Source organism: Populus alba, chromosome 10, assembly GCF_005239225.2.
Source record: "Populus alba chromosome 10, ASM523922v2, whole genome shotgun sequence".
Lineage (NCBI taxonomy): Eukaryota > Viridiplantae > Streptophyta > Magnoliopsida > Malpighiales > Salicaceae > Populus > Populus alba.
Genome location: NC_133293.1, coordinates 1,087,861 through 1,159,949, shown reverse-complemented (window position 1 = coordinate 1,159,949; position 72,089 = coordinate 1,087,861). Strand labels below are relative to the sequence as shown.

General features: G+C 36.2%; 3 protein-coding genes across 6 annotated transcripts; all 3 read right to left on the bottom strand.

Annotated features, from left to right (window-relative positions):
• Nucleotides 1-19,302: 19,302 nt before the first annotated feature.
• Nucleotides 19,303-24,980, bottom strand: LOC118041006 (TMV resistance protein N). 4 transcript variants are annotated; one of them, XM_035048100.2, is made up of 7 exons: nucleotides 24,690-24,980; nucleotides 23,767-24,259; nucleotides 22,525-23,623; nucleotides 22,150-22,425; nucleotides 21,074-22,042; nucleotides 20,285-20,978; nucleotides 19,303-19,699 (listed from the first exon to the last, which is right to left on the bottom strand). In XM_035048100.2, the coding sequence occupies exons 2-7, from the start codon at nucleotides 24,252-24,254 to the stop codon at nucleotides 19,674-19,676; spliced, it is 3,552 nt and encodes a 1,183-aa protein (XP_034903991.1). In that variant the 5' UTR covers nucleotides 24,255-24,259; nucleotides 24,690-24,980; the 3' UTR covers nucleotides 19,303-19,673. The 4 variants fall into 4 exon arrangements, with proteins under 4 accessions (XP_034903991.1, XP_073267805.1, XP_073267806.1 ...); XM_073411704.1 differs by lacking the exon at nucleotides 19,303-19,699 and having other exon boundaries at nucleotides 20,253-20,978; XM_073411705.1 differs by lacking the exons at nucleotides 19,303-19,699; nucleotides 24,690-24,980 and adding an exon at nucleotides 24,546-24,670 and having other exon boundaries at nucleotides 20,253-20,978.
• Nucleotides 24,981-42,054: 17,074 nt separating this feature from the next.
• Nucleotides 42,055-47,581, bottom strand: LOC118041005 (uncharacterized). Its single transcript, XM_073411657.1, has 9 exons — nucleotides 47,416-47,581; nucleotides 46,717-46,940; nucleotides 46,018-46,596; nucleotides 45,540-45,882; nucleotides 45,111-45,365; nucleotides 44,869-45,047; nucleotides 44,162-44,421; nucleotides 43,541-43,591; nucleotides 42,055-43,144 (listed from the first exon to the last, which is right to left on the bottom strand). Exons 1-9 carry the CDS (start codon nucleotides 47,531-47,533, stop codon nucleotides 42,055-42,057), a joined length of 3,099 nt encoding a protein of 1,032 aa, XP_073267758.1. The 5' UTR covers nucleotides 47,534-47,581.
• A 16,197-nt stretch (nucleotides 47,582-63,778) lies between these two features.
• On the bottom strand, nucleotides 63,779-68,776 carry LOC118041003 (exopolygalacturonase clone GBGE184). Its single transcript, XM_035048097.1, has 4 exons — nucleotides 68,583-68,776; nucleotides 66,538-66,831; nucleotides 64,144-64,332; nucleotides 63,779-64,010 (listed from the first exon to the last, which is right to left on the bottom strand). Exons 1-4 carry the CDS (start codon nucleotides 68,774-68,776, stop codon nucleotides 63,779-63,781), a joined length of 909 nt encoding a protein of 302 aa, XP_034903988.1.
• Between the last annotated feature and the right edge of the window lie 3,313 nt (nucleotides 68,777-72,089).

Genomic DNA, 72,089 nt, shown 5'->3' with positions numbered 1-72,089 from the left:
CTTTACCAATGTTTGGCATCGTCGCCTCAATCATCTAGCTTTCTTTAAATTTTCAATGTCAAGCTTGTCCATTAGAAAAAATCATCTTGTTTGTCTTTAAGCCTTATAGGTCATCAGACATCTACTCTTCTTGAACTTGTTTTTAGTGATGTGTGGGGCTCTACTCTTATGTTATCTTCGAATGGTTTTTGTTATTTTGTTATTTTTTGTGGATGTGCATACAAAATTTATATGGTTTTATCCTCTTGTCCTCAAATCTGATGTCTTCAAATGTGTTTCATCAATTTCAAGTCTTTGTCGAATGACAATTCTCTCAAAAAATTAAATATGTTCAATCTAACATGGGTGGTGAATATCGTAAATTAAATTCATTATTCAAAACCATTGGTGTTCATCATCGCCTTATATGCTCACATACGCATGAACATAATGGTATTGTTAAGTGTCGTCATCGTCACATTGTTGAAATTGGTCTTACCCTTCTTAATTAGTGTACGACAACTTTAAAATTTTGGACTTAGGCTTTTGAAACCTCTATTTACCTGATTAATTGTATGCGCACACTGATTTTGCACAACAAATCTCCTTTTGAATGTCTGTGTCGTCAACCACCTAATTATGATTTTTTATGTACTTTCAAATGTCTCTGTTTTCCCTTCTTTCGACCTTATAATGCTCATAAGTTAGACTATCGCTATACTCCTTGTGTGTTCTTAGGCTATAGTTCATCTCATCTAGGGTATCGTTGTCTTGACTTATCATCTAAGCGTCTCTATATCTCATGTCATGTTCGATTTAATGAACACGTGTTTCTGTTTCTCGAGTCTGCCCATCTCCCTTCACCTACTAGCCATACCCATCTGCTTACCACTGTCACACACCTTCCCTCGCTCACCATCTTTCCGTCCACTACACCATCAGCCCCACCACCCACTTCCTCTAACCTCGTTGACCCCTTATCACCATCTACCTCCATATTTGTTGATCATTTTGCAGGTACAGGGTAACGTTGGCATTGTTTGTGTTCACGTCTCCCAGTTGTTGTCTCTCCAGCACGGTCATCAAGCTCTTCCTCTCTATCCATTGTCGGTGAATACGTCAGTAATTGTGACGGGGAATCGACACGTCACTGCACGAACCTGCTTTTCAAATCCCTCGGTGATTCCATCGGTATTTTTGACGGTGCACCTGTCACGTCACCCGTACAGATCTGGCATTCAAATCCGTCGGTATTTTTGATGGTGAACCGGTCACGTCACCTGTACGGGTCACAGGTTTTGAATCCGTCGGTGATTCTGTCGGAAAAATCACCCGCCAAAAACCTCCACCTCAGGTACCCGCCCTTTTTTTCATTAATTCTGAACTTTTCCGTCCGTAATTCGGTAGGTAATTATCGACGGTTCTATTCCGTTGGTAATTACTGACCGAATTACGGACAGAAATATGCCGTTGGTAATTTCGACCGAAAAAAATACCGACATAAATATTCCGTCGGGGATTCCGTTGGTATTTAGCGAGTTTCTGGTAGTGGTTCCTCGATACATGTGTGAATCAACATGTTACTCCAGGACATTGTCGGTTTTGACACATAAAGACCCTTGTCTTGGTAATGATCAACTGTATGTTGGTGATGTTAAAAGACTTATTATATCTAATACAACTCATAAAATTTTGCATACTCCAAAACAAACCTTTACTTTGTCTAATATTCTACATGTTCCAAAAATTAAGATAAGACTCTTATTTGTTCAACAATTTTGTCGTGAAAATTGTATCTTTTTTTAGTTTCACTCTTCTTTTTTCTATTTCAAGGATCTCTTAACCAAGGCAATTCTTCTTTCCGGTCAGAGTAAAGATGGCCTTTATATCCTTACCGAGTCCTCTACCACGTGTCTTCCCAAGGCTTTTTTGTCCACCTTTACCAATGTTTGGCATCGTCGCCTCAATCATCTAGCTTTCTTTAAATTTTCAATGTCAAGCTTGTCCATTAGAAAAATCATCTTGTTTGTCTTTAAGCCTTATAGGTCATCAGACATCTACTCTTCTTGAACTTGTTTTTAGTGATGTGTGGGGCTCTACTCTTATGTTATCTTCGAATGGTTTTTGTTATTTTGTTATTTTTGTGGATGTGCATACAAAATTTATATGGTTTTATCCTCTTGTCCTCAAATCTGATGTCTTCAATGTGTTTCATCAATTTCAAGTCTTTGTCGAATGACAATTCTCTCAAAAAATTAAATATGTTCAATCTAACATGGGTGGTGAATATCGTAAATTAAATTCATTATTCAAAACCATTGGTGTTCATCATCGCCTTATATGCTCACATACGCATGAACATAATGGTATTGTTAAGTGTCGTCATCGTCACATTGTTGAAATTGGTCTTACCCTTCTTAATTAGTGTATGACAACTTTAAAATTTTGGACTTAGGCTTTTGAAACCTCTATTTACCTGATTAATTGTATGCGCACACTGATTTTGCACAACAAATCTCCTTTTGAATGTCTGTGTCGTCAACCACCTAATTATGATTTTTTATGTACTTTCAAATGTCTCTGTTTTCCCTTCTTTCGACCTTATAATGCTCATAAGTTAGACTATCGCTATACTCCTTGTGTGTTCTTAGGCTATAGTTCATCTCATCTAGGGTATCGTTGTCTTGACTTATCATCTAAGCGTCTCTATATCTCATGTCATGTTCGATTTAATGAACACGTGTTTCTGTTTCTCGAGTCTGCCCATCTCCCTTCACCTACTAGCCATACCCATCTACTTACCACTATCACACACCTTCCCTCGCTCACCATCTTTCCGTCCACTACACCATCAGCCCCACCACCCACTTCCTCTAACCTCGTTGACCCCTTATCACCATGTACCTCCATATTTGTTGATCATTTTGCAGGTACAGGGTAACGTTGGCATTGTTTGTGTTCACGTCTCCCAGTTGTTGTCTCTCCAGCACGGTCATCAAGCTCTTCCTCTCTATCCAAATAATCTATTATGTCTTCACCAGGTTTAGACCTCTGTGTTAATCTTTCAAGTTATACTCTTCTGCGGCAATTGTCCCCTGTTCAAAGCCCTACTCCTCCAAGATAGCGACAACACCCCATGGTGCTGCGTCTTAGACATAACAAGATTGCCAACATTACTTTAGTCGCTGCTTCTTCCTCACTGCCTCCATCTTCACTAGTAATGTCTCCCTCTACTCTCAAACCTCTTACTTTTAAGGAGGCTGACCGTTTTATGTGCTTGTAAACTGCCATGAAGTATGAAATTGCATCTTCATATGCCAATGGTACTTGGTCCTTGGTACCTTTTGATCCCTTCATGAACGTAGTTAGCTGCTGATGGGTGTATAAAATAAAGCGCCAAGTTGATGGTGCTATTAACCACTATATATAAGGCTCGCTTGGTTGCGCGTGGGTTCACTCAACAAAAAGGCATTGATTACTCAGAAACCTTTAGTCCTGTTGTTAAACTAACCAAAGGATGGCAGATTCAACAACTTAATATCCACAATGCCTTCCTCAATGGTTCACTTTGAGAGGTTGTTACATGGCACAACCCACAGGTTTTGTAGACTCTGCTCTGCCAAATCATGTTTGTCTTCTTCACAAGTCTCTATATGGTCTAAAACAAGCCCCTTGGGCTTAATACACCCGTCTGAGTACATCCTTCAGACTATTGGTTTTCGAGCTTCCAAGGTTGATACCTCTCTTTTTATTTTGGTGAGGAATCATGATATTTGCTACCTGCTTGTCTATGCCGATGACATCCTACTTATTGGTAACAACTCTACCTTAATTCATCACCTTATTACCATACTGAGTTCAGAATTTAAGCTCTATGACTTGGGTAATGCTCATGATTTTTTAGGAGTTGAGATCACTCTTACTAGTGTGGAACTCATCTGAATCAACATACGTATGTTCTTTATATTCTCTATCGTGCTTGTATGTCATCATGTAAACCTGTTGATACACCAACCTTTATTTCCAAGCTTGATCTGTCGTCTACTAATTTTTTTGTGGCTCCTCTTTATCACTTTATGGGTTCACTGTTGCTGATTGGGCGGGGAGTGTTAATGATCAAAAATCTACTAGTGGATATAATGTTTGCCAAAGAGTTTTTTTTGGCTCCTCCCTCAAAGAAGAGTGTCCTTCCTCTAGCAGCAACTCCCCGCCCTACAATCCTTCTCTCTCCCTAACCAGCAGCGACAACTAGTTTCTATCTTCGCCAGCTTTGAAACAACACTTGGAATCGCCATGAGCCACCCCAACAACCAGTGGTACCAGCTATTTCCACCACTCAACAGTAGCCACACAACCATAGTGAGCCACCCCAACAACACTAATAGTACCAGCTATTTTCGCCCACTCAAATAGTAGCAGCATGAACTTCTCTTTTCCACTCGCATCAATGCCTTATAGCCAGCCCTGCATCTCCTACTGTTTAGTAACAATTTTCCATTTCTGGCGCCAGCAACAAGATTAGACCTAGACCAGGTAATGTTTTTCTTCTTTCTTTGAGTTTTCGTTCCTTGTTTGTTTCTGTTATTTTTCTTGTATGCAAAACATGATTAATTTAGTTTTGCAACAAGCAAATTGTTAATGGGTTTAGCCTAGTAACCTGGCAGATGGCTTTGGGCTAGACCTTCAGCACAGCCCCTAAAAAGGGGTTTTGTTGGGCCTTTGATAGGCCCAACCAGCCTAGTCCTTAGATTAAAGGTGTGTTTGACAGACACACCCTTATATCTTTCTTTTTAGTTTTTAAACTTGTTTTTTATCTTAAAATTCAGCAAAACAAGCCATTAAAAAAAAAAAACTTCAGAAAATTCCAAAAATAATCCATGGATCAAACTTCAAAAAATTCCAAAAATAATCCTTTTCTAGAAATTTTCTCACTTCAAAAAAATACAAATAATATTTTATTTTTAATTTGCATACGGCTAAGTCTCTTAAAATATATAAAAATATGTATTTGCATGTATTTTGGGATTTAATAATAATTTATTCAAAGCCATGAGAATTTGGCTTATATTTTTAAACATATCAAAAAAAATATAAGAAAGAGGTAGGAATGCGACCACTGCAGACAGTAACAATCCAAGACAGTAACAATCCAATGTCTAGGCAATAACGGTTCAATATAATAACAGTTCAAGATAGTAAAAGTTTGAGACAATAACGGTTCAATAGAATAACAATAAAAGTTCAAGACAATAACGATTTAATACAATAACAGTTCAAAACAGTAACGGTTGGATAGTAATAGTTCAAGGTCTAAACAATAATACTTTGAGATTTAAACAGTAACAGTTCAATTATAAAGAAAGGAATGATAACTATGGTTGGATAAAGAATGACAACACTAACAAGTGTAATGAGAAAAACATAAAATATAAAGAAAATAATTATTGAAAGAAAGACCTATTAGTTGTTGATATGATTATTATAAAACATATCATTGAATGAGGAAAATTTATAAGATAAGCTTATGATTTCAAGAGGGACCTCAGGCGGTGTAGTAGCAACAGCAAGGGAGCACGAGTAGAGCTTATATTGCAGGATGTGATCCTCACTTAAGCTTTTTTTAGTTAAATTCAAGAATTTAATATGTTAATTAATATGAGATGAGAACTTACAAACATTGGATATTATGTGAAAGGATGGAAGTTGGTGTAATGATGTTATTATTTCAGATAATATCATGAATGTATCTGTGTTCAAGGTGAACTACCTTTGTGTGTATTGCCAAGTGATGGGAGTACCACTGACAAAGAAAATATAAGGTGTGATATGTGTTTCAACTAGCATATATTTAGTGTATGTTAGGATTCCAAGTAAGGGGATCACCGTGTTTTTGACTAGCATACATTTAGTGTATGTTAGGATCCCGGGTAGGAGATCACCTTGTTTTGACTAGTATACATTTAACGTATGTTAGGATCCTGGTGTAAGGGGATCACCATAATTTTTTACTAGCATACATTTAGTATATTTTAGGATCCTGGGTAAGGGGATCTCCATATGTTAATGTTAATAGGATGATGATGATACTGATGAAAAGGGTATTAGTAATGTGGGGTGAGATAGTTACGGTTGATATTATGGAATCTTGATTGGAAGTTAGAAATGAGAGATAAGACAATTTTCAGTAGATGAATGAAAAGGAGTTCTAACGGAAATGAATAGGGAAAAGGAATAGAGTAAGAATAACAAAAATGAATGGGGAAAAAGGAATAGAATAAGAATACATATCTATTTTTTAAAAATAATTATTGGAAATTTATGTTATTGTACTTATTGTGATATTCATATTTTAATAATATGTATTTTGTTTTAGGACCATCGCATACATGACAGGAGTAGATGTTAATTTTTATTCACATTTTGTTATGTAGACTAGGTTGGATAACCTTACATTTTGTAAACATGGAAACATATGTATAACTTAATTTTTATAATTAATGTTTAAACTTGATTTGATGAACTTAACTCTATAGTTCATATAACCATGTTCCATGTGTGTATTTATATCTTTTATCCATCCATAATGATATTTGTTATATAATGTACATCATAAATATTATGGTTGATATGTATGATGATATTTGTGGGATTGAGACCCAGGATGATTGGGTTATGATTGAGTTAGGAGATGTGGGTTATTAGAAGTGTAAACAGGTTAAATATCGATAACTTGAGACCTTCAGTATATGGGGGAGACTTCATCAAAATTTTGGTAGACTTTAATATGAACACCATGTGTGTGTTGTGTGTGTAAATTTAAATTACTTTATTTTTCAATTGACATGAGATTTTATTTTTTGTCCCGGATATGAGGATGTTACCAATACAGAAGATAAAAACACTTAATAAGATTGCCTTCCTCTCAAATCCTCTTCTTATTCTTTAGTTTTGTTTATTGTTTTGCCCTTCCATAAACTCCTACCACCATTAATTGTTTTCAACAATTGATATTAAAGTTTGTTTTTTATTGTTTGACATGGCCAATACAAACTTTCTACTTCAATATTCTCATTTGACAAAGAACAATTGTGAAATTTGGTGTATCCATGTGAAAGCTTGGTTAAGTTCTCGAGATGTGTTGGAAACGATTGAAAAAGACTTTGAAGAGCCTATAAAAGGAGTAACATTGACTTTAGCCCAAAGGGATGTTATACAAAAAGCACGAAGGATCAATAAGTACTCACACTTATTTAACAATTTTTGGATGATGCCAGTTCTAAGATAGTGGTAATATAACTACTGTAAAACAAGCATGATAAATTTTGCAACAATCAAACTAAGGAGCTAATAATGCTAGAAAGGTACTCCTATAAAATTTACAAAGTGATTTTGAAAGTTATATATATTTGAATGAGAGAGTATTTCAGATTACTTTGTTGGAGTATTGGCTATATACAATCAAATGAAGAGATATGTGGAGAAGATGTAGGAAATACGTGTATTAGAAAAGATTTTATGCTCACTGCAAAAATAATTCCCTAATGTGGTGGTCGCGATAAAAAAATCATAAAATATGGACTTTTTAACTGTTCAAGAACTTCTAGGAAAAACTACAAGCCCTTAAAAGAAAGAGTCAATGACATTCAAGGAAGACATGAATGCACAAGCACTCTTTTCAAAACACTATTAAAAAAAGAAGCAAGATGGTTCTGGATATACCTAAAGAGGTTGAGGGCATGGTCAAGGTTGAGGAAGAGGAGAAAGAAATAGATGAAGTCAATTATTTATTAGTGATTTCTATTATATTTTTAATGTAAAAGGCAATATATTGAGTTTTTTAACACTTTTTTGAAGAAAGGCTATAAGGACTAAGATGAAAGATTGTACTTTCACATTACTTGATACCCATGGAGCTATGATCGCAAAAGTAATCATCACAAATAATTTAATGTTTTTGCTAACCATATAGATGGATGTGCCTAAATGCTTACAAGTATGCGTGAATGATGAGACTTAGCTTTGGCATATGAGACTTTGGCATGTTTATGGGCTTTGACCAAATGTCCGAAAGATATAAGCTTTACAACCCCAATGAAGGAAATATGATGATTAGTAGATACGATAAGTTCGATGAAGAAGGAGCATGAGATTGGAAGATAGATGATGGTGAGAAAATATTTATTTTCTACTGGTTCTTGATAAAGGAAGGAGAGATATGAAGATCATAAAGAACAAACTGCACCTCCACAGTCACCAATGGTGTCATCTTTACCTTGATCTTTTTTTCTTTTTTTTTTTCTAATGGAAGTTCAAGTAGTGACAACCCATCAAGTCTACCAAAAAGAATGGGGAGCCTTGATGAGCTATATGAGGTAACTACTCCTATTGATGATGATGTAACATTATATTTTCACCTTTCTACATGTGATCCTATAGTGTTTGAAGAAGTAATAAAGGATGCAAAATAAAAGAATTGTTATGGATGAGAAGTGTCATAACCTAAATTTTGAACAAATAATAAAAATTAAATATAGTTGACAATGAGGTTAAGACAACAAATTTTTGAAGTTTAGGGATAAAAATTAGCAGATTTGAGATAAAATTGGTCAGAAATTGAAGAATTAATAAGTTTGAAAATTTACTTAAAATTTGGATTAGTTTAATTAATGAAATTAGAAGAATTACTAAGTTTGTGGACTTAATTAAACTTTGATTTAATTAATTAAATAAATTCAGGGACTTAATTGAAATTAATCCAAAAAGGCAAAAAATTAAAAGAAGTAATTAAGGACCAAGTTGAATAATCCAGGAATTAAGGACTGTTTTGTAAACATTGTACCAATTTAGGGATTTAATTGAAATTAATCAAAAAGGGCACAAAATTAAAAGAAATTTTTTATTTGCTTAGGGTCCAATTGCGAAATTTCCAAAGTTCAGGGGTCAAATTGAAAATGTCCATGGCTGCTTGTGGAATCCGTTGCTGGTGGAACAACGTGTTCGTCTTCTCCATCCAGATTCAATAAGCTGAAGATCTGCAACAGATTCGATCCAATCGTGGACCACTTCTCTCGCCCCTGATCTTGTTCATAGAAGATAATAGTCCTCCAAAGGCAGGACTGATTAGAGGCAATCCAGGGATGTCTATAAAAGGGTGGCAGAAGACGCAAGAAAAAGGAAAAAGAGGGGACGAACAGAGAGGACCGGGAGGAAACCGAAAACCAGGGAGGAAACAAGCAGAGCAAAATAGAGCATAAACACAGAAAAAAATACACAGAGAGAAGGAGAAAAGGGAGGGGCAACACAGAGACATGAATTAGCCTCGCTATTGTCGTCGTCCCTATAGAAAAAAGAAGAACCCGAAGTCAGTAAAAAATTCAGAGAAAGCCGGCATATCCATTACCTTCCTCAAGAACTGAGAAGAAGAGAGAACAATGGACATAGCGATAGAGAAAAACGAACGGAGACAGAACGAAAGCAGAGTGAAACAGGAAGGAAGACGTACAAAGTAAAGGGTTGAAGGCATAAAAAATAGAAAGCAAAAACCCAGCTTTGTCTTTGTCCCCCGATTCAAGCAGAATAGGCAAACTAGAGAGAAAGTAAAGGAAAGCAGAAGAATGAGCAGAGGAGAGGAGGCAGTGCCGGCCAGCCAGAGCTTCGCCATCGTCTCCATCGATTCCAGCAGGCCAGGAAAGCGGCTTCTTCTTCTGCATTATTTCAAATGCCTTATACACTGTGCAAGTGAATTTTAATTCACTTGCACAGTGCAGCAGCAAGCGTGCTGCTGAGCCCAGCCCAAAAAAATACATGCCAGCTGGGCCCAGCTCTAAAAAAATAAAAAAATAGAAAAATAAAAATAAAAATAAAAAAGATAGAAAAAAATAAAAAAATATGTATGCATGAATAAAAATAATGTAAATTTATTGGTTTATTCACTGATGCCAGAGTCAGGAATAAAAATATCCGTTTAAATTTATATTATTTTTATTCGTTGTATTTTATTTTATTTAGCTAGAAAAAATAAAAAAATATGTGTATGCAAAAATGAAAAAAAAATATAGATTTATTGGTTTATTCACTAACGCCAGAGTCAGGATTAAAAAATACTAATTAAAATTTATTTTTGTTTTAAATTAGCTACATAAAAAATATGAGTGCATACGTAAAAAATAAATTTATTTTTATTTGTTTATTCACTGACGCCAGAGTCAGGAATAAAAAATACTGATTTTAAATTTATTTTGTTTTAAATTAGCCTCAATAAAAAAAATGTGTCTTCACGTGTAAAAATAAATTTATTTTATTTGTTTATTCACTGACGCCAGAGTCAGGAATAAAAAATATGGATTTAAAATTTATTTTTTTTTTATAGCTTTTTATTTGTTTATTCACTGACGCCAGAGCCAGGAATAAAAAATATTGATTTAAATTTATTTTGTTTTAAATTAGCTCAATAAAAAAAATGTGTCTGCACGTGTAAAAATAAATTTATTTTATTTGTTTATTCACTAACACTAGAGTCAGGAATAAAAAATACAGATTTAAAATTTATTTTGTTTTTATAACTGCGTAATATTTACCAACGCTAGAGTTGGAAATATCCGTAGTTGAATATTCACTGGCGCTAGAGTCAAGAATATTATAAGCAAATCATCATAGCGTAAACTAATAAATGTTTAGCAATTTAAGACAAAACCAGCAATGCAGTCTGCCTTAGGCAGGACGTTTAAGGGATCATAATATCTTCCCTTCTACGTAACCAGTCCCAAACCTAGAATCTCTGTTGACCAGTTAGGGTTCCTAGTGACCATAATACTAGATGGCGACTCCTTAAACAAGACTATTCCCCATTAAAGAACATGATGCCAGAAATCCGTTCTTTCCAAAGATTTAATAATTTTTAAGGTCGCCGCGATGTCGGGTGCGACAAGAAGTTTGCATCAATTGAAAAGAATGGTACATGGAAATTGATTCCTAGACCAAATAGAAAAAAACTAATAGGTGTCAAGTGGATCTGTAAAGAAAAGAAGAATGCCAAAGGAGAAATGGAGAGATACAAAGAAAGGTTAGTGGAAAAAGGTGAAAGCTAAAAGTATGAGATTGACTATAATTAGGTTTTTGCACTCGTTGCTAGATTGGAGACCATTCGATTAATCATTGCCAAAGGTACCCAACATAGATAGAGAATCTATCAAATGGATGGAAAATTAGCCTTTCTTAATGGTTTTCTTATGAAGGAGGTCTACATTAAGCAACCTATGAGTTATGAAGTGAAGGGACCTAAAGACAAGGTACTAAAGTTGAACAAAGTCTTATATGGATTGAAGAAAACCCTAAGGGCTAGCTATAGTCACATTGATGGCTTTTCTTAAAGAATGGATTTGTTAAATGTCCCTATAAATATGCTATTTATGTAAAGATCAAAGAGAGTAGTGATACTCTTATTATATGTTTATATATGGATGACTTAATCTTTATAGGAAATAATTTAAAGATGTTTAAAGACTTCAAGCAAACAATGATCAATGAGTTTGAAATGATAGACATTGGTCTTATGACATATTACTTAGGGATTGAGATCAAACAAGGAGACGATGGAATCTTTGTAAGCCAAGAGAAATTTACAAAGGAGATTCTCAAGAAGTTCAAGAAGAAGGATTGTGCGAAAAAAAATATACTCTAGTTGAGTGTGGGGTGAAGATGACAGAGAATGATGAAGAGGAGAATATAAACTCTACAACATTCAAAAGCCTAGTTGGGAGTTTGAGATAATTGGCATGCACTCGTTCATATATTCTTTTTGGAGTAGGACTTGGAAGTAGGTTTATGGATACACCAACTATGACACACTTTAAAGCTTTGAAGTGAGTTCTTCGGTATATTAAAGGTACTGTTGATTTTGGCTTGTTTTATGGATATTCTAATAGCTTTGATCTTGTGGGTTATAATGATAGTGATTGAGCTAGAGATATGGATGATAAAAAGAGCACTATTGTTTTGTTTTTTACATGGAAGACACAACATCCATATGGTGTTTAAGAAAGCAATCTATAGTCACTTTATCAACATGTGAAGCTGAATATATAACTACTACATCATGTGTTTGTCATTTCATATGGCTAATAAGATTATTGAAAGTATTACAGATCCCATAAGAGAAGTCTACATAGACTTAAGTGAACAACTCATTAGCCATTGCCTTAGCTAAAACTCAAGTTTTTCATGAAAGAAGTAAGCACATTGACACAAGATTTCATTACCTAGGAGATTGCATTACAAACAAAGAAGTTGAAGCCAAGTATGTAAAGACACAAGAGCAAGTTGCAGATATTCTCACAAAACTAGTTGAATATGATGTTTTTACCAAAATAAGAGATTTGCAGGGAGTTATGAAGAAATCAAGTTTAAGAAGGGGTTTTGAAAATTGAACTCGATTTCTTGTTTTTATTAAGAACAGAGGAACCGATCCACTAGTTGGGAACTAGTCAACTGGTTTAGTAAGCATAATACAATTTCTGTTCAAATTAGAATTTCCTTGTATTAGTTTAATTCTTTGATTATCTACGACTTTATACCTATAAAAGGCTTGTAATTCAGCATTATTAAGAAGAATAAAAGCAAAGAAAATAACTAAAATAGTTTAGAGAGAAACACTTAATAAAAATATACATTTCTCTCAATCTTCTTGTTATTGAGTTTTTGACTTTACATTGCTATTTTTGATATTATACAACACCTATCTTTCTTTTAACATAAACTCCTACCATACTAATTTTCTTCCAATTGTTTTTGGCTACTTTCTTTTTGTTATCATTTTTTTATTTTTTTTCTGTTGTTTTTTTTTAATTCATTTTTTCCTTCATATTCTATGTTGTTTTGTTCTTTAATTCCTAGCTTTAGCTTTCATTTCGCTTTTCCTTAGCTGCTGTTTTCCAAGGTGTGCTTTGAGAATCATTTGGCTTACAGAAGTAAGACAGTTCATCACAACCCACACCCAGAAATAGAGAGAGAGAGACATAAAGAGTTACAGTAAAGCTGACATAAGACAACTGCGTGACAGCAGGAGCTCTACAGATAAAATTTACAAGGTTTTTTAGCAGACCAAGTTGCTTTATCTATGAGTAAGAAACCAGGAGATTTAAGAACCAAGTGACTCAGATTGCTCATACATGACATTAAGTATGTTCAGTAAATTCATGAAACCTAATAATCTAAACGATATCGTTTCTTTCTACCATCCTATTGAGCTGCCCCATCGCTAGTGATAACAGGCTCTTTCACCACATCCCTTTGATATTGATATTGAGCTGCCTCATTGCTAGGAATAACAGGCTTCTTCACCATGTTACCATAATATTGAACTACCTCATTGCTAATGATCACAAGCATCCTCACCGTGGTAATTTGAGTTCCCTGATAAACCAATGTTTGCTGATCTTGGTATTGATGATGATGATGATAGTGATGATGATTTTGCTGTACCTGAGTTGAGGGGTGTCTTCCAGACCTTCCGGGCCAGCCATAACTATTCTCAATCAGAGCAAAGCCTTCCATTCCAATCCTTGTGAGACGATCTACCTGACGTGCCATATGTGAAATTAACACTGTAACTCAAAGAACAATTAAAACTGTATGGTTTGCCTTGGTACAAAATTGGTCATATATGCAGCTTTATATATATTTGCAGAAAGCAGGCAGCTTGTAACTTGCTTTCTACTTTATGGGGTTCTCCACTTGTGGCTGATTCCATATCCACAAGTATACACATACTGTTGTTAGTTTGAATTTTGATGCAATATTACAAGTATTGGTGTATATGTTACTTGCACAGCTAGAATAGATATTGTCCATAAATATTATAGAATAGGATTCTCATATAGGATGTTGTAATCATTACAGTTACTCATGTATGTATCAGAATAGGATTCTAATATAGGATGTTGTAATCATTACAGTTACTGCAGTGTTCTACTGCCTCTATATAAATAGGAAGGTTGGCTAAGGCACAACCCAACACATTCTATTCTTCTCAACTTGGTATCAGAGCAACAAAACCCTAAAATAAATTAAACCTAATTTTCTCATAGCCTCCCAACCTCCCTTTTTCAATGGAACAGCCACCACATACATCTTCAAATTCTGCAGCACCAGCAGTCCAGCTTTCTTCTTCTCTAACAGTGCAGCCCTCTTCTCTTGCAGCGCCTCCTCTGCTTTCCTCTACTACGTCACCGCCTGGATTCTCCTCTGCCATGGCTGGTGAACGCCTCCTCTTGCAGCCCATGTTTGCTGCCTCTACTGCCGCAAGCATTATCTCTCTTTCTCACACTCATCAAGTCATCTCCCTCAAATTAACAAACACCAATTATTTATATTGGCATATGCAAATGCTACCTTATCTCCTAGGCCAAGGAGTTTTTGGTTTTGTTGATGGCTCCAACACATGTCCATCAACACATGTTTTTGCCCATGATGGTATCTCTCTTCAGGTAAATCCGCTTTTTCAAACCTGGAAACAACAGGACCAACTCATTCTAAGTGCTCTTCTTTCCTCCCTATCTATGGAAGTTTTGCATCTTGTTGTTGGTTGTCAAAGTTCTTGCTCAGCTTGGGGCACTCTTGAGCGAGCTCTCGCTTCCACCTCCAACTCTCGTATTATGCAACTTCACGGCTCTCTTCAGGATCTTCGACAAGGTGATGAATCAGTAACTCAATTTATGCAAAAAGCGAAGGCCTTATTTGATGAATTGGCCGCTGCTGGTCGGCCAGTTTCACTTGAAGATTTCAATTTATATGTGTTTCGTGGTCTTCAGGAAGAGTTTGAAGACTTAGTTACCAGTCTTATTACCAAGGCTGAACCTTTATCATATGCAGATCTTCACAGCCATCTCCTCACACATGAATTTCTTCACAAATCTTCTGCTTCCATACATGCTCCTCTGCTGCCCACACCCAGCATTCCATCTTCTGCTCTTGTTGCACAGCGCCAGACTTTTGGCAATTTTGGCCATAGTAGGGGCCGCTTCAACGGTGGTTGGCGTCCCAACCAGTCCAACAACAGAGGCAACCGATTTGCTGGCTCCAGACCTGATCACCGCAGCTTCCAAAACTCCTCCTTCGGAGACAATAGGCAAGGCTTTTGGCAGCGTAATAGAGGGCAGAATCCACGCTGTCAACTGTGTCAGAATTTCGGCCATACAGCTCCCCATTGCCCTCAATTCCAGCAACGAGGTTATGGCCAACAACCTACTGCCAACCTGGTGCAGCGCAATCTCTCCTCAAACGGTTCTGTTGATTGGTTTCCAGATACCGGTGCCAATCAACATGTCACACCTGATCTTGCCACCTTGACCACTTCAGAACCGTACCTTGGTAATGATAATTTGCATGTTGGTGATGGTAAGGGCCTTCCTATATCTCATCTTGGTCATACAAAAATATATACACCACATCGTTCTTTCACCTTATCTAATGTTCTTCATGTTCCTGCAATCACAAAACCTCTGCTCTCTGTTCAGAAATTTTGTCTTGATAATAATGTTTATTTTGAATTTCACCCTCGTGTGTTTTATGTCAAGGATTTCAACACCCATGAAGTCCTTCTCTCAGGTCAGAGTAAAGATGGTCTCTATGCCCTGACCAAGTCTTCCATCACGTCAGTTCCTCAAGCCTATTGGTCTCCCTGCACTTCTGCCTCTACCGATTTATGGCATCGTCGACTAGGTCATCCTACTTCACATATCTTTCAATTGTTAATCTCGAAAAATAAGATTATTTGTAACAACAAACGTCTTAATTTTCAATGTCAAAGTTGTCCTTTAGGAAAATCATCGCGTTTGTCTTTAGGACCTACTGGTCACAAAACTTCTGCTCCACTTGAATTAATTTTTAGTGATGTATGGGGCCCTGCTCCTCTTTTTTCTTCAGATGGCTATCGTTATTTTGTTATCTTCGTTGATGCTTATACTAAATATGTATGGTATTATCCTCTAGTTGTCAAGTCTGATGTTTACTCTATTTTTCATCAATTTCAAACTCTTGTCGAACATCAATTTTCCTTAAAAATAAAATCTTTTCAAACTGATTGGGGTGGTAAATACCGAAAACTATCCATATTTTTTCAGACCATTGGTATTCATCATCGTCTGATTTGTCCCCACACTCATGAACAAAATGGAACAGTAGAGCGTCGTCATAGGCATATTGTGGAAACAGGTCTTACTCTTTTAGGGCAATGTAAAGCACCTTTTCGATTCTGGAAATATGCTTTTGAAACCTCTGTTTATCTTATAAATCGCATGCCTACTCCTATTCTTGCCCATCGCTCTCCGTTTGATTGTTTATTTCAACGGTCTCCTAATTATCATTTTTTGCGTACCTTTAGGTGTTTGTGTTTTCCTTTTCTGCGTCCATATAATAATCATAAATTGGATTTTCGTTCCTCTCCATGTGTGTTTTTTGGATATAGTTCCTCGCATCTTGGTTATCGATGTCTTGACATTGCATCTCACCGTATTTATATTTCTCGTCATGTCCGCTTCCATGAACATGTGTTTCCATTTGATAATTCTGAACAGATTGCAAAGGTCTCCACCACAACCCCCACCCCACCCACTACTGTCACCCTCCCAAATTTGATAAACCACCCATCGCTACCCGCTTTCACTAGCCACCCAAACAGCCCACAACACTCCGCTTTGCCACTCCAAATAGCCACCCGACCACAGCCTCCACCCATCCCTTGGCCATCATCCCATGCTTGTTTATCTAACCCTTATGATGCAGGTTCAGATCGTCAATTGGTCTCCTCTCCTCATGGTCTTGGGACACTTTATAGTCCCTCCTCTGCTTCGCCCTCCCTGGCTAGCACTCCTGCCGCTTCAGTCTCTACCTCCAGCCCCTCCTCTACTGACAGTCCTATGCTTGAGGCTACTTCTTTATCATCCTCTCCCGCTGGTCTGCAACTTATGGTTGATTTGTCTTCTTATCAGCTGCCACAGGTCTCCTTGCTTCAACCGTCTTCCCCTGCGTCTCCACTAGCACACAGCAGACATCCTATGACTCTTAGACCGTGGCAGCCGAAGACAGCTAATCTAGTTGCTTCCACTGCCGCTACTTCTACCTCCACACGGGTACTGTATTCTCCCTCTTCTGAGCCTTTTGCATTCTCTGATGCTGACCGATATGCAGTTTGGCATAATGCTATGTGTGATGAGATCGCCGCTTTACGCGAAAATCGCACTTGGTCTTTAGTTCCATTTCATCCTTCGATGAACGTTGTTGGCAGTAGATGGGTATATCGGATCAAACGTCGTGTTGATGGTAGTATTGAGCGCTATAAAGCGCGCCTTGTTGCTAGAGGTTTTACCCAGCAGGAAGGTATTGATTATTCTGAAACCTTCAGTCCAGTTATTAAGCAAGCCACTATCCAATTGGTTTTCTCTATTACAGTTTCGTGAAATTGAAAGATTCATCAGCTTGATATTCATAATGCCTTCCTCAATGGTGTTCTTACTAAAGAGGTCTATATGAAACAGCCTCCAGGTTTCGTTGACTCTTCTCTTCCATCTCATGTGTGTAGATTGCACAAATCATTGTATGGTTTGAAATAGGCACCGAGAGCATGGTACACTCGTCTAAGTGATTTTTTGCTCTCCATCGGTTTCCGAGCTTCCAAGGTTGACACCTCCCTGTTTATCTTATCTGATGGTACTAATATCTTTTATCTCCTTGTGTATGTTGATGATATTCTGCTCACGGGTAGCAACTCTGCTATGCTTCATCACCTTATACAGTTACTCAACTCTGAGTTCAAGCTTCGTGAGTTAGGTGTTGTTCACTACTTTCTGGGTATTGAAGTTCAGTCTACCAGTATGGGTTTAATGCTGCGTCAACATAAATATATTCTTGACATCCTCACTCGAGTTGGTATGACTTCCTGCAAACCAGTTGATACTCCAGTCTCCCCTTCGAAAGTCATTTTATTATCGGATCATTCATTCTCTGATCCTACACGATTTCGTCAAATCGTGGGTGCTCTTCAATATCTTACCTTCACCCATCCAGATATATGCTTTGCTGTTAACAGAGTCTGTCAGTTTATGCATGCTCCTACAGATTCTCATTGGGCCGTTGTCAAATGTATTTTACGTTATCTTAAAGGTACGACATCTTATGGTTTCCATATCACTCGAGGCTCCTCTTTTGCTCTACATGGCTTTACAGATGCAGATTGGGCTGGTAGTATTGATGATTGTAAGTCTACGGGCGGCTATCTTGTCTTTTTTGGTCAGACGCCGATTTCTTGGAAATCCGGCAAGCAACGCACTGTTGCTCGCTCCTCTACTGAGGCTGAGTATAAAGCCCTTGCTGATGGTACCACTGAAGTCATTTGGCTTCAATACTTGTTAACAGATTTGCAGGTTCCCTCAGTCTCTGCCCCTACCATTTGGTGTGATAATCTTGGTGCTACCTATCTCTCAGCAAATCCTATCTTCCATGCTCGTACTAAGCATGTTGAAGTGGATTATCACTTTGTTCGTGACCGTGTTGCCAAGAAAGAAATTCAGATTCGTTTTATTCCCTCTCGAGATCAACTTGCCGATGTCTTCACTAAACTGCTTCCTGTTGCATCCTTTACTGCTTTTCGATTCAAGCTTCGGGTTGATCCCCCACCCTCAGCTTGAGGGGGCATATTATAGAATAGGATTCTAATATAGGATGTTGTAATCAATACAGTTACTCATGTATCTATCAGAATAAGATTCTAATATAGGATGTTGTAATCATTACAGTTACTGCAGTGTTCTACTGCCTCTATATAAATAGGAAGGTTGGCTAAGGCACAACCCAACACATTCTATTATTCTCAACTCTTATAACTAAACTTTTCCTTTCCAATTTATTTTCATAATCTGTTTTTTTTTTTTTTTTTGCTTTAACTGATCTTGATTCTCTCCGAAGCTTGATATCTTTATTTCTTACTCTAGTTAACTTCATGACATAATCAATGTGACGCAACCTGACCACCTTATCCTAACAAAAAATCTATTTACATCTCAAATCCGAGTAAACAAGTTCCTTGCATTAAACCCCAATATTGAAGGAATAATAGAGAATGGAATTTTGGTCAAAAAGTTGCCTCAGATTCTATTCTTTGACATAGAAAAATTGACCATATAATAATCATGAATATAATTGTGTATGAAAATTAATAATAATAATTTTAGGAAGTTTTTTTTTCAACCAACAAAAACTTAAACAAATTAGATTGATGAGCAAATGCAAAGCATGGGTGTTTCCCTTGGCTCATGTTTTTTATTTTTCTTTCTCTATGTTGGAAGTTTGAAAAACCTCTTGACAATAATACAGTTCACAAATTAGATTGATGTAACTAAGTTAAACTTGAGCAACCTTCAAGCATTAGTTTGAACTATGCAAGTGAGAAAGAGAAAGAAAAAGCAATCTTCAAGAGTAACAAATGAGTTTTTCTCATTCCATAACAAGAACAATTAGGTTGTCGAATTTCAAATCAGATGGAAAAATGTTAAAGGGCATTAAAGCCAACAAATACATATCAACTGATCAGAAAGAAGCCTTTGGAGTAACTTCAAGCATCTCTCTCTATAAATGATCTTGTGCTCAATGATTTATCTTTTAATGCTCTCACGTCCAATCCAACACTAGGTTGTCCATGTCTTCTACGCCGTTGTCCTTGTTCCCTTCCCTACAAACCAACAAAATTCAATACAAAAAACAACTCCGTTTTACTTTTAGTTAAGAAACTTATTTTATAATTAAAAAGGTTATTTTCACATCGTTTTTTTTTTGTTTTAAAATATCAAATTTGAAAATAAAATATAAAAACAAAAAATCAATATTAAAAAATTTCCAAATCAACTAAAGTGATTTTATAAATTTATGTTAGTCATTGTTGGCTTTTCTTTTTTATACAAGAATATCAAAAACATACAAGTTTTCAATTCATGTTTTAAGAAATTTAAAAATATTATCATAAGAAAATAAATCAAACCGTCTCTAAATATTTCTAATTTTAGCTCTTCCTGCTATTCTTTTGCCTTAAAAGACACACGAGTTGCTACCAATAAAAATAATGGTTTAATTAAGTTCGATTCGATGGATTGTTTGATATCAGCTTAAGTGATTCAACTAATGCATTTTGGGGGATTTTTTATAGCTAATAATTAATTGATGTTTTTAAAATTAAATAAGAAAAAAAATCATTAAAGATAATATTTTATTTCATAAATTAAATAGAATTAAATAAAACTAAGGGAATATTTATTCTTACCAAAAATTAATACTTTGCGATATTTTTTTTGCATCAAATAAGCTTTCCACTGCGCAGTTGTAGACGCTCTTATAAGACCATAATTGGGATGATGAGGAAGTAGACGATATGGCCGTGATGCAGGCATCACTCTATCTCTTCCCACTTCTAACTCTTTGATCACATGAACTTCACATTCTGTCACATTAATGTCTTTTCTCCCCGAATTCAAGTGCAGTTCCAACTCCTCATCTCTTGACTCTATGTTGTTAATCTCCCGATCCCACTCTGACCCTTCAAATGAATCTGTCTCTTCTGCTATCACATGGATCCCACACTGTACCCCTTTGCTTCTATCACTGGACCGGCTCGCCAGATACAGTTCCAATTCCTCATCTCCACAGTATTCTTCCATTGCCATATCACTTGTACTTATGTATCTTACCCATTTACGAGGGTAACTGCATACTACTATTATTTTATCTTCAAACAATTGAACACCGTTGTTTTTATTTTTTATAATAACCTGGTAACCGATGGTGTGATTCACAGTACTATGAACATCAAATGGAGAAACAACCCAAACAACCAAGCCTTGGAAAACTGGAGGTATATGAAATGATAATGAACATCCTTCTCCACGGTAGCTTAACCAATTTGGCATGTTACCAGGAAAGGAGCCAATATAATACCCATAATCACCATTGCACGATGCCTGTATATATATATATTGATTTCAAGAAATGCTGAAATTTTAGAAACTAATTGATTAATGTGTATATTTGTGTGCTGGAGAGACAGAGATAGTACCTCAGCAAGACTCTTCAGGAAATTATTTGATGAATCACTGGGGAAATCAACGTCAATAGTCCAGTAATTATTACTTGGATCTTCGATGCCCTGAATCTCTTCTAACATATAACATTTTTCGAGAACCATGAATGGTGAGTTTTTTGACTGGATTGGAATTCTTACACTTTTCATTGAACTGCAACGAAAGGCATTCAAACAGTCTAAATTTGAAGGAAGATCTGAGATTGATACAAGCTTGATGCATTCCCGAACACTCAACATCGAAAGCTTGGGAAGGAAGCCGATCCCGGAAGGCAGGCTAGAGAAATTGTTTTGTGATAGATCCAATTCTTTTAGAGAGGACAAACCCCTGAAATCAACACAGTTAGTTGTGCGATCAGACAAACCACTATTAGAAAACTTAAGACATTTCAGTGATCTCCATTCAAAAGATGTTGGCAGCAAATGTTTCCGATTTAAAACAGTACTTGCTATGATCAAAGATAAAACTGGTAGAGGCCAGGATGTAGACGACAGTGAAAGCCATGATGAAATTTGGGAAACCCAGGATGTAGGTGATGGTGAGTCCCGACAGAAAATGTATCCACACAATGATAACTTTCTGACATACTTTAAATGTACAAATGAAGGTAGAAGTTCATTTTTAATTCCATCTGCTAGCAGCTCAGTTAAGGATTCCATATCACCCATGCATTCTGGCAACTTCTCAAGTTGTGAACATCCAGAAATATTCAAACGTTTAAGAGACTTTACATCACCAATGCTTTCGGGAAGAATCTTTAGGCTCCGACATCTCTTTAGATTCAAGAAAATGAGGCTCTTCAAATTTCCAATAGATTGATGCACCTCAACTAAACTCGAGCAACCTTCCAACCTTAGTTTCTGTAGACTTGAACTATGTAAGTTTGGTGTTTTAACTAGGAACTGAGAATGATTGAGATTAAGGATTTTTAGCTTGTTGAGAATCTGTCAAAATAGAGAGAAAATCAATGAAAAGTAATCATATAAAGTCATAACATGTAAATATAAATTATATACTGGAGAAATTTGGTGGATTGTAGTTTGTTTCACACCTTTTTCCCTTTCCATAATTCTCTGAGTTTACTGTATTGCATATCAAGAACAACAAGATTGTCCAAGGTAAAATCAAATGGCAAATATTGCAAAGGACATTCAAACCAACAAATCCACATCAACACTTTAGAAAGCAGTTTGAAGGATCCGGTGAGATGTACCCCGTTGATCTGTAGTAAATTTAAGCATCTCATTTTTGCAAATGATCCTGTGTTTAATGATTTAGCTTCTGATGCTCTCACATCCAGTGCAAGACCCTCTACAACTTCTGTACCCTAGAAAAAAAAACAATACAACTTTCATATCATTATTTTTAATAAGCTTGACAAGAAAATATGCATGACTATGCTTTCGTGTATGCATTGAGCTCTTACCTTTTGCTGGTCAAGTACATTCCATGCATCCTCTTGATTCCAAATTCTGTTCCTTGCTCCAGGTTGTTTTGGTGACTTTTCACGAATGATCTCCCTTCCCATGTCTCGTAATAGATCATGCATGGTTATCTTTCCAATGGCAGTAACTTTAATCAGAGACCTTTCACAGAGAGTTCCCAAATCAACTTCTGGATCGTAACCACAACGGGCTTCTAGCACTTTTTCAACGTATTCTTTCTTTCTACCAATAAAGAAGCATGCAATATCAAGGAAGGCATTTTGCAGTCCATCATCGTCCAGTCCATCAAAACTTATTCTAAGCTTTCCTTGAATATCGCGGTTTGGAATTCTTCTCAACTTGTCAATTACAGATTTCCATCTGTCTTTGTTTTTCCCGGACAGACAAGCTCCTATAACCTCAAGAGCTAAAGGAAGTCCTCCACAGTAATCAACTGCATCCTTCGAAAGCTCAATATAGTCTTCTACTGGCTTGGTGTCCTTAAAGGCATGCCAGCTGAAAAGCTGAAGGGACTCGTCTGGTTTCAATTCTTCGATCCGATATGTTTGATCTGCTTTAAGTAGAAAACTTGAATCTCTTGTTGTAATGATTACTCTACTCCCAGGACCAAACCAACTTCGCTCTCCCATCAAAGCATTTAGCTGGTCAAGATGAGACACATCATCAGCAACAACAAGAACTCTTTTGCGACAAAGCCGTTCTTTGATCAGAACCATTCCTCTATCAACATTGCTGATGTTAGCAGCATCTTGTTTTAAAATAGCATGAAGAAGTTGCTTTTGTAAAAGAGCGAGACCATTAAATGGTCTTGATGTTTCATTGATATTCGAAAGAAAACAGCTTCCCTCGAATCCATAGCAGAGTTGATTAAATAAAACTTTTGCTATAGTTGTCTTTCCTATTCCTGGCATCCCATGTATGCCCACAATGCGTACATCATCTGTTGCAGTACTTAGGAAGTCAAAAATATTGTGAGCAAGCGGATCGGTACGTACTAGGAGCTTAGGAATATTTAAGTGCTTGGGATCTAATTTATTCAACACATCCTTGATAATCTTTTGGATAAATTTTGCTTCATGCCTGTTCATAGACAAAGGCAAGTCATTTGATAGCAAGTTAATTAAATATGCTCAAAACAATATTTTATTGTTTAACTTTGAAAAATCAAATGTGTAATGACTCCATAAATGGCAGCAAGTGAATCTTAGAGAGAAAAGGCATACCCATTTTCCATATCATTGAGATTCCATCCAGATAGATTTCCCGCATCCTCGAGAGCTTTTCTCCACTCCTTCACCTTTTCTTTATAACGTTTTTCATGTTTATCAAATGCTTCTGAAAAACTGCCAGTCTGCTTTCTCACATCTGAAGGATCAATGTCATAGAATATAGGAAGAGCAATCTGACCAGTTTTCCTATTTTTGCACTCAAGAATCTCTACAAGCTCATTAAGACACCATCTAGAAGAAGCATATCCCTTTGAAAAGACAACTATAGATATCTTTGATTCTTGAATTGCCTTGAGGAGATGATCGGAGATTTCTTCTCCTCTAGGAAGTTCATTATCATCTCGAAAAGTGTGGATTCCTGCTTGGACTAAGGCTGTATATAGATGATCTATAAATTTCTTGCGAGTATCTTCTCCTCTAAAACTCAAAAAGACATCATAGGCCCCTTCTGTTCTAGATTTAGAAGACTCTGGCTCTGTCATGGCAGCTGCAGAAATTAAGGCACAATTAATTAGCAATGGAGCAATTGCAGAAGGTATCTACTCTCTTGCAAATACTAGCAAGGGGTGCATGTGAAGTGATCATCAAAGATAATACAATAGCTTAAGCTAAATAACGAGAGAGCATAAAAAAATAGCATCTGACAAATAGTTTCATCTATAATTAAGTTTAAGTGATACCGACAATTGAAAGTTATTAATCTTTGGCTAACTAGCAACACATCACAGGCAGAAAGTCTACGAACATGAAAAAGATAATGGAAAGGAACTAACTGTGATGGGATGATTCGACAATAATCTTGTACTAGAAGACATAAACTGATCAATGATCTATCTGAACATAAAGCTTTCAAATTATTGCTATCAGTAAATTCATGAAATCAAAACAAGAAAAAAGCAAAGAAGAGTTAGTTATACCTATATAGAAGGAAAAGGGTTGGTTGGATTCCACCACCTATGAAATTGCAGTTCTCGGAGAGAAAGGTTAGCTGAAGAATCAACCAAGGGATTTGCTTTCGAGCAAATTCTTAGCAAGTCAGCCAGTCAACTAATTAAGGAATATTACCCTCAGAACATGGAAATGAAACTAACTGTAAGAAAAAACTCTGTAGCCATTTTGTTTTGGAGACAGTGAAGAAGAGAGAAAGTGGTCTGAAAGTTCTTGGTTTGAAAGTTCTTGAATGAAGATGAAATGAAATGAAATTAGAAAGATTGACGGTACAAGAAATATAAAGAAATATCCCACAATGGGAGTGAGAATATAAAATTACTCTGCAGTGATGGGCCCATCTGCTAAAGCAGTTGATCCACTCCCTAGAAAGCAACTGGCTGGCCAACACCTGCTTCCCCATAAAAATACGTTGACTCAAATCAAGACTTATATATATATATATATATATATATATATATGTTTTCTTTTAAATCATGTCATTATCAATTTTAACAACTTGCTGCATTAAAAAATAAAAAAGAATGAAGACTTGGCAGTGCACATTTATTATGGAATGGGTTAATATAGAAAATATTATATTATTAATGCATTGATTTATCGTGTGTAGCATGCTACATCATAATATATATATACTGCTGTAATTATATAAATAATATATATACTGCTGTAATTATATAAATAAAAAAGGTGGCTATCTCATTAGATTAAGCCTCTCAATTAGCACAAATATTATTTTAACTTGTATCAAAACCAATTTATCTTAGCAGATTTATTCTTCAAATGGCAGCCCCTCTATTGTTTCTATTCAACAAAATCGTGTCCTCCAGTTGTTGTCTATTGCGACTCCTTCATCAGCTAATTATTCTTCAAATGGCAGCCCCTCTAATTAGCTAATTACTTGCTTCATTGTGCTACTGTTAATTAGCCTCACGATCTGCAACGTTGATTCTACTTCTTCTGTTGATTTCTGATTGATAATGCTTCTCTGCTTCAGCCATCAGCGTGTTATTACTGATTTTTTATTACTGTTTCTGCTCTGAAGTCAATGTTTTCTGCTGTTTTCTTTGCTACTCTTTCGGCTTCCCTGCAATTATCTGCTGTCAGCTTCTATTTTCTACTCGTTTGCTACAATATGGATCCTTCGGTTTTCGCTGCAGCAGGCACCACTGGCAGTCCTTCTTCTCCCAACACCAATGTCAGCGCTTTTTATCCCAACATCAATGCAGTCATGCTTCCCTCTGCTGCGACAGCAACTGTTATTCCCCTCTCAAATACACAGAAGGTCATCAACCCCAAACTCACCGATTCCAATTATCTATTTTGATGTATGAAGATGAAGCCATATCTGATTGGCCAAGGGGTGTTCTCATTTGTTGATGGCCCGCATTCCTACACTTTTCCACTTGATCTGTCCACTCACTATACTACTGCCTCTGCTAACATTAATTATTGTCCTTCTCAAGCGTTTCTCACATGGAAACAACAAGATGAACTCATACTCAATGCTTTGCTCTCATCCCTCTCCATTGATTTTCTTCACGTTGTGGTGGACTGCCCAACTTCGGCAAGTGTTTGGAGCACCTTAAAATGTGCCTTGCCTCTCCATCCAACTCTAAGATTATGCAATTACATGGTTCTCTCCAGGATCTTCGTCAAGGTGATGATATTGTCACTCTATACCTGCAGAAAACTAAGGGCTTATTTGACGAACTAGCTACAACAGATAGACCTATCTCCCTCACTAACTTCAATCTCTATGTTTTTCGGGGTCTTCGCGATGAATTTCGAGATTTGGTTACTAGTCTGTCAACCAATGTTGAGTCTCTTGGGTATTCTAAGCTCAATAGTCACTTGTCTACACATGAATTTTAACACAAAAGCTCTCTGCATATGCTGCACAACTACCTTCACTGGATGTAATGGCAATGGCTCCTCTTCTCATCAGGGCAAAGGAAAAAGAGGAGGCTGGAGAGGTAACTCTCGCATCAATTATAACTAGTACCTTGGCCAGCCTTACCATGGAAATAGAGGGAGCTCCTCCTGGCAGAACACCAGGAGCTACGACAGCAGCAAAAACAAAAAGGGCAACACCAGTGGACTTGGCAGATTAGATGCAAACTTTGCAGCAACATCAGACACTCTGCACAACAATGCTCTCAACTTGTGCATCATGAGAATCAAGCCTTGGCCAACCTCTCCTTTAGTGATGCTTCAGTGGCAAATTATATCACTTGGTTCCTCGATACATGTGTGAATCAACATGTTACTCCAGACATTGCCGGTATGAAACATAAAGACCCTTGTCTTGGTAATGATCAATTGTATGTTGGTGATGGTAAGATACTTATTATATCTAATACAACTCATAAAATTTTGCATACTTCGAAACAAACCTTTACTTTGTCTAATATTCTACATGTTCCAAAAATTAAGAAAAGACTCTTATCTGTTCAACAATTTTGTCGTGAAAATTGTATCTTTTTTTAGTTTCACTATTCTTTTTTCTATTTCAAGGATCTCATAACCAAGGCAATTCTTCTTTCCGGTCAGAGTAAAGATGGCCTTTATATCCTTACCGAGTCCTCTACCACGTGTCTTCCCAGGGCTTTTCTGTACAGTACCTCTACCAATGTTTGGCATCATCGCCTCGGTCATCCTAGCTCTCGTGTTCTGAATCTCTTAGCGTCAAATAAAAAGGTTGTTTGTACTTCTCTTCCTTTAAATTTTCAATGTCAAGCTTGTCCATTAGAAAAATCATCTTGTCTGTCTTTAAGCCTTATAGGTCATCAAACATCTACTCTTCTTGAACTTGTTTTTAGTGATGTGTGGGGCTCTACTCTTATGTTATCTTTGGATGGTTTTCGCTATTTTGTTATTTTTGTGGATGTGCATACGAAATTTATATGGTTTTATCCTCTTGTCCTCAAATCTGATGTCTTTAATGTGTTTCATATTTCAAGTCTTTAAATATGTTCAAACTAACAGGGGTGGCGAATATCGTAAATTAAATTCATTATTCAAAACCATTGGTGTTCATCATCGCCTTATATGCTCACATACGCATGAACATAATGGTATTGTTAAGTGTCGTCATTGTCACATTGTTGAAACTGGTCTTACCCTTCTTAATTAGTGTAAGACACCTTTAAAATTTTGGACTTAGGCTTTTGAAACCTCTATTTACCTCATTAATTGTATGCCTACACCGATTTTGCGCAAAAAATCTCCTTTTGAATGCCTGTGTTGTCAACCACCTAATTATGATTTTTTACATACTTTTGCATATCTCTGTTTTCCCTTCCTTCGACCTTATAATGCTCATAAGTTAGACTATCGCTATACTTCATGTGTGTTCTTGGGCTATAGTTCATCTCATCTAGGGTATCGTTGTCTTGACTTATCATATAAGCGTTTTTATATCTCATGTCATGTTCGATTTAATGAACACGTGTTTTCGTTTCTCGAGTCTGCCCATCTCCCTTCACCTACCAGCCATACCCATCTGCTTACCACTGTCACATACCTTCCCTCGCTCACCATCTTTTTGTCTACTACATCATCAGCCCCACCACCCACTTCCTCTAACCCTGTTGTCCCCTTATCACCATCTACCTCCATATTTGTTGATCATTTTGCAGGTACAGGGTAACGCTGGCATTGTCTGTGTTCACGTGTCCCAGTTGTTGTCTCTCCAGCACGGTCATCCAACTCTTCCTCTCCATCCAAATAATCTGTTGTGTCTTCACCAGGTTTTGACCTCTATGTTAATTTGTCAAGTTATACTCTTCCGTGGCAATTGTCCATTGTTCAAAGCCTTGCTCCTCCAGGACAACGACAACACCCTATGGTGCTGCGTCCTAGACATAACAGGATTGCCAACATCACTTCAGTCGCCGCTTCTTCCTCACTGCCTCGATCTTCACCAGTAATGTCTCCCTCTACTCTTAAACCTCTTACTTTTAAGGAGGCTAACCGTTTTATGTGCTCGCATACTGCCATGAAGTATGAAATTGCATCTTCACATGCTAATGGTACTTGGTCCTTGGTCCTTGGTACCTTTTGATCCCTTCATGAATGTAGTTAGTTGTCGATGGGTGTGTTGTAACCCATTTTTGGGTCCTCACAAAAAAAAATAATAAAATACAAAAAATGAAAAAAATATATTATAAAAAATATAACAGTGAAAAAAATGCCAGTGTCCTAAAAATGCTCAAAATTTGTTTGAGGATGTTCAAAAATATAAACATTAAAAAAAAAGAAAGGAGAAAGCCCGAAATAGTGCGGTTTTGACGGCACTATGGGTCTTCTTCTTCCCCTGGACGTGCGAGGTAGGGGAAGAAGAAGATTTTCTTCCCCCTTTTTGCCAACCTCCTTTCCGGCTTTTGCACAATAAGACGCCCACAATTCAGCCACTTGCATACTTTTCAGCCACTTGGATAGTAGAGGGGCGGCCAACAATGGCTGCCCCAGCGTTCGCCCTCCCCTGTTTTCCTATAAATACAGGGGAGGACCGAGAGGAAAAAAAAAGAAGAAAAACCCGAGAGAGAGGACAAAAGAGGGAGGAGACCAAGAGAAAGAGAGAGAAGGGAGAACACAGAAGAAGAAGAAGAAGAAGAAGCAGCAGACACTACAAGATTTCACAGTTTTACCGACGGAAATATTCCGTCGGTGTGTGATAGAACTTTCGTCGGTAAAGTATTTACCGACTATATTACCGACGGAATACTCCTGTCGGAATACCTTTTGTCGGTGATTCCACATTCCGTCGCTATATCGGTCGGAAATACAAAAAAAAACTTTTACCAACGGTTTTACCGACATAAAAAGTTTCCCGCTTGGAATATACCGACGGAATATTTTCCGTCGGTGTTATAAAAAGACCGACGAACTAACTCTGTCGGCAAAAGTGTCGGTGATATTTTATACTGACCGAATATTTTCGTCAATATATACGTCGGTAAATTTATACCGACGGATTTGTTCCGTCGGTGATGGTCGGTGACGTGGCAGACACTGTCCAATGCCGACGGAGTTTTTCCGTCGGTAAATCCCTGTGTAATTGTTTTTTTTAATTGTTTTTTAATTATTTTGAAAAAATAATATAAATTAATGGTAATACAAACCAATTATGCAAATAAAATTTATATTAAGCAACAAAAACTCAAAGTGAAATAATATTCATTACAAAATGAATGTGTTTCAAAAAAAAATTAAACCAAATTTTAAATGTAAATAATGTTTATTAAAAATTAATATAAAGGTGGAGGAGGAGGAGGAGGATGGGGGTTAGGCGGCCAGAAAGGATTAGGCGCACATGTTCCACCTTGTGTCATGTTCATGACCATTTGCCGAAGCTCTTCATAGGCCGCTCTTTGTTGTTCAGACTCTGCTCTGTATTGTTCGTTTGCCAATCTTTGCTCTTCTTTGAGTTGTGTGTATGCCTCTGATAGGTGGTCGCACCTTTGCTGCAAGGCCACAAACTCCTTAGATTGGGAGCTCGATACAGATTGGGAGCTCCCAGGGGTTGAAGCAGTACCGCAAGGCCACAAACTCCTTAGATTGGGACCACAAGTTGGCCGCGGTAGTGTTGGAGAGCCCGTAAACCCGATTTTTATCGGGTCCACCTGACGATCCAGCCTCCATCCACAAATCCGGATCGAATTCCGGATGGGTCGATGGATCGTCCCCGTATCTCTCCCTCAACCGATTATTATAGGTCTCCTGAAAAAAAAAATCATCATATTCAATTCAATAAACATAATAATAACTTACAAAATAAAATGGTTGAACAAACATACCACAAAACGTTGAGCACGGTTGTCAACGAACTGTTGCGTCCCCTTTTGGCGGTCATGACTTCGCACGTGCGTCTCCACAAACAGCTCCATAGGGCTCGGCTCACGTCCAAGAGACGTAGCCTATAATGAAAAAAATGTATTAACAACAAATTAATTGAACGATATATTTCATTTAAATTAATCTTACCATCCGTTTCGCATGTGCAGAAAACGGAACGGAGCCGCCGGTGTGCGTTGTCACCGAGCCATGAATTGGTCGATTCCGGTTGCCAGCACCTGACTGTGAGCGTCGAGTGAACCGCTCAGACGTCACGTGCTGAAGATAGTGCGGCCATATATCTTCCGGGATGTATATTGGTTTGAAATCCCTCCAAACCGCAACATCGTTCCAGCCTTGGAACCCCTTATCCCTCGCTGTTTTTTTTGCTTTTTTCTAGGTGTCATACCAAAAATCACGCAACCTAATTCATGCACGAAAAAATTACATTTCGAAACATAAATAATTATGTAAAAAAAAGTCGTATTGTTTTCGATGTTACCTAATTGCCGTGTGATTTTCCCACACCCTCCTCACATGTAGAATCGATGCTATATATAAAAAAATAATTTTTTAAAATGTTAATAATTTATTTACAATTATAACTAGAATTTATTAGAAATAAGCTGAAAATTATATATTAACATGAACCTCAAATCTACGAAACCATGCATTGATTTGAGGTATCCATTCAGGATGTCTAGATATCTGACTCCATTGAAACAATGGAATCTCCATCGACGCTTTAAACACCGATGATTTTACTCGGGCGGCCTCAATGTTTGTGAACCTGAAAAGAAATGAAATTAATTTGTGATTACTTCATAAATTATGTTTTAAATTTGTTTCTTTTTATATAAAAAAAACTAAAACCTTAACAAACTTACATTGAAAGATCGTCCTTCCACTGTGCCTCGTACTAGCGGGTAAATTGATTCCACTTCGAAGGCACGCCGCTTCTGCGATGTGAAACATCGCTGGAAGAGACAACATCGGTTAACGGCGCAGGTGGTGTAGGTGCCTCTTCTTGAGAGGCACCTAAGGAAACATCATCATCGCTGCTAGACGAACTTGATTTGACTGGACGTGAACGACTAGCTCTGGTTTTCATTTTGCGCATCTAAACAATTTTATATTAATAATTGTATAATAAAATTCAAAAGTTAAAAAAAAATCGGCAGCACCTCCCCTATACTGGATACTACCCAAATCCACAAACCTGCAAATATTAACAATAGCCACAACCAATTGAACCAATCTATACTAATTACTCCAACATATTCAACTATTAATCCTAAGATAAATTCAACGTTAACAATTACAATTCACAAATTAATCAATAATTATATTCAAAACAATAAAAAATATGACAAAAAATGAATTCAATAAATTCAACAAATTAATCATTACAATTCAACATTAATAATTATAATTCAACAAATTAATCAATAATTAATTTCAAAACAATAAAAAATATGACAAAAAATAAATTCAACAAATTATAATTCAACAAATTAATCATTACAATTCAACATTAACAATTATAATTCAACAAATTAATCAATAATTATATTCAAAACAATAAAAAATATGACAAAAAATAAATTCAACAAATTCAACAAATTATACTTCAACAAATTAATCATTATAATTCAACATTAACAATTATAATTCAACAAATTAATCATTATAATTATGACAACAAAACAATAAAAAATATTCAAAAAATTCAAAAAAAAAAAAACCTACATCAATAAAAGGAACGAAATATACATACCTTAATAATGTGACAAATTCAAAACTTTATCTACATTACCAAAAAAACCACCAAAAACAACAAAATAACAAAAATAAAAACAACTAAAAATAAATTAAAAGTAAATAAATTAAATTGGAAATCAATAATTATTCCAACAAACGCAATTATTAATTCTAAGGTAAATTCAACATTAACAATATTAATTCAATAAATTAATCAATAATTATATAGGAAATACAACAATAAATTATATTCAATAAATTAAAAAAAATATAGACTAACAATTAAATTAACAAATATTCAACAAATTCAAAAAATTAAAAAAAAATCAAATATTCAACTTTAACTAATTCTAAGTTAAATTAACTAATAACAATTCTAACAACACAACAACAAAAAATATTCAAAAAATTCAAAAAAAAAAAACCTACATCAAGAAAAGGAACGAAATATACATACCTTAATAATGTGTCAAATTCAAAACTTTATCTACATTGCAACAAAAAACACCAAAACAACAAAAATAAAAACAACTAAAAATAAAATAAAATAAAATAAATTAGAAAAAAAACACATACCTTTTAATATGATGAAGATTTACAACACAAAATCTTGCTAGAGATTAAAGGTGAAAGTGTTTAAGGATTGAGGGGAAAAAATGAAAAATCTGAGGTGAAAAACGAAGGAGAAGTGAAGCGGCGGGGAGAAGAAGAAAAAATGAGGCGAAGCGGCGAGGGCTGGAACTAATAGGGCAGTTTTACCGACGGACTCGCCGACGGAATTAATATCCGTCGGTAAAAGGTAAAAAATTCTGTCAGTAACAGGTCAAAAATCCGTCGGTATTTTTTGAATTTTGCCCCGAATTTTTAAAAGCCCTCCATATTTTTCGCAGTCCGTCGGTAATATGACAAGTTCATAGGCGCATTAATTCACACACTTTGGAAATCGCGCGGTCCGTCGGTATTTCTGTCGGTAATATGTGTGACCGACAAATTACCGACGGACCTATTCCGTCAGTATTAGCGTCGACAAAACTGTCGGTGAATCCGTCGGTCATTGTGGCATTTTGTTGTAAATATTTTCGAACTCTCTGTGAGATACCGACGGACTATAATCCGTCGGTATTCCCGTCGCTGATTGTGGCATTTTGTTGTAAATATTTTCAAACTCTCTATGAGATACCGACGGACTATAATCCGTCGGTATACCCGTCGCTGATTGTGGCATTTTGTTGTAAATATTTTCGAACTCTTTGTGAGATACCGACGGACTATAATCCGTCGGTGTATGTGTCAGTGAAGCCGTCTGTAATGTCGTCGTTGTTGGTGGCATTTCGCGTAATTAATTTCGAACTCTCTGTGAGATACCGACGGATCACTATCCGTCGGTATGGACATCGGTAAGATTGCATGATGCAGGAAAGGTTGTCTTTGTATTGCCTGTTTACCTTCCTGCAGAAACTTAACTGATAAACTGTCCATCACATAAACACAATAACCACATTGTTTAAACAGTAAATATTTTGTTTTACAAAATACATCATCTATAATCTAAATTACATGAGACAAATGTTTTTACATAGGGCTTCATTTTCATAATTAGTCGGAATTTTCTTCTTCTTCCTCATCAGTTGAATTGTCATCATCTTCATCGCAATCTTCAATATGGATATCATCTTCTTCATCGACATTTGCTTGTCCGCTAGAGCTGAGAACAACATTCAACTCCTCTCCGTCAATATCAACAAGACTATCATCGAGAACTCAAAAATTTGAATTTTCTTCCAATTCAATCGAAGGAGCAACTTGATGTGGTTCAACCAACTCACGAACTTGAAAGACTTCATCTCGCACACTTGTGTCTTCGTTCTCATCCTGAACAACCTCGACACGACCCCGTGGTTTCGTTTTTAAAATAGAAAACCAATCAACTCTTGAACGATCCTTTCTAAATGAAGGGGTGTATGTGTAATAAACTTGTTGACATTGCTTTGCGAAAACAAAGACGTCGTTTATGTTGCAGAGTCTAGCTTTTGAGTTGATTTCGACCAGACCATGGTGCGGATCAACTCTGATTCCTCTGTCCGTCGTGTCATACCAATAACATTTGAATAAAAACACTTTATTCTGTTCGTTATGATATTGCAGTTCGACGACCTCTTCTAATCTACCATAGTAGTCAACTTTTAACTGGCTACTTGTGGATCCCTTAACACAAACACCGCAGTTGTATGTCTTTCTTCCTTGCCCGTATTCTTCAGTATGGAAAACATATCCATTGACAAAATACCCGTTGTAGCACCTAACTTTTCTTTTAGGGCCGAGGCTTAGTGAAGACAATGACTTGGGCGCACTCCTTCCCATTTGATAAACCTTACATGTGTTCCATTGACAAAATTCCCGTTGTAGCACCTAATTAAATGTACATCAATACACGGTAAATGAACGAGAATCTCGTAATGACATGCATACGTTAGAATGAGTTTGTGATAGTGCTTACATGTGTTCTGAACCATGTGGCAAATTGTTCATCTTGTAATTGAAAGATCTGGGATTCGGTCAGCTGCGAGTTATTGGAGAGCAAATATTGTTGATGTTGCCTGCAAGTGATAATGAGTGTATGATATTACAATATATAATTAACAGTATATTACTGACAAAGTTTAATTAGTATTACACATATATAGACTTACTGAATAAATGGTCTCAGCTCATCACAGTTAAATAGAACATAGTTGTGTGCTTGTTTGAATTCTATTTCCGACAAATATCTTCCTCTTACGGCATTTTTAGGTGTGGGTCGTCCAGTATTGGAGAATATTGACAAGTTCCCACTGGAACGCACTTCACTGCCATCGTCATGCCGTGGAATGCGATTGATTCTTGTTCTCAGATGAGGTTCGAAATAGTACGAGATAAATGTTTATATCTCTTCAACAATATAGGCCTCAGATATGAAGCCTCAACATGCGCCTTGTTCTTAACCTTTTTTTTTAGATTAAACAAGTACCTGCATTGAAGTACAATTCAAGTATTTTCAAATAAGAAAAACATAGAAAATACTTTAAGATATGAATTCCATTGCAACTGTAATATCTCACCGTTCGAATGGGTACATCCATCTATACTGGACCGGTCCTCCAGCTTTTGCCTCGAACGGTAGATGTATAGGGATATGCTCCATTGAGTCAAAAAATGAAGGAGGGAATATCATCTCAAGTTTGCATAGTATCTCGATGATATTCGTTTGAAGCATCTCAATGTGCTCAACATTCATCTTGCTGGAGCATATATCTCTGAAGAAATGACTGATCTCCGTTAGTGCATCCCATATCCCCTTTGGCAACAAATCACGAAAAGCTAATGGGATGAGTGTTTGCATAAACACGTGGCAATCATGGCTCTTCATTTCATACAATCTGCAGTCCTCTATGTTAACAAGCCTTGATATGTTTGATGCATGTCCATCCGGGAAACGCAGACTCTTAAGCCATTTGTAGACTAGCAGTTGTGCGTTTTCTCTAACACGAAGCTTGCCCTTGGTTTTGCAACCCGTGACTCGTCATAAACCAACTCCATATTTTTACGGTTACAGTATAAAGCTATATCCAATCTAGCCTTCATGTTGTCCTTTGTCTTCCCCTTCACATCCATGACGGTGTTGAAAATATTCTCAAACACGTTCTTTTCGATGTGCATGACATCAAGGTTATGGCGGAGAAGATTAGTCTTCCAATACGGAAGCTCCCAAAAAATACTTCGCTTTACCCAATTATGGGTCAAACCAAAACCAGGAAACTTTTGTTTACCTGATTGAAGGCCAAACACAATGTCACCGTACTTTGATACAACATGATGCAATTCTTCACCAGAAAGACGCGGGGATGCAACATCTTTTTCAACTCTACCAACAAAGAAATCTTTTATGTTCTTTCTGAACCTGTGATTAAGTGGCAAGAAGCGATGGTGACAGTCAAAAAAAGAAGCTTTACCTCTGTTTGCTAGCGTGAATGCCTTGTTGTTTTCCATGCAATATGGACATGCGAGTTTCTCATGCGTGCTCCAACCAGAAAGCATTCCATAAGCTGGAAAATCACTGATAGTCCACATCAAAGCCGCCCTCATAAGGAAATTTTGTTTCCTCGATATATCATAAGTCAGAGATCCAGAGGACCACAACTGTGCCAGCTCATCTATCAACGATCGAAGACAAACATCTATATTCCGCCCCGGGCTGCTTGGACCGGGTATGACAGTAGATAGAAACATGAACTCCGGCCTCATACACATTCCCGGTGGCAAGTTATAAACTGTGAGAATGACCGGCCAACAAGAATAGGGAGCAGCAAATGACCCAAATGGGTTGAACCCGTCTGTACACAACCCAAGTCGAACATTCCTTGATTCAGCAGAAAATTCAGGATGAACACTGTTAAAGCATTTCCACGCTTCGCCATCAGAAGGATGCACCATCACACCATCAACGACATCGTCATGTGTTTGGTTCCATGTCATGTGCTCAGCAGTCCTTGGTGACATAAATAACCTCTGCAGTCTAGGTGTGATCGGGAAATATCTAAGTTTTTTATACGCCACTAGAGTCTTTCCCCTGCCAGTTTTGGGTTTGTAACGGGAATGCCCGTATGTCATGCACTCGGTCATCTTAGCATTTTCAAGGTAGTATAACATGCAGAAGTTAGGGCACATGTCAATTTTCTGGTATCCTAAACCGAGGGGTTTCATCATGGACTTCGCAGCATAGAAGTTCTCTTTCAGCCTGTTCCCTTCAGGTAAAATGCTTCTTGCCCAATCAATAATTTTGTCATACCCAGCCTCACTCAACCCGTGATCTGACTTGATGGTGAACACCTGTGCCACAACCGATAATTTACTGTGGTTTGTGCAACCATCCCATAATGGTTCGTCAGAATCTTTCAACAAATCAAAAAACCTAGCTGCCTCTACCTTAGGTTCTTCTTCTACGATTGGACATTGATTGACATTATCTTGATTCATTCTCATTGCATCCATAACCATGTTTCTGTAAGGATTAGTGTTGTAATTTGTCGCTTCATACACGTTGCTAGCACTAGAAGTTAACCCAACCACCGTTTCTCCCATTCTCCTATTACTAACAAATACCTCTCCATGTGCATACCAACACTCGTAATCCTCCACAAACCCTTTGTGTAGAAGATGCATCATTACAGCATCTGGATGCAGATACTTTTTATTTTGACACTTCCTGCATGGACACCTAATACCGCCTCCAGTAAAATTTCTGGGAATAGATGTTGCGAAATTAATAAAACCCTGAACCCCGTTACAATAATCCATCCTCCGCAATCCTTGGGGTGAATCTAGATACATCCATGAACGATCATCCATGACTTCTATCGAACCTCTATAAAAAGGACCCATTAAGCAAGCTCTTAATTATTTCAAAACATAACATGTAATTCGGTAATTCTACAAATTAAGTTTTAACAATTTTCAAACAAATACAATCTTACAAAATCTAAAACAAACCATAACAAGTATTAAATTATACATTCATATACTACAAGTTTGTTTGAGAAATAACAATAAAACATGTACATCTACTAAAAAAAAATACATATACTAAAAAAACAATAAAATTGACATTTAAATAATGTTAAAATTTTGAAAGATAGAATTACTTACAAAAAATGATAAAATCCGTCGGTAAATCAGAACACGGATGCTGTGACCACAAAACTTCAAGAAATACAACTTGTTGTGCTGAGATGAGGAAGATTTTTGTTTTGGGGTGAGGGGGGCTGGTTATTTTGTAGATGGGGAGGGTTAGGATTAGGAAGAAGAAGGAGAAATGGGGGAGGAGAGTGACGGCAGAGTGGCCATATATTCACTTTTGCCGACGGACTTACCGACGGTTTTGATTCCGTCGGTGAATCCGTCGGTACTTCTGACGGGCTATCGACACGTCACCGCACGGACCTGCTATTCAAATCCCTCGGTGATTCCATCAGTATTTTTAACGGTGCACCGGTCACGTCACCGGTATGGATCTGGCATTTCAAATCCGTCGGTGATTCCGTCGGAAAAATCACCCGCCAAAACCTCCGCGCCACCTACCCGCCCTTTTTTCATTAATTCTGAATTTTCTGTCGGTAATTTGGTCGGTAATTACCGACGGACTTATTCCGTCGGTAATTACCAACCAAATTACCGATGAATATTGTCCGTCGGTGATTTCGGCCGAAAAATACCGACAGAAAAAATTTCGTCGGTATGTCCGTTGATATTTAGCGAATTTCTGGTGGTGAGAGTAGAAAACAAAAAAAAAACAGAGGAGAGAGAGAAGGAAAACGCAGAGTCCTGCCGGCCTCCCCACTATCAGCGCTGCTTCCTGTCGCCACCAGCAACACCGCCTTCAGAACCACCACAGGTCAGCCCTCTACCCCTTATGTCGTTTTACTATTCATCTTCTTGCATGCAGAACGTTCACTGTGTATGTTCTGCAAGCAAGAAATTAATTACCCGGTTACTGTGCATGTGCACAGTAACTGGCTAATTAATTCACTGGTTACTGTGCACACAGTAACCAGTAGGACCCCAGCCCAGCCCATGCATTTGGGCCAGGTTCGGCCCAGCCCATGTATTTGGGCCTGACCCGGCCCATTTAAAAAAAAAACAAATCAATCAAAAATATTTGTTTCATCATTTTATAATTTTTCCGTGTAGTTTTTATGTCATTTTTTATTAATATTGGGTGGCATTTTACATCGTAAAAATATAAATCTGGTATTAAAATACCCGGTTTTCGTCAAAACTTCCAAAAATACAAAAAACAATTGAAAAAAAATGGAAAAAAAAATGTTTTTGTGCATGCTTGACCGCTTTTTATGATCGGCTTGTTTTAACTCGCAAGTGCACGAGTGTGCGATGTAGCAATTAACTCGGTAAGATCGAGGTCATATCCACAGAGAGCTAGATCTGGAAATTAAGCTAGGTAACAACAAAAAAAACTCAAGAGAAATTAAATTAACAATAACTTGGTTGAAAATAATTGATGGATTTGTTTTCAAAGATGAAAAAGTGTAAATAGATTTTAAAAGACAAGAAAAAGTAAGTCTTGGTCCAAATCAATTTTAATGGTGATGTATTGGTGATTTCTTCAACATATATAAGATAACTCAACCTAACATCAACGATGGTGATATTATATCGGAAGATATTACAATGAAGTTTAAAAAGATGAAGATTAATTATTGCTTAATAATGAACAAGTACTTTCAAATTAAGTAAGACATTGAATCAAGCAATCTCTATACCAAAACTAAGGTTTGTGCATAAAAATTCAAGATTATAACATTACCTAAATGATTTCTAAAATTTCTTAACATTCATGAAGAAAATGAGAAGATAAACATTAAGATTCATTCATATCTTAAAGAACTCACCTCAATCACCATCATCCTTGATTTGGATCCAAGAAAGAGATTAGCCAACCATGATTATATATAAGAACACTTTAATAAACATGAAATAACTTGAATCAAACTGAAATAATAAGTCTTACAAACTAAAGAACCGAAATCTACAAAGAATAACACAACAGAATTTCAGTAAAAATTCGGACACAAATTTGACTCTAACTTTGGACAGCAATTCGACCCTCTTAGCAGCCTCTCCCAGAGATGGCTATTAGAGACATATTTATAGGCAATTCTGTTAGCCTTCCAGATCATTAAAGAACAGCTCATTTGGACATCTGAGTCAACAGTTATGGGCAAAACACTGAAAGGTGTTCTGGAAAATTAAATCAGGCCAGCTTGGAGAACACTTTGGTGCACGTTTTTCTTCCTCCTTTATGAGCTGTTTCTTTCCTCTTTTTGACCCAAAATAATGTCACAATGTCCCCTCCAGCTTTCCATCCATGTGCTTGCCCTCTTGGATCAATTAATTGCCCAAAATAAATCAAATGTTATTTGTTGTGTGGACATGTAAGATCATGGATTGTGCTTGGGCTGATTTGGGGCTGATTTGGGGCTGAACTTGAGCATCAAATAAGTATACAAATGTACATATTATTTGGGCTAAGATTGACATTGAAACCTTGAGTGTTTGATGGTTGAAGTTTGCACACAACATAAGGCAAGTTTGGGCTTGAAATAGATCATATGATATTCTTTTCTAGAATTGGAATAGAATTGATTTTTGGGGCAAATTTAGAGCACTAATTTGAACCAAGATTTGCTTCAATCTTCAACTAAATTTCTCTTCAATTCTTTGTTCCGAATTCTGACGTTGAATTTTCTGAAATAATTCATTTAAGCTCCAAAAACCTATCGAAACATTAAAAGAAACTTCATTACTAAAAAGCACATCACTTATTATAAAAACCCAAATAAAAACAATAAATACATATGTAAAATAAAAGACTTAATGATACTTTTGATGCACAATCACACCCCCCAACTTAGATTTTGCTAGTCCTCAAGCAAAACAAAACATAAAACCTTTAAAATAAAAACAATAATAATAACATAATTAGGCTCGACTCATCACACTTAAAGGACCTATCATGCAAACATTGGTATCTTTAACTTGGTGCACACAATAGCAAATAAAGAAAAATAAGCATACTCACATTCTCTAAGTCAAACATCCATACAAAATTCCAAATTCAATCGTATTTATCATGCAACCAACATAATTGATTCACGCGAAAACTCAACTTGTAATCTTCCCTTTTCACTACTACAAACAAGGTAGCAAACTAAAGAAATATCTATATATATTTTTTCCTTTTTTTTTTCTTCTTTTTTTTTTTGAAGATATTATTTATTCTTTTTCTTTAAGTGGTCACTTCCCTTTTGACGCGAATACAAACATTTGTGATGAATGCACCCGGTTACTCACAAAGTCACAAACTTAAAGTGCTTTTGCATACTCATATTTCAAGCTGCCTTTTGACGTAAAGATAAACATTTGTGATGAATACCCCTAGTTACTGAGCAACTCAAAACATTGGAGTAGATAGAACTTTGTACACATTTATTTATTTATTTGTGTAATAATTATTACTTTATTTACTTAAACCTTGTTTAGGACTAGATCAAAAGGGATAATCACAAGTAAAGCATCACACTCATCTTTCATGCATAATCACACAACTCACACAACTTTTACAAGGAAAGATGTACTTCAATAATCTTAAAAAAATATATGCTATATCTTACTTTATAAGATATTATCTATCCCAAATTAAAGCATGCAATGTTCAACACAATAATGAATCCAAAAATGTAATGTTGATCCTAAACAAGTCTCATTCACATTCGAATGCAAGTTTTTTTTTTAAAAAAAACAAGCATGGTTATCTCAAGCATTCAACATAATCAAATATCTAAAATTAAGTTTTACATTATCCTCAATGTAAAAAAGAAAGAGAAGAAAAGTATAACGATTAGAAAACTGTTACTCCCCTTTTGTTTTCAAGGGTGAATGTCTGATTGACTTGGACATGAGCTGACTTCTTGCTTGATTTTTTTTTTAACCTGCATATCACAACTAAAAGAAAACATTGATTTTTTTTTTTTGAAAATAAAGAACCTCACACCCCCCAACTTAAAATACTGCATTGTCCCTAATGCATGAACAAGAAAATATAAAAGATGGAAGAAAGAAGAAAAAAAAAAGAAAAAATAAACGAAAAATAAAAATAAAAATAAAAACTCATTACTTGTGATACTACAATGGTATGGGATCTTCAAGATCCAATGTCTCAACTTCAGCCACAACGTTTTCAAGATAAGGTTTCAATCGATGACCATTTACTTTGAAAATATTTCCATTCTTAGGATTTTCTACCTCAAATGCACCATGCTCAGATATGGATTTAATCACAAATGGACCAATCCATTTTGTCCTCAACTTCCCAGGAAAGAGATGTAATCGTGAATTATACAAGAGAACCTTTTGATCAATATGAAAGGATTTTCTAAAAATATGTTTATCATGCAAAGCTTTCATCTTATGTTTTGAAATTTTTGCATTTTCAAATGCATCATTTCTCAGCTCCTCTAATTCATCCAATTGAAGCTTTCTATTTTTGCCAACTTCATTTTCATTGTCATTGAATTGCCGGATGACCCAATATGCACGATGCTCAATCTCAACAGGGAGATGACAAGGTTTTCCATAAACTAGCCTATAAGGAGACATTCCTAAAGAGGTCTTGTAAGCAGTGCGATATGCCCACAAAGCATCAACTAGTCGTAGGGACCAATCCTTACGGTTTGGATTGACTGTTTTCTCTAAAATGTTCTTGATCTCCCTATTTGCCAACTCAGCTTGGCCACTAGTTTGTGGGTGATATGGGGTACTGACCTTGTGAATTACACCATATTTTCTCATCAACATCCCAACGGGCTTGTTACAAAAATGCTTTCCCCCATCACTAATCATAGCCCGGGGCATGCCAAAACGAGAGAAAATATTTTCTTTCAAGAATTTGACAACAACTCGATGGTCATTGGTGCGAGATGCAATGGCCTCCACCCATTTAGACACATAATCAACAGCTACAAGGATGAAGTGGTAGCCAAATGAACTTGGAAAAGGTCCCATGAAATCAATCCCCCAACAATCAAATATTTCCAAAACAAGAATGGGGTTAAGGGGCATCATGTTACGCCTAGTGAGGTTACCTAGTCGTTGGCATCGGTCACATGCAACACAGAAGGCATGGACATCTTTGAACATAGTGGGCCAATAAAAACCACACTGCAAGATCTTGGCAGTGGTTTTCTTGGAAGAGAAATGCCCACCACAAGCTAATGCATGACAAAAATTAATGACACTTGGAATTTCATGATCAGGGATGCACCGCCTAACAATTTGGTCAGGGCAATATTTAAATAGGTAGGGGTCATCCCAAAAAAAAGTACGCACGTTGCGCAAGAATTTTTGTTTATCAAGTTTAGACCAATGAGAAGGAATCTGACTTGTGGCTAGGTAATTTGCTATGTCAGCATACCATGGAGAGCCAATGTAGGAAACAGTACCTGCATAAAATAAATTTTCATCAGCAAAGAATTCATTTATTGGAGATTCATCAGTTATGGTCTCATAGCTTGAAAGACGGGACAAATGATCAGCCACTACATTCTCTACTCCCTTTTTATCTTGAATTTCAAGGTTAAACTCTTGGAGTAGGAGGATCCATCGAATCAAACGTGGCTTGGCATCCTGTTTTGTGAGCAAGTATTTCAATGCTGCATGATCAGTGAAAACAATAACAAGAGATCCAACCAAATAAGACCTGAACTTGTCTAATGCAAAGACCACAGCTAAGAGTTCTTTTTCGGTTGTAGTGTAATTCAATTGTGCATCATTCAAAGTCTTGCTAGCATAATAAATGACATGAGGCTTCTTATCTTTTCTTTGCCCTAAAACAGCCCCAACCGCAAAATCACTAGCATCACACATCAGTTCAAATGGTAAAGACCAATCAGGAGCTTGCATGATTGGTGCAGTGGTCAACAACCCTTTAAGCTTTTCAAAAGCTTCTTGACATTTTGATGTCCAATCAAATTGGACATCTTGTGACAACAAGTTACACAATGGTTTGGCAATGGTACTAAAAGAATGAATGAATCTTTGATAGAAACCAGCATGTCCTAAAAAGGATCTCACATCTTTCACAGTCCTAGGGGTAGGTAATTTTTGAATGACTTCAATTTTTGACTTATCCACCTCTATCCCTTTTGAAGAGACAATGTGACCTAAGACAATGCCATGTGTCACCATAAAATGACACTTCTCCCAATTAAGTACAAGATTGCTCTCTTCACATCTTTCAAGAACTTTGTCCAAGTGCATTAGACACAACTCATAAGAATCCCCATAAACTGAAAAATCATCCATGAAAACTTCCAAAAAATTTTCCACCATGTCACTAAAGATACTCATCATACACCTTTGAAAAGTGGCTGGTGCATTACACAAACCAAAAGGCATTCTTCTATAAGCATAGGTACCAAAAGGACAAGTGAAAGTGGTTTTTTCTTGTTCTTCTAAAGAAATCTCAATTTGGTTGTAACCTGAGTATCCATCAAGAAAACAATAGAAAGCTCTTCCGGCTACTCTTTCAAGCACTTGGTCTAAAAATGGAAGCGGAAAATGGTCCTTCCTAGTCACCATGTTCAACTTACGATAATCAATGCACATACGCCATCCAATTTGGATTCTAGTTGGTACTAGTTCATTATTTTCATTTTTTACGACAGTGACTCCAGATTTTTTTGGGACAACTTGGGTTGGACTAACCCATTTTGAGTTTGCAATGGGGTAAATGATACCCGCATCAAGTAGTTTAAGCACTTCACCTCTCACTACTTCCTTCATGTTTGGGTTCAATCGTCTTTGCATTTGCCTCACAGATTTAGCCTCTTCTTCAAGATAAATTCTATGTGTACATAAAAGAGGGCTAATTCCTTTCAAGTCAGTGATTGTCCACCCAATTGCTTTCTTGTGTTTTCTCACCACTCTCAAAAGTTCTTGTTCCTGCTCTATGCTAAGTTTTGATGAAATCACAATAGGATATGATTCATCTTCCCCTAGAAAAGCATACTTAAGATCACTCGGTAAAGGCTTCCTTTCTGGTTTATAAGGTTGGACAAGAGATGCCTCCACTTTCACTTGGGGTGAAATCAAAGGCTCAAACGATGGGGTCCATTGACCTATTGACATAATAGGCATTGGATCTAGATAAGTCTCGAGTTCTCTTACTTCCTCATCAACACATTCCAAAGAATAAAGTCTTTCATCATTAATTAAAGTTCTTTCCAATGGATCCTTTACCCATTCTCTCTCAAAGTGTTCTTGACAAATTGTTTGGATCCAATCTACCTCTCTAATGTCCTCATGTTCACCAATTTGTTTGGAGACATTGAATATGTTCATCTCCACAGTCATATTCCCAAAAGACAATTTCATCACCCCATTCCTACAGTTAATTAAAGCATTGGATGTAGCTAGGAAAGGTCTACCTAAGATGACTGGGATGGGAGCATTAGAACCTTGAATAGGTGCGGTGTCTAACACTACAAAATCAACAGGAAAGTAGAATTTATCTACTTGGACCAACACATCCTCAACAATACCCCTAGGAATCTTGATTGACCTATCAGCTAATTGAAGGGTGATTCGAGTAGGCTTGATTTCTCCTAAACCTAATTGTTCGTAAACAGTGTAGGGTATGAAATTCACACTTGCTCCTAAATCCAACAAAGCTTGGTCTATCTTATGACTTCCAATAATGCATGAAATGGTAGGACAACCAGGATCTTTGTATTTGGGAGGGGTCTTAAACTGGATGATGGCACTAGCATGCTCAGTTAGAAAAGCTCTTTCTTTCACATTCAATCTCCTTTTGACTGTGCATAAGTCCTTAAGGAACTTTGCATAAGATGGGACTTGTTTAATTGCATCAAGGAGTGGAATGTTGACTTTCACTTGTTTGAACAATTCATAGATTTCCGAGTTCATAAGATCATGTTTAGGTTTCCCTAACCTCTGTGGAAATGGTGCTCTAGGAACAAATTCTAAATCACTCACTTTGACTCCAATTTTTCTTGAATCATCTCCTTTCTCACTCATCTCTTTCTCATTTATCTCGCCTTATTTGTCACTCAAACTCTCATTTGTCACTTGTGTTTTGATTCCCTCTTCACTCTCCCTAGATTTCTCCTCCACAATACCTTTAGGAATCCCAAAACCTATAGCTTTGTCAATAATCTTTCCACTTCTAAGGGTAGTGATGGCTTGGACTTGTTCATGGTTTAAAGGTTCACTAAGTGAGGATTCACTCATGTGTACCTGACCTCTAGGATTTGGCATTGGTTGAGCTGGGATCTTTCCCTTCTCTTGAATGCTTAGTGATTGAGTCAACTTGGTGAGTTGACTTCGAATGTCATCTAAGGTCCTATTGGTCTGGTCTTGAAATTTGTAAGCTTGGTTGTTGATTCCTCCTTGTGTTTGCATGAATTGTTGAAGAGTATCCTCTAGGGATCTCTTATGAGGTGGTTGGTACGTGTTATGTGTGGGAGCATGAAATGGTTGGGGTGGAGGTTGAAATGTTTGAGGTACTGAAGAGCCCTCATTTCTCCATCCAAAATTTGGGTGGTTCCTCCATCTAGGATTATAGGTCTCAGAGTAGGGATTGCCTACTTGATTTGAAAATGGCTTTCTAACATTACTTGAATCAGAAGTTTGGCCATATAGCACTTCCTTGAAGGCTGGAATGGTAGGACACTCAGTTGTCCTATGCCCTTTGCTCTCACAAACAACACAACTTTCCTCTTGTTGTTCACTCATGACATGCACTTTTTTTATCTCAAGAGACTCTACTTTCCTAGCCAATGAGGCTAATCTAGCATTAAGATCATCAGTCTCTTTTAATTGGAACTTCCCACTTGAATGAGAAATGGTGTTTCTAGACTCAACATGAAGTGGGCGAGAAGTCTCCCATTGCTTTGTGTTTTCAGCCAATTGATCAAAAAAATCGAAGGCTTCACTTGGTTCTTTGTCATAAAACTCACCATTACACATGGTTGACACTAGCTTTTTAAAATCTGCGGTAAGAGAGTCGTAGAAGAAACTCACTAACCTCCACATCTCAAAACCATGGTGGGGGCATGCATTTAACAAGTCTTTGAACCTTTCCCAAGCTTGGGTGAAATGACTCATTTGGACTACAAGAAAAATTCATCATTTGACGTTGTAAGGCTGCCGTCCTATGAGTGGGGAAGTATTTTTTTCAAAAAATTCAGCTTGCATTTCTCTCCATGTACCTATAGACCTAGGACGTAAGGAGTTTAGCCAAAGCTTGGCTTTATCCTTTAGAGAGAATGGGAACAATTTAAGCCAAATAGTTTCCTCAGTGCATGTTCTATCAATAAAAGTATTACATACCTCTTCAAAGTCCTTAATGTGTATGTATGGATTTTCAGAATCCATACCGTGAAATGTGGGAAGAAGTTGAATCATGCCCCGGTTTCAAATTGAAAGCTTGTTGGTTAAGAGGCAAGATAATACACGAAGGTGTACTTTGTCTAGCCGGGTGAAGATACTCTCTAAGAGTTCGAAAATTAGGTTGATCATTAAATTGTGGAGGTCCATTACCTTGAACACTCCCTTCACCCTCTACATCTTCAACATTAGCCATGATAAAATAATAATAATAATAATAAAATAACAATTATATGAATACGAAAGGAAAGGAGAGAAAAACAAGAAAAACAAAAAAAAAGATTGCAAATAAAAGTAAATGAAACGTACAAGATAAAGTAATGGCTCAAAAATAAAAATACAACAAATTAAAAAATTCACTCTCCAACTAATAAACAATATTAAACAACAATAAACATTAAAAGATAAGTATAACAAGCATGAATAAAGAGGCGGTAATACCGGCCAAGCACTTCAAACAATAAATATAAAAGAAATAATAACAATAAATAACAACAAAATAAAATAAACAAGAGGCGGTAATACCTGCCAAGCACTTCAGACAATAAATATAAAAGAAATAATAACAATAAATAACAACAAAATAAAATAAACAAGAGGCGGTAATAACGGCCAAGCACTTCAAACAATAAATATAAAAGAAATAATAACAATAAATAACAACAAAATAAAATAAACAAGAGGCGGTAATACCGGCCAAGCACTTTAGACAATAAATATAAGAGAAATAACAACAACAAAATAAAATAAACAAGAGGTGGTAAAACCAGCCTTATAATATAAACAATAAATATTAGAAACTAACTAGAATAAACAATAAAAGAAAAATGGTTGAACCAACCAAAATCCAACAATTAATAGTCCAATATCCAAAAAGTTGAGGTCAAATTTTTTTTTTTAGGCGGTAAAACCAGCCATTTGATTTTTTATTTATATGAATTTTTTTTTATTTTTCAATAATAAAATATAAATTTGTTACCTTTGCTTGCTAGCTCCCCGGCAACGGCGCCAAAATTGCTTGACCGCTTTTTATGATCGGCTTGTTTTAACTCGCAAGTGCACGAGTGTGTGATGTAGCAATTAACTCGGTAAGATCGAGGTCATATCCACAGAGAGCTAGATCTGGAAATTAAGCTAGGTAACAACAAAAAAAACTCAAGAGAAATTAAATTAACAATAACTTGGTTGAAAATAATTGATGGATTTGTTTTCAAAGATGAAAAAGTGTAAATAGATTTTAAAAGACAAGAAAAGTAAGTCTTGGTCCAAATCAATTTTAATGGTGATGTATTGGTGATTTCTTCAACATATATAAGATAACTCAACCTAACATCAACGATGGTGATATTATATCGGAAGATATTACAATGAAGTTTAAAAAGATGAAGATTAATTATTGCTTAAGAATGAACAAGTACTTTTCAAATTAAGTAAGACATTGAATCAAGCAATCTCTATACCAAAACTAAGGTTTGTGCATAAAAATTCAAGATTATAACATTACCTAAATGATTTCTAAAATTTCTTAACATTCATGAAGAAAATGAGAAGATAAACATTAAGATTCATTCATATCTTAAAGAACTCACCTCAATCACCATCATCCTTGATTTGGATCCAAGAAAGAGATTAGCCAACCATGATTATATATAAGAACACTTTAATAAACATGAAATAACTTGAATCAAACTGAAATAATAAGTCTTACAAAACTAAAGAACCGAAATCTACAAAGAATAACACAACAGAATTTCAGTAAAAATTCGGACACAAATTTGACTCTAACTTTGGACAGCAATGCGACCCTCTTAGCAGCCTCTCCCAGAGATGGCTATTAGAGACATATTTTATAGGCAATTCTGTTAGCCTTCCAGATCATTAAAGAACAGCTCATTTGGACATCTGAGTCAACAGTTATGGGCAAAAACACCGAAAGGTGTTCTGGAAAATTAAATCAGGCCAGCTTGGAGAACACTTTGGTGCACGTTTTTCTTCCTCCTTTATGAGCTGTTTCTTTCCTCTTTTTGACCCAAAATAATGTCACAATGTCCCCTCCAGCTTTCCATCCATGTGCTTGCCCTCTTGGATCAATTAATTGCCCCAAAATAAATCAAATGTTATTTGTTGTGTGGACATGTAAGATCATGGATTGTGCTTGGGCTGATTTGGGGCTGATTTGGGGCTGAACTTGAGCATCAAATAAGTATACAAATGTACATATTATTTGGGCTAAGATTGACATTGAAACCTTGAGTGTTTGATGGTTTGAAGTTTGCACACAACATAAGGCAAGTTTGGGCTTGAAATAGATCATATGATATTCTTTTCTAGAATTGGAATAGAATTGATTTTTGGGGCAAATTTAGAGCACTAATTTGAACCAAGATTTGCTTCAATCTTCAACTAAATTTCTCTTCAATTCTTTGTTCCGAATTCTGACGTTGAATTTTCTGAAATAATTCATTTAAGCTCCAAAAACCTATCGAAACATTAAAAGAAACTTCATTACTAAAAAGCACATCACTTATTATAAAAACCCAAATAAAAACAATAAATACATATGTAAAATAAAAGACTTAATGATACTTTTGATGCACAATGAGTGCATACGGCCAAGTGTCTCAAATCTAAAAAATCATATCGTATTTTTTCATATGTAAAAAAATATATATATATTTTAGCATGCATTTTTGGCTTTAATAACCAGTTTATTAAAGTCAAAAGAACATTGGCCAAAATCTCAAAAACAACAAAAATTTTATTTTGTTTGATTTTCGTATCAGGGATTATGAATTTATACGTAAAACGTATTCCTGATATTAAAAAGATATTTTCTTTTGACAACTTCGAATAGTTAGTTTTTTACCTGATAAAGATAAGGATCTCCTTATAGAGGATGACTTTTCTTAAACCGTAAACGAACCAACAATTAAAAAACCATAACATGACTTTCAATCTTATTAGACAAAACAATGCAGCTTGCCTTAGGCAGGGCGTAGTTGGGGAGCTAATACCTTCCCTTTACGCAACCAGTCTCCGTACCCCATCTCTAAGACTAGTTAGGGTTCCTAGTAACCAGAATACTAGGTGGCGACTCCCATTCAAATTTTTCACTGATAGGAGACAAGAATTCCTTGTCTCTACATATTTTTCCAGGAATAAATCCATATTCCATTTGTTTTTTTTCTAGAGGGTGGACGATCGTCGCGCCGCCGCACACGTGCGACAGAATGGCGACTCCGCTTGGGAACTTGTGGACTAAGCTTTGTTTTTTTCTGCTTATTGTGTTTTATTGTTGTGGTTTGCGTGTTTATTTTTAATGTACCCAGTTTTCCTTTATTTATTTCTTATGTGCCTTAATTTTTGTACATATTTGTTCATGCATTGTATAGCACTGCCTCATACATCACATGCTTTACATTGTTTAAACACACACAAGCCTTTAAGTTAAGTGGGGAATTAACGATCTGTCCTCTGACTATTGGTCGGGTTCAGATGCATGAAACACCCAACTCATATCTGAGTGCCTGCTTGGTAATGGTGGGTATACGTGCCTTAACTATTCTTTGCAACGTCCCCATACTGTCTTTACCAAGACCGTCACTGGGCAGATATGAGACCCTTTTGAGACCAGATAGAAAACCTACCCATGTTCACATAATGAATAGAACCTGTCCTTAGGTTGTATGTGCTATCGTTATTTGCATCAGGGCAAACCCTTCTTGAAGCATCTTGAACTCAAGACTTGTGGGTGACATATTGACCGTCACTCTGAAAATTTTCATTGTAGATTTTGGGCAAAAATCACGATTCTTGTTCCATCATACAAGAGTTACGACCATATTGTCACCCCTCGAAGGGCAAGTCCATCATATAGATTACATGTTCATACATTTATCATGCATGTACCGGGTTGAAAGGTAGGTCCCTTGTACAAGCTGTGCTGCACGTGATTGAAGAAAGATGAGGGAAGTGAACAAAGGGGTCAGATAGAGGCTCATTATTAGATTAAGGTTGAGAGCATCATAGGTGAAGTAGCTGGACTCAGATCTGCTCGAACAAGTGTTTTGTGGGAACACTGCTTGTTCACATCCAATTGAAGCTGTATCTCTCTTTTTCAGTCATGAACAATAGCAACAGATGCCTTCAGTCATCAACTAATGACAACTCTGGTTTTTATCCAGTTGCACTGTTAAGTGTTCATCGCCTCCACATCATCTAATGGAACCAAACGACTACTAGCCTCCTGTATATGGCGCATTAGACTTCTTTGAAATTACCCCAATTATGAGCTCAATTCCAGTTCAACAGCTCAAGATGTTGGTCTGAAAAACCATGATTAAACACTGAACTTCTACGTGGTAGAGCTCTCTCTGTAGAGATTTATTTGTGGATTTGCCAATGGGAAATGCAAAAGGGGGATGTATTAATTACATATGCTTTGAAATTGTTTTTCCCACCAGTGGCACGAGCAAAACATTGTAGTAGGCAGAGGAGTCAGGCCTGGTCTGAGAATATGAGTAGTCGTCGAACTTCAACGTGACAGAGCTCTCTCTACAAAAATCTGTTTATGATGTTGCAAGTTAAGAGTGCAAGAGTGGATTTACTAATTGCATATGCTACAAATATTTCTCTCATCAGTTTCAACATGAAGAAACTGTAGCAGGTTAAAGAGCCAGAATTGGTTTGAAAAACATGAGCAGACATCAAACTTCAACATAACAGAGATCTCTCGGCAGGAATCTGTTTATGGATATGCAAATGGGAAATCCAAGAAGGGACGCAGTGGTTTCAGATTGTCCATAATTGTTTCCTTCCAATATCGGCATTAAAACGCAAAAGTGGTTGTTTGTTGCATCGTCAGTGCGGAATCAAAGAGGAAATAGAAGATGTTGTAGATTCATCGGGTTCTTTTTCAATTTTGACAATGTGTGATTTCACACACTTTTGTTTTTGTGTGCTTCCAAGATTTACCTAGCTATTAAGAGGTTTCCAACAATCCTAAAACAACAACAATAGCATTGGAAGATTGACATAAAGTGGTGTGGATTGCCAAAAAAAAATTTTAAGCTATCAAGATGGGAAAGATTGAAGGTTCTGCCAAGGATTCCAGAGAAACGATGAGAACTAATCCAAAGAAGACTCTGACAGTGGGAAACCTTAATTATGTGGTCTAGCCAAAGTCTTGATGTATCCTTGACTACTCCAATGTCTTTGCCAAAGATAGACGTTCATTTGCCATGTGGTATAATCCAGACAATAGATGTGATGTGATGGTGGGGTCCTCGACCATTCCAATGGAATAGTTGCAAGAATTTCAATTGAACAGTTGCCATGTGAGTTGATTTACTAGTATCTGCCAGATTCCAGACTTTTACTTGACTTCGACAAATCCCATGCAACCACCGTTTTCTAGGTGGTATAATCCATACAAGAGATGTGATGTCATGGTAGGGTCCTTAACCATTTCAATTCAACAGTTGCAAGAATTTCAAGAAGCGAGTCTTGAAGTTGGAGAGCAAGAGACAAGTAGAGTTTGTGAAGGAGGGTGTCATTGGCTATATTGTCCCCTGAAAATCTGTAGAATGACATGTGATCGAAGGTGCTTGGCAAAACGCAGATATTGCCAGAAGAGCTGATTCAAGAAATGGTGATGAAATGTCAATCATATTGTTATGGAATTCTGCATTTTGTTTTGGGATCACATCTCATCCTTTACCGAAACATGTCTTGCTTTTGTCTCTTTGTTGTTTTGAAATCAACAGATGTTTAACATTTTATTCTGACAAAATGTTTTAATCAAACTCCAACATGCGATAAAGGTTAATCAATCCTGAAGATTAAAAGTGTTTTGATTATAGAAATGACTCGATTCTTGTTGAAATGACATGAGGTGACCGAACAAATTTTAAGCTCACACATAAAATTGAGCCACCCACCATGTAGCTAAGTTTTAATAGTATGCATAATGACATGTAGTGGTTTCGGTAGCTATGGACTCGTGAATCATTGACTCTTACAAGTCCAAATCATTACACTACATGGGGTCAAAATTTATCGGTTCTAACCGACCTTGCTTGAAATGAGAAAAGGCCATCTTTGATATCCCTTCACTTTCTAAAAATTATATCCCTTGTAGTCCCATTTTGAGTTGGATAGAATATTTTTTTCATAAAAACCCTGACTAGGATCATACCCCACACTAAGGGCAAATGAGAGATATTTTGAAGGCATCGATATGATTAATGGATAAAGGGGAAGGCTTAGAACAAAAGTCCAATGATTGAGAGAGAGCTAGAAGAAGACACATAGATTGGGGGCATATAAAAAAGTTTTGAGGAAGGCTATGAGAAAAAAAAAAAAAGAGAACGAAAAAAAAGGAAGTTGAAATTGCCTTCACTTAAATACAAGTCAAAGGTAGAGGAAGGAAAACGCTTATCAAGTCCAAGAAGAGCAAAAGAAATTTCAATCAAAGAAAGGCACAATAAAAGTCAATACCAGAAAAAAGACTAAGCTATAAATGTTGACTTTTGGGATCCATTATAAAGCCTACGATGTTATCAGATGATTAAGGTTGGTTATTCATCAAGGAAAGGTGGATTTGCATTATGACTTATGTTAAGAGAAGTCTGATCTTTGAGGTTAACAAGGTTATATGTAGTTTCCTCTACAAAGACAACAATAGAAAACAAGTTGATGAATAGTTGATGTTGATCTTGGGTCTTTGAAACCCTCAAACACCATTTGAGCTTGTGAAATTCCTTTCTTTCATAACCATGAACCATAGCCAGCATTACGTGCTTTTAAAAGCCCTTTTTAATCAAGCAAGCAACTTGAACCGATAAATGGCGCTCTAAAAACTTGAAGAGCTTTTCCATAAAGGTCGTGACTTCATGAATTAAGCTACTGCTCATTATGCATGTTGATAACATTGTTGCGAAAAAAAAAGAAAAACAATTTTTCTTGATGAATCCTCAAGTTTTGACTGGAGCCTGTTGTTTTCCTTGAAATTCACAGAAGGTCGCTTCATCGCAGACCATCAAAAGACATACCCCAAGATCAAAGAATAAAATTGATGCAAAGAACCATGAAAAAAAGTCATTTTAATCTTACAAAGAGTTATTTCTATTTTCAAAATACAAGATAATCAAAGGACTACATTGATTAGTGTGTGTTGGGTCTTTGACCAAAGAAGCTTAATTTATGAAAAGACTTTTTTAAAAAAAAAAAAAAAAAAACCAACATCTTTGATTTCATCTCAACAACTAGACTTTAAATAGACATGATCTTTGAAGTATGAGATGTGATTCCAAAACAAGAAAGACTTTCAAATAAGAACATCGATGGAGTTTGCAAAATCCTTGACAAAAATAACATCAACATTTTTCAACACTCTTTGAAACGTTGACCACCTAGGGGCAATATAGTGGACCATTGGAAGAAAAACAAACAACATTCTGATCAGCTGGGGGCAAAGAAAGAATCAGATGATGAGTCGTTAAAGTTCATCAAAGTTATGTTTAGCATCTAACAATGACAAAGACAAACCTTCTTGAGTATAAACCAATGAACGAACCTTCAGATCATATTGGGGGCAATGTTGTTCAAAGACAATCCATGATCTAGTGCACTTCAGCAACAATTGATGAGCAACGCTGCACTAGAAGGATATTTTCATATCTTCATTTTGGTTTATCATCTTCAACATGGTTATGACTTTTGATCAATGTTATCACATAGTTGCATGTGCATGAATGCTGGAAGGATGCACCCACCAAGACTGACTGTAGGACCATTTGTTTTGAAGCTCAAATGCATACTTCACCACATGAATATGGGTGATAACATGAACATCATTGATGATGCCAATACATTTCTTTTCAAGATATGATTAGATGGGTGAGAAGAACTTTTTTAGGAAAACATTGAGCTTACAACAATGAGCCTTCCCCTGCAAAGTATGAGATACATGTCGGAATGACGTGGCAGTTCCATGATTATGGATGACCACATATTTTTGAATGGTGTTTCAATTGGAGGCAGTTTCAGATTGGTTAACAATCTTGATGGGTGTTGGCATGATGCACACAATCAATCAAAGGATAATCCTCGAAAGAATCTAGGAGAGAAAATCCTTCATAATGAATCAAACAGCACCATACTTGGGGGCAGGGTCAAGCTTGATGAACGATACGCGCAATATTTGTCGAAGACAGCCCGGGATGGGCACTGCATTTACAGCTGAGTGGATGGCTAGCACATGAATGAGCCAATACATCGAAAGAACAAGGAAAGCTTTGGAATGCAAACAAAGGCACCCTATGATGATGGAGCATCAAAGAGGGGGGGACCTATATTTCTAATCAGATAAGGATGCATGCATATCATCTAACCTAAAAAAAAAAAAACCATTTGCACATGTTTTTGAATTGTTACAAGAAAAATCCTTAATGAGGTCCCGCAAGATGGTGAAAAAAGAAAGAAGCATTGTGGTGATGATAATAAAGAATCGGTTTTGATCATGGAATAAAAGGAAGACGGGATGAACCCTACCATTAGGAAAATCCCAAAGAAATGAAAAGATCAACCTTGCAATCGGGAAGCCTCGAGTTTTCAACCCTTGCAGTCAGGAAACACCGAGTTTTCAAAACCTATGATTGGGAATTATCAGGAAGCACCAAGTTTTCCAGCCCTTCTTTGGTCATCCCCTCAGGACTTTACCAGGTAAGTCCTATTTTTCACACTTTGTCATATCACATCTTCCATCTGGGTAGGTCACCCATTATAATGAGACCATACTTCATATTTTTTCCATCTGGGTAGGTCACCCATTACAATGAGACCACACTTCATTTTTTTTTTTTCATTTCTGGGTAGGTCACCCATTATAATGAGACCACACTTCATATTTTTTCCATCTAGGTAGGTCATCCATTACAATGAGACCACACTTCATTTTTTTTTCATTTTTGGGTAGGTCACACCTATTATAATAAGACTGCACTTCATATTCTTTCCATCTGGGTAGGTCACCCATCATAATGAGACCATTTTTCATATTCTTTCCACCTGGGTAGGTCACCAATTACAATAAGACCCTTTTTTTTTACATTCTTTTGTTTTAGTTAAATGAGGTCGCCAGATGGGATCTCATATAGCTTTGGTTAAAGGGAATCGCCAGATGGGATTTCAGGTTAATCGAGTTACACATGTTTTTTAGTTCCAGCTGGATGAGGTCGCCAGATGGGATCTCATGTAGCTTTGGTTAAAGGGAATCGCCAGATGGGATTTCAGGTTGACCGAGCTACACACAGTTTTTAGTTCTAGTAATGAGGTCGCCAGATGGGATCTCATGTAGCTTTGGTTAAAGGGAATCTCCATATGGAATTTCAGGTTGACCGAGCTACACACAGGATTTTGGTTCTGGTTAGAGGGGATTGCCAAAAGGAATCTCAGTCTATCCCAACCACACACAGGATTTTGGTTCTGGTTAGAGGGGATTGCCAACAGGAATCTCAGTCTATCCCAACCACACACAGGATTTTGGTTCTGGTTAGAGGGGATTGCCGACAGGAATCTCAGTCTATCCCAACCACACACAGGATTTTGGTTCTGGTTAGAGGGGATTGCCAAAATGAATCTCTATCTATCCTAACCACGTAGTTTTTGGTTCTGGTTAGAGGGGATTAGTGAAAGGAATCGCAGTCTATCTTAACCATACACAAAGTTTTGTTTCTAGTCAGAGGTCATTGGTGAAAGGACTCTCAAGAAGAAATAGCCGAATGGGTTTTCTAGCCAGCCAAGTTGGAGGAGAGTGGTGTCGAAAATTTAGTTTTGTCTATCTTTATAACACTTACTATGCAAAATCTTTGCTCCGTAAGTATTATAAAGAGGGGGCATCTGTTGTAACCCATTTTTGGGTCCTCACATAAAAAAATAATAAAATACAAAAAAATGCAAAAAATATATTATAAAAACTATAACAGTGAAAAAAATGCCATAGCGTCCTAAAAATGCTCAAAATTTGTTTGAGGATGTTCAAAAATATAAACATTAAAAAAAGAAGAAGGAGAAAGCCCGAAACAGTGTCGTTTTGACGGCACTATGGGTCTTCTTCTTCCCCTGGATGTGCGAGGCAGGGGAAGAAGAAGATTTTCTTCCCCCTTTTCGCCAACCTCCTTTCCGGCTTTTGCGCAATAAGATGCCCACAATTCAGCCACTTGCATACTTTTCAGCCACTTGGATAGTAGAGGGGCGGCCAACAGTGGCCGCCCCAACGTTCGCCCTCCACTGTTTTCCTATAAATACAAGGGAGGACCGAGAGAAAAAAAGAAAGAAGAAAAACCCGAGAGAGAGGACAGAAGAGGGAGGAGACCGAGAGAAAGAGAGAGAAGAGGAAAGGAAAGGAGAGAGAAGGGAGAACACAGAAGAAGAAGAAGAAGCAGTAGAGGAGAAAACAAAAAAAAAACAGAGGAGAGAGAGAAGGAAAACGCAGAGTCCCGCCGGCCACCCCACTGTCAGCGCTGCTTCTTGTCGCCACCAGCAGCACCACCTTCAGAACCACCACAGGTCAGCCCTCTACCCTTTATCTCGTTTTACTGTTCATCTTTTTGCATGGAGAACATGCACTGTACATGTTCTGCAAGCAAGAAATTAATTACCCAGTTACTGTGCATGTGCACAGTAATTGGCTAATTAATTCACTGGTTACTGTGCACACAGTAACCAGTAGGACCCTAGCCCAGCCCATGCATTTGGGCCAGGTGCGGCCCAGCCCATGTATTTGGGCCTAACTCGGCCCATTTAAAAACAAACAAATCAATCAAAAATATTTGTTTCATCATTTTATAATTTTTCCGTGTAATTTTTATGTCATTTTTTATTAATATTGGGTGGCATTTTACATCGTATAAATATAAATCCGGTATTAAAATACCCGGTTTTCGTCAAAACTTCCAAAAATACAAAAAACAATTGAAAAAAAGGAAAAAAAAATGTTTTTGTGCATACGGCCAAGTGTCTCAAATCTAAAAAATCATATCATATTTTTCATATGTAAAAAAATATATATATATTTTAGCATGCATTTTTGGCTTTAATAACCAGTTTATTAAAGTCAATAGAACATTGGCCAAAATCTCAAAAACAACAAAAAATTTATTTTGTTTGATTTTAGTATCAGGGATTATGAATTTATACGTAAAACGTATTCCTGATATTAAAAAGATATTTTCTTTTGACGACTTCGAATAGTTAGTTTTTTACTTGATAAAGATAAGGATCTCCTTACAGAGGATGACTTTTCTTAAACCGTAAACGAACCAATAATTAAAAAACCACAACATGACTTTCGATCTTATCAGACAAAACAATGCAGCTTGCCTTAGGCAGGGCGTAGTTGGGGTGCTAATACCTTCCCTTTACGCAACCAGTCTTTGTACCCCATCTCTGAGACTAGTTAGGGTTCTTAGTAACCAGAATACTAGGTGGCGACTCTCATTCAAATTTTTCACTGATAGGAGACAAGAATTCCTTGTCTCTACATATTTTTCCAGGAATAAATCCATATTCCATTTGTTTTTTTTTCTTGAGGGTGGACGATCGCTGCGCCGCCGCACACGTGCGAAAGGGTGTATAAAATAAAGTGCCAAGTTGATGGTGCTATTAACCGCTGTAAGGCTTGTTTGGTTATGCGTGGGTTCACTCAACAAAAAGACATTGATTACTCAGAAACCTTTAGTCCTGTTGTTAAACCAACTGATGTTTGGTTAGTTCTCACTATTATCGTTCCAAAGGATGGCAGATTCAACAACTTGATATCCATAATGCCTTCCTCAATGGTTCACTTTGAGAGGTTGTTACATGGCACGACCCACAGGTTTTGTAGACTCTGCTCTGCCAAATCATGTTTGTCTTCTTCACAGGTCTCTGTATGGTCTAAAACAAGCCCTTGGGGCTTGGTACACCCGTCTGAGTACTTCCTTCAGACTATTGGTTTTCGAGCTTCCAAGGTTGATACCTCTCTTTTTATTTTGGCGAGGAATCATGATATTTGCTACCTGCTTGTCTATGCCCATGACATCCTACTTATTGGTACCAACTCTACGTTAATTCATCGCCTTATTACCATACTGAGTTCAAAATTTAAGCTCCGCGACTTGGGTAATGCTCATGATTTTTTGGGAGTTGAGGTAATTGTTACCAGTATGGGACTCATGCTGAATCAACATAAGTATGTTCTTTATATTCTCTATCGTGCTCAAATGTCATCATGTAAACCTGTCGATAAACCAACCTTTATTTCCAAGCTTGATCTGTCGTTTACTATTTTATTCTCGGATCCCACTCGCTTTCAACAAATTGTTGGTGCTCTTCAATATCTCATGTTTACTAGATCACACATCTTCCATGTTGTCAACAAGGTCTGTCAGTTTATGCATGCTCCTACTGAGAGTCATCGGGCTTCCGTTAAATGTATGTTACACTACTTGAAAGGTACATCATCTTATAATATCCACCTTAATTACTTGTGGCTCCTCTTTATCACTTCATGGGTTCACTGATGCTAATTGGGCGGGGAGTGTTGATGATAAAAAATCTACTGGTGGATATAATGTTTTCCAAAGAGTTTTTTTTGGCTCCTCCCTTAGATAAGAGTGTCCTTCCTCTAGCAGCAACACCTCGCCCTACAATCCTTCTCTCTCCCTAACAAGCAGCAACAACTAGTTTCTATCTTTGCCAGCTTTGAAACAACACCTGGAATCACCATGAGCCACCCCAACAACCAGTGGTACCAGCTGTTTCCACCACTCAACAGTAGCAACACAACCATAGTGAGCCACCCCAACAACACTAGTACCAACTATTTTCACCACTCAATAGTAGCAACATAAACTTCTCCTTCCACCAGCAGCAATGCCTTGTAGCCAGCCCTGCATCTCCTATTGTTTAGTAATAATTTTCCATTTCTGGTGCCAGCAATAAGATTAGACCCAGACCAGGTAATGTTTTTCTTCTTTCTTTGAGTTTTCATTCCTTGTTTGTTTCTGTTATTTTTCTTGTATGCAAAACGTGATTAATTCATGTTTTGCAACAAGCAAATTGTTAATGGGTTCAGCCTAGTAACTTGGCAGATGGCTTTGGGCTGGACCTTCAGCCCTACCCCTAAAAAGGGGTTTTCTTGGGCCTTTGATAAGCCCAACTAGCCCAGTCCTTAGATTAACGGTGTGTTTGGTAGACACACCCTTATATCTTTCTTTTAGTTTTAAACTTGTTTTTATCTTAAAATTCAGCAAAACAAGCCATTAAAAAAAAGCTTCAGAAAATTCCAAAAATAATCCATGGATCATTTTGAATCTATTTATGGGTCTCTCACATATTTTCTTAATTTTATAATTCATATTAGGACTACGAATTTATACTTTAAGATACTGACCCGATATTAAAATGCCTATTTTTCATTGAAATTTCAAGAAATTCCATAAACCTTTTCTAGAAATTTTCCCACTTCAAAAAAATACAAATAATATTTTATTTTAATTTGCATACGGCTAGGTCTCTTAAAAATATATAAAAATATGTATTTGCATGTATTTTGGGATTTAATAACAATTTATTAAAGCCATGAGAATTTGGCCTATATTTTAAACATATAAAAAAAATATAAGTTTAAGACAGTAACAATCCAAGATAGTAACAGTCTAATGTCTAGACAAAAACGGTTCAATATAATAACAGTTCAAGATAGTAAAAGTTTGAGACAATAACGGTTCAATACAATAACAGTAAAAGTTCAAGACAATAATGATTTAATACAATAATAGTTCAAGATAATAACAGTTGGACAGTAATAGTTCAAGGTCTAAACAATAATACTTCGAGATTTAAACAGTAACAGTTCAATTATAAAGAAATGAATGATAACTATGGTTGGATAAATAATGACAATACTAACAGGTGTAATGAGAAAAACATAAAATATAAAGAAAATAAATATTGAAAGAAAGACCTATTAGCTGTTGATATGATTATTATAAAACATATAATTGAATGAGGAAAATTTAAAAGATAAGCTTATGATTTCAAGAGGGACCACAGGCATGGTGTAATAGCAGCAGCAAGGGAGCACGAGTAGAGCTTCTACTGCAGGGATGTGATCCTCACTTGAGCTTTTTAGTTAAATTCAAGAATTTAATATGTTAATAATATGAGATGTGAACTTACAAACATTGGAAAATATGTGAAAGGATGGAAGTTGGTGTAATGATGTTATTATTTCGGATAATATCATGAATGTATGTGTGTTAAAGGTGAACTACCTTTGTGTGTATTGCCAAGTGATGGGAGTACCACTGACAAAGAAAATATAAGAAGTGTGATATGTGTTTCAACTAGCATATATTCAGTGTATGTTAGGATCCTAGGTAGGGGATCACCCTGTTTTGACTAGTATATATTTAGTGTATGTTAGGATTCCGGTGTAAGGGGATCACCATAATTTTTTACTAGCATACATTTAGTATATTTTAGGATCCCGGGTAAGGGGATCTCCATATGTTAATGCTAATAGGATGATGATGATACTGATGAAAAGGGTATTAGTAATGTGGGGTGAGATAGTTACGGTTCATTTTATGGAATCTTGAATGGAAGTTAGAAATGAGAGATAAAACAATTTTCAATAGATGAATGAGAAGGAGTTCTAACGGAAATGAATAGGGAAAAGGAATAGAATAAGAATAACAAAAATGAATAGGGAAAAGGAATAGAATAAGAATACATATCTATTTTTAAAAATAATTATTGAAAATTTATGCTAGTGTACTTATTGTGATATTCATATTTTAATAATATGTATTTTGTTTTAGGACCATCGCATACATGATAGGAGTAGTTGTTAACTTTTATTCACATTTGGTTATGTAGTCTAGGTTGGATTACCTTACATTTTGTAAACATGGAAACATTTGTATAACTTAATTTATATAATTAATGTTTAAACTTGATTTGATGAACTTAACTCTATAGTTCATATAACCATGTTCCATGTATGCGTATTTATATCCTTTATCCATGCATAATGATATTTGTTATATAATGTACATTATAAATATTGTGGTTAATATGTATGATGATATTTGTGGGATTGAGACCCAGGATGATTGGGTTATGATTGAGTTAGGAGATGCGGGTTATTAGAAGTATAAACAGGTTAAATATCGATAACTTGAGACCTTCTGGTATAAGGGAGACTTCATCAAAATTTTGATTGACTTTAATATGAACACCATGTGTGTGTGTGTGTGTGTGTGTAAATTTAATTACTCTATTTTCGATTGACATGAGATTTTATTTTTTATCCCGGATATGAGGATGTTACAAATAGAAAAGATAAAAACACTTAATAAGATTGCCTTCCTCTCAAATCTTCTTCTTATTCTTTAGTTTTGTTTATTGTTTTGCCTTCCATAAACTCCTACCACGTTAATTGTTTTTCAACAATCGATATTAAAGTTTGTTTTTTATTGTTTGACATAGCCAATTCAAACTTCCCTTTTCAATATTCTCATTTGACAAAGAACAATTGTGAAATTTGGTGTATCCATACGAAACCTTAGTTTAAGTTCTCGAGATGTGTTGGAAACGATTGAAAAAGACTTTGAAGAGCCTATAAAAGGAGTAACATTGACTTTAGCCCAAAGTGATGTTATACAAAAAGCACGAAGAAAGGATTAATAAGTACTCACACTTATTTAACAATTTTTGGATGATGCCACTTCTAAGATATTGGCAATATAACTACCGTAAAACAAGCATGATAAATTTTGCAACAATCAAACTAAGGAGCTAATAATGCTAGAAAGGTACTCCTATAAAATTTACGAGGTGATTTTGAAAGTTATATATACTTGAATGAGAGAGTATTTCAGATTACTTTGTTGGAGTATTGGTTATATACAATCAAATGAAGAGATATGTGGAAAGAAGTAGGAAATACGTGTATTAGAAAAGATTTTATGCTCACTGCAAAAATAATTCCCTAATGTGGTGGTCGCGATAAAAAAATCATAAAATATGGACTTTTTAACTATTCAAGAACTTATAGGAAAACTACAAGCCCTTAAAAGAGTCAATGACATTCAAGAAGACATGAATGCACAAGCACTCTTTTCAAAACACTATTCAAAAAAGAAGCAAGATGGTTCTGAATATACCTAAAGAGGTTGAGGGCATGGTCAAGGTAGAGGAAGAGAAGAAAGAAACAGATGAAGTCAACTATTTATTGGTGATTTCTATTATATTTTTAATGTAAAAAGTAATATATTGAGTTTTTAACAATTTTTGAAGAAAGGCTATAAGACTAAAATGAAAGATTGTACTTTCACATTACTTGATACCCATGATGCTATGATCGCAAAAGTAATCATGACAAATAATTTAGTCAAAGAAAACGAACCGAGTTGCTTTTTGATCCATAGGTTTGATCGATAATAATGGGGCGTTTAACGTTGTCCATGATAATATCCTGGAAAAGAATGTTTGAAGCCTGGCTGGGTTGTGATCCTCCCCATGTTTTGATTCTAACTCCATTGTCAGCGTTCCTTAGTGTGCAGTTTGTAACGATGACTCCTCTCACGTCCTTTTCATCAGGGTACTTGCCAAGGCTACCAACACTGTTATATATATGGAAGTTATAAACAAGGAAAGGTTCTTAGGAGCATATGTAGTAAAATTGCTTCCTCCAAGTATATTCATAAAATAAATAAAGAGCGATCGTGTTTCCTGAAACTTTCAGCAGAGACTTACCTGAAGCCATGTCCAGGCCCACAAGTAACCTTTTTAATGCTGACATCGGTGCTTCCTTGAATTATAGCAACGCAATCATCACCGGTGCTGATAACACTTCTGGATACTTTCACTATACTGGATTGGCTTATATGAATTGCATCGGTATTGGGGCTCCTCGCAGGAGCTGTTATATGAAGATGTTTTGCCCTAATGTTTGGGACAGAACGATGGATATGTGTGTAGAAACACAAATTTTCTACCAATTAAATTTCACCATGTGTTATTTTATTCTTTAAAAGAAAGGATAAAATAAAATTGAAATAAATAACATACATGGAAAACAAATGAGCCTTCATATATTTCTTGGCTAATGAAAAGTTGAAACTTGGAATGAGATATTCAAGATATCTTGTCATAAATACAAGATCCCATCAGATATCTTGAAATCAGAACGACCGCAACTTATTGAATGGAAATAATATGGCTGAGTCCTTTGAAAAGTAGCAACCTGTTGGAGCTAAAGAAGAAGAGAATGACGAACGCCTCCTAAGATTGATTGCCTGGCTTATTGGAAGCCGAACTGTCTGTAAAAGAAAATAGAAGGGACAAGTATGGTTTTTATAGCTGCTTACTCTGATGAGAGGACTCTTGCTTAATTAACATAATCAAAAGCCAGCGAACTTTTCCTAGTTGAAGAAAATTTTCCTAGTTCAATTGAGCGAAGTCTGCTACCAGTACTGGAAATTCTTTTGCTCTCTTAATAATTCATTCACGTTGGACAATTCATTCAGGAAACAAAGGATGCACATGGTAAAGCCAAAAGAAAAGGAAACAACAAATTTCCAATACTGTTGAGAAGGAATTATATAGGAAAGAGCATTTGAACGGGAATGAAGCAAATAATTCATCAAACAATGAGTGCACGCATATCAAGAGAAGAAAGAGAATATGAATCAAAATCTTTAATATGTGATAATTCATCAACCGCTACTCGGAATCACAAACGAATCGAGTCATGGGATTCAGAACAACGAGATCTTTACAACAAGATGTTACAGTGACCACTTCCAGTAAAAAAAAAATAAAATTCCTACAGCCCAGTCAAAGTGTTTATTGATATTCGGGTATAAAGATAAATTTTGTTTAGTCCCGAATATGCAATAGTTTCAAATGAGGTATTGGACCTAAATATTCTATCATTTGATTTGATAAATCTCAATCAAGATTGATCCATAAAATTTTCAATTTTGATTATTATATTTTATTTTCACAATAAAATTTATCTACTTCTTGTGAAAATCTAATATGATCAAATCAAATTTTAGTCGGAAATATAAAACCCTCTCAACCATATTTTTCGAGACATGACCACTTGTTCCAAAAGTAAGTGAACTTGTCTCGAGGGGGCATCTGTAGAAACACAAATTTTCTACCAATCAAATTTCACCATGTGTTATTTTATTCTTTAAAAGAAAGGATAAAATAAAATTGAAATAAATGAGATACATGGAAAACAAATGAGCCTTCATATATTTCTTGGCTAATGAAAAGTTGACACTTGAAATGAGATATTCAAGATATCTTGTCATAAATACAAGATCCCATCAGATATCTTGTCATCAATGCAAGATCCCGTCAATAAATATCAACCAATAAAATTATGCCATGTGGCATTAAAAAAGGACCTGAGAGCCCTTACAAATCTCTATAAATAGAAGGCCTCAACCTAAAGGGATTGGATTCCTGGAGATACAAATTTTCTTCAAGACAAGCTCTTCAAGCAAGGAAGCTCTCTCTCTCTCTCTTCAAGCAAGGAAGCTCTCTCTCAAAGAGTTGTCAAGCCTCTTTCATCTACGCTTGAAGTCTACAAAGAACGAAGCTCTGTTGGATCAAGCCAAAACGCCCCATAAGAGTTCTTCAACAATACTTTGAAGACAAATCAAGGTACTCTTCAAAGCATCAAATCACAACATCTCGCTTCACAATACACGCTCAAATTCGCGTTCTTGCAAAGCACAAATCTTGGCTTGATTACTCAAATAAATTAGGCCACCATACATCAAATCCAAGGGAAGAATCAGAGGATTGCCATATTCTTTTGAAAGAATATATTACATAGAGATTGTACCCATTCATATATTTAATAAAATCATATATTTGTACACGTGTGCTTGTTTAATTTCAGGTGCACAAAATTGTGTCTACAATGTGGAAACCCGTGGGATTAACAGAGGTGATCTTTCTTATAATCCCATTGCCCACATGATTGAATTTTATAGACTACGCCATAAATACAAAAAAAAAAAAAGGAAAGAAGAATCATTATGAAATTGCAATTAATCGCATATTCTCTAATTACTAATTAGCAAGTGCATGCATGTCAAGATAATTTTGTTGCTTACACTCGGGAACCTGGAACCACCGTCGTTGTATTTCCAGACAGCATTGCCTTGGCCATCAACAGTGCCTGTACCGGTAACCAGCAAGCCGTTGATGTTTTCAAACAAGATCCAGAAATCTTCTTCGTACATGCTAGGGTCTGCTACAGCTTTCAGTATTCCTGCAATTTGAACCTTAATGGGTACTGGACCTAGGCATGGCCCCTGGAAGATAGTTGCCCCTATCAAGAAGGTTCCCATGGGGATAAGTAGCCTTGCCGTTCCCCTATATATAATTGCATGCAGCCCTCCATGCTCGGATGAAAGACTGCAAAGGCCAAACCCACTTTGTAATCAATTTCATCAAAATGAAAATCAAGGGAAAGTTCAGATATTTTTGCCAATTATAATACTCTAAACCCACTTTGTAATCAATTTCATCAAAATGAAAATCAAATGTGATTTTCTTTTAACAGATGATTACAACCATTGTAATGCTTCACTTTCAATGTGGCGAACTATCTTTCCATCCTTGTTTCTTTATACCATGTTTGTAGCAAAACAGACAGGTAGAGGCACAAACTATTTATAGGTTGTCTAATTACCAGATAATTTTGGTTAGCCGTGAGGTAGGCATTCATTTTTAGTGTTGTCTTTCCCTAGATTTAGGAGCAGTGGTATTTTCCCTTATAGTTGGCTTATTCTCCTCCTCTGCTTACAAGCTCTTTAATGATCTAGCTACATTCGTCACCAGCAGTGGCGGAGCCACAATGGGGATTAAAGGGGCAATTGCCCCCTTAATCCTTATATATATATATATATATATATAAAATAACTTAACAAGTTTAATTTTTTTTTATTAATTACTAATTGATCCAAGCTTTATGAATTAGTTAAAATTTTTCTTCTTTTTATAAAATTTTTCTTTAAATCCTAAACTATTAATTAGTTAAGTAAGTAATTTTTTATGCTTTATGCTTTATGTTTTAGGTGAGTTTCTTTTATTTTTTTTATTTATTCCATTGTCTAATTTTAGTTTTATTCCTTAATAATTAGTTATTAAAAATGTTAGAATTTATTATAATTTATAGATTTGTTAAATTAATATGTACATGAATAAATATTATATGCATATGAATATGAATTGAAATGAGTTTTGATGAATTAATATGTATTTTGTTATGAATTTCACATGAAAAATGATGGTGATCAACTTATTAGTAATTAAAAATGAAATACTCAACAACTCAAAAAATTAGAGACACAATAAAAGAAATTAAAAAAATATATTAATGTTTATATTTAACCCACTTGTATAAAACAACAAGTCAACAAAGAATTGTTGCCAATAATTTCACTAGTCCTTGAAAGATTTAGAAATAGATAAATGAAAGTTTAATTGTATATATTTAGAAAGAATATCTTTAATAAAATTAAGAATAAAGTCATTATGAAATAGTTTTTAAAATATAAAAACTCGAAAAAATAATTATAATATAAGTTTTTTTATTTTAAAAATATTCTTAAATTAATTTTACTTGACATGAGTTAGTACATGTATTTCAAATTAATTTCTCTATATATAACATATATTTATATAGAATATAATATCAAGTATTTGTTAGTAATTTGCCCCCTCATTTAAAATTTTCTGGCTCCGCCACTGGTCACCAGCATTGCACCCAAGCAATTACAAGACCTTAATTCTTTCTGGTTTAGAGGAGGATATTCGGGCTAAATCCCGGAAGAAATGACCAAATATCAAGAGCATGTGCTAGATATATTCGGTGTCAAAGAACCAATTCAACCCAATAGCTTAAACTGTTAGGTGAGGTCCTAGGATATGATTTATATTATTCTCTAACACACCCCCTCAAGTGAAAACCTTTTGGGCTTGAAACTTGCATATACCCATATTACCTTGTGCTTAATTTTTTTTTTTATCAAATAAATGAGAATGGTGAGATTCGAACTCGTGACCGCTTGGTCATCAAGGCTCTGATACCATGTGAAAAAACCACCTTTGGGTTCTCCATTCCACCATAAGGAAAACTTGGTGGCAAAACCAACAAATCAAACCTCTCCCAATCATACTCACCAAACAACCTTTCCGCCTGCCTGATCATCTCTTCAGTCCCCGCAAACTCCCTCGCAGCAGCATCCAAAACACCATCAATTGCCTCCGAATAAACCCTAGTCCTCGGCCCCACCTCTCTAAACCCCAATTCCCCAACAGTAAACGCAAACAAATACGGCGGGATTGATTGATCCATCACAAGCTCCTCCACAATTCTCTAGGATATGATTTATATTATTCTCTAACATTCGGTCTAGGAGAGTAAAACTTTCTATTTCTGATTATCTAAAGCTAACTAACGTTTATTATATAACCGTCAATTTGCTGTAACTTAATTAATATATTCGAACCTTTGTTTAAATTTTTTTATTTAGGATATGTAGCCACCAACAGATTTTCGATCAACAATACTCCCTACCCAGTCAACATTAGTAAAACCATGCAGTGATAAAGTGGAGCCTCGAGTAAGGTGTAGGTGAAAAGAAAATGTACCTTTCAAGTACCATAAAATATATTTGACAGCAGCTCAATGGATTTCATTAAAAACATGCATAAACTAACAGATTTTATTGATAGCATAGCAGATGTCTGGTCTAGTAAATATGAGACATTGAAGAGCACATGTAATTTACCGATAACGAGTGGGATCTGAGTATAAACCACTAGGCTGTAGATTATTATGGAATGTGTTACAGTTTAGGAAAGATTGTATTTTTCTTGTATAAAGTTATATTACACAGTGCACTACTACACAATAATTATTGTATTCTGCCCTATTCATATAAATAAAAAAAGATGGTTACACACCGAGGGCCTTGGCTTGGCGGTGGGAGGAGCTTGTCTCCTTCCGCTGCTCCTGAGTTCGAGTCCTCATGTGCACGCCTATCACCCTCGCGGTGCCTTACATGTCCACTGGGTTTGTAAGGTGTTCAGTGGGCCGTGGAATTAGTCGTGGTGCGCGCAAGCTGGCCCGGACACCCATGTAAATCAAAAAAAAAGAAAAAGAAGAGGATGGTTACCACATTACGCAAGCCTTCTAAATTAATCATAAACCTTGTTTTAACTTGGTATCAGAGCTTGAAACAACTAGAACAAATTCAAGGCTTCTTCCCCTCTGCAAAACAGATTTTTCCCTGTATTTTCTCTCTTGGCCGACTTTGTGTTACTGCAGGTTTTTGGTGCAATTTTTGCTACTGGATTGTTGCGTCCTCAGTGGTCTCTTCTTCCTCGTAATATTCTCTTCCTCAGGTAGCATCTTTTGCTGGTAAAGCCATCTCTCGCTATAGTATTCCAGCCTCCTGCACTCAGCATCTACTGCACTCGTCTCTGCAACCAATGCATCCATGATTGCTGCAACAGTTTTTGCCAAAAATACAATCTTTTCTAAACTACAACACATTCCATAATATCCTTAAATTTTAAAAATTTCAGAATCCCACTTTTTTAAACTTATACAATTTTCTCCCCTCATTTACAATCTAGCTATTTATACCCCTCTATCTCTTTTACTAATATATTTTCTCATTCTGCTCCTCTCTTACACTCATCCTCTCTCATTTTCTCACCTTTTGTTTTGTTAACCATCTACCTCTCCCACTCTATTCCAATCACTTTCCAACTTTAAATTATTCTCTTTCTCTCCATATCTTACACTTTATTTTTATTCTTTCCTCCACTTTCATTTCAACATATTACCTTTCTTTCTTTCTTTCTTTTTTCCCATCACATTCTATCTCTCATTAATTAACTTTCTCACGAAAATGGATTAACTAAAAATTAATTTAAAATATTTACTTCATTGTTTAAATTAAAGATGATAATGGTGTTAATCCTTAATAAAAAAAAAGTTGTTGATGACAACTAATATTAATAGCAATTAATTGTCTACTTATTCTTATTTTTGTTCTTTTATCTTCTATTTTCCTACATATTAGCTTGATTGGTTAATTTTATAAAATTAGCTCCACAACGAAGTTGAACCTGAGCACAAGGAGTAGCCCTTCACCATCCTAGGTGAACAATTTGTATATATGCAAAGTGCAAAACCATATGCAGAGCAATATCATCGAAGCCCATAATCCTTCATATATTTCTTGTTCTTGGAGATGGCTATTGAAAGCTTTTCTTTTGGCTGCTTTCTTTTATCTTTTCTGTTTTCATTTTTTATTTTCGCATATTGTTTTGTTTTGTTCTTTACTTCCTAGGTTTCCTAGGCTTTGGCCTATGAGTTTGTTCATTTTCCTTACTTTAGCTGTTGTTTTTTTGTTCTCATTAATTTGGCTTAAAGTAAGGAATATCATCACAATGTTAATTTCCTTTTCATTTCTTAAAATTTAAACGTTATTTTGTGGCCATTAACTATTTAAATAATAAATTTTTCACATTAAATAATTTTTTCCTAAAACGTTATGTACGATAGGTTGTATATTATGAGAATTGTTATTTAACTGTCCATACAGATATATAATAACTCTTCTTTTATGGGAAAGAAGTCTTCAGATGATAATATGCAATAATATATATATAAAATTATTTTCACATAAGAAAAAAGGTCTCTGGTCTAATAAGAAAGTCTGTGATCTCTTCATCAAGCACATGGATTAATTAAACTTTTATCTATTTTTCTTTTACAGCTTGGTATTTTTGCTTTTTTACAATTAAAATCTGATTGCTATGGCTAAAGATATGTGTTCTTGGGCTTCCGCTTTTAATTTACTAGAACTTCATGATGATATTGCTAACACACAACCCGCACATACAAAGAGAGAGACACAGAAAGATCTTACATTATAGATAAGTGAACTGCGTGACAACAGAAGCCCTAAAGACAGAATTTACAAGGTTCTTTAGCTGATCAAGAAGCTTCACTTATGAGTAAGAAACTGGGAGATTTAAAACCAAGTGACTCAGATTACTCATACATGATAATAAGTATGTTCAGTAACTGCACGAAACCCATATTAAGTTGCCTCATCGCTAGTGATAAAACGCTCTTTCACCACACCACCTTAATATCGAGGCACCTCATTTCTAGCAATAATAGGCTCCTCCGCCATGGTTCTATAGTATTGAACTACCTCGTTGCTAGCGATCACTGGCATCCTCACCGTGGTAATTTGAGGTCCCTGATAAATCAATGTTTGCTGATGTTGGTATTGATGATGATGATGATGAGGACAATAGTGATGTACCTGAGTTGAGAGGAGTCTTCCAGATCTTCGGGGCCAGCCATGGCTATCCTCAATCAGAGTAAAGCCTTCCATTCCAGTCCTTGTGAGACGAAGTAAAAATAACACAAAGAACAATCCACACTTTATGGTTTGCCTTGGTAACAAATAGGTTATACATGCATTCTTATATAAATGCCGAAAGCATGTAGCTTGTAAATTTCTTTCTACTTTTTTTACACGAATATACTGTTGTTAGTTTGAGTTTTGACGCAGAACTAGAATAAATTCTGTACTTGAAATATCAAGAGAAACTTCTGTATGTTCAAGTGCAAAAAAAAA

Bases quoted from the DNA above. Each gene is read 5' to 3' on its own strand.
- LOC118041006 (XM_073411704.1), bottom strand. From the start codon at position 24,254: ATGACAGAGCCAGAGTCTTCTAAATCTAGAACAGAAGGGGCCTATGAT. The intron at 22,426-22,524 runs GTAAGAGCTCAA...TTTTTTTTCTAG, and splicing joins ATGTACTTGACCAGCAAAAG to GGTACAGAAGTTGTAGAGGG. The intron at 20,979-21,073 runs GTACTATCTCTG...ATATATATACAG, and splicing joins TCCTGAAGAGTCTTGCTGAG to GCATCGTGCAATGGTGATTA.
- LOC118041005 (XM_073411657.1), bottom strand. From the start codon at position 47,533: ATGGCTAATGTTGAAGATGTAGAGGGTGAAGGGAGTGTTCAAGGTAAT. The intron at 46,941-47,415 runs GTACACCTTCGT...CTCTTACCGCAG, and splicing joins TCTTCACCCGGCTAGACAAA to ATTTTAAAAAGCTAGTGTCA. The intron at 45,883-46,017 runs GTGACAAATGAG...CCATTTCCACAG, and splicing joins AAGAGGGAATCAAAACACAA to AGGTTAGGGAAACCTAAACA.
- LOC118041003 (XM_035048097.1), bottom strand. From the start codon at position 68,776: ATGGATCAATCAATCCCGCCGTATTTGTTTGCGTTTACTGTTGGGGAA. The intron at 64,333-66,537 runs GTTCCCGAGTGT...CCCAAACATTAG, and splicing joins TACAACGACGGTGGTTCCAG to GGCAAAACATCTTCATATAA. The intron at 64,011-64,143 runs GTAAGTCTCTGC...TATATATAACAG, and splicing joins GGGCCTGGACATGGCTTCAG to TGTTGGTAGCCTTGGCAAGT.